The following is a 69275-nucleotide window of genomic DNA, read 5'->3' as shown; positions in this document are numbered from 1 at the left end:
TTTTTTTTTTTTGATTTTGAATGACTATTTTAAAAATTTTAAATTGAATAAAATTGAATGTAGTAATTTGGAAGCAGTTTTCACGGTGATTTGGTTTCAAAATTAACTTAAATAAAGGGAAGGAAAATCATTAAATTAAATGATTATTTAATGTAGTAATTTCTGAAGCAATTTTCACGGTCAATTAGTTACAAGATTAACATAAATCAATTGAATGAAAATCAGTTACCCTTGATTTTAGCTATAACAGTTACAGAAAAAAAATTCATTCATTTATATTCATTTATATTTCAGTATCATTTCTGTTTTATAAAGTATCCGGAATTCTTAAAAATAAGGGATTTTTGGTAAATATTGATATTATAGGGATAGAATGTAATTTATCACTTACAGTATGTCATTTGCCTAATTTTTACTTTTTTTTAAGCTTGTTTAAAAAAGAATGATCTCTTTTTTTTTAGTAACATTTTAATTTCACATTTTCAAATGACATGTATAAGGTCACAAGATTAAGGAAAATTTTGATACATTTGATATAATTTTGATTTAGAACTGCAAGATTTAAAAGTCTTCTTTATTTTGTTAAACTTCCTGTCAAGTCAAATTACATCATTCTTTTTTAAATGGAGGAGGAAGTATATTATAACGGATTTTCACAGACATCATTACAACAATGGCATATATCTGAGGATATACTCGGGATACAGTGGAGATATACAAAGGATTTCCTTTAAATTTCAATTAAAAACTTAACTAAAACTTAACACAAATCCATCTCTAATCACCTTCAAAATTTTCCTTCAATTAATTAAGACAAAATTCAGTATCACTAGTCGAGACAAGCTACATATATATAAATTGAAAAAAATTAAATCAAGCTTCAATAGTCATTACCAATATAATGTTTTGGGATACTTTATCTTTAATTTAAGGGAAAAGGGTCTGATATACCCCTCAACTTTGTCATTTGGAGCTGATATACCCCTCGTTATAAAAGTGGCTCATATATGCCCTTACCGTTATACAAACGGCTCACATATACCCCTGCCGTTACAAAATGGCTCACATATACCCTTCATTTAACGGAAGTTAAAAAATTAGTTTTAAATTTATATTTATTACTTCTAATTTTTTAAAAAAAAATTATTTAGGGGTATATATGATTCTTCTATTAAAGTTCAAGGTATATTTTAATTTTTTTCATACATAAATTATTTTTTGACTTCTTTTTATTATAATTATTTGAATTTCTTATTCTTATTTTATTTTTTTCTTTCATTCCTTAGTTTAAAGAATAAAAAATTAAACCTTTTTTTTGTGTGTATTGTAATTTAATTTCGTATCTGAAGAAAAAAATTGGTCATCTAAATAAGTTTTACAAGAATATTAGTAAAACATAAATAAATTTGATTATCAAAATAATAATTATAAATTAGTCATTGAAATAAAAAAAAGTCAAAAAAAATATGTTTGACGAGGATTAAATTTACTTATATGGGATTATATTTTTTAGAAAAAAATAATAAAAGTTTAGATTAAAATTATTATTTTTTTCATTTCCGTTAGAGGAAAAGGGTATACATGAGTCATTTGTTTACAAGTAGGGGTATATATGAGCCACTTTCATAACAAAGAGTATATCAGCTCTAAATGACAAAGTTGAGGGGTATATCAGATCCTTTTCCCTTAATTTAAAAAAATAATGGATAACTCTAAAAGGAAAGAACATTCCAACCCCAAAAAGAAGAAAAACTGGCACTACATCCTCAGTTAGCTTTCATAATCTTCATCACCACCAGCGGTCATTATAATTTGTTAAAATGTTGTTGTTGATAATATGTAATTTGTCATAGTGTTGTTGTTGAGGATATGTAATCTGTTTAAGTGTTGTTGTTGAGCTATGTACTATTTAAACCGTGAGCTGTTAGGTTGGGCTGATTTTTATGCAGGTTGTAGTTGTGGAGATTCGATTGGGATAGTAGGAGTACCCGTATTTCATCCTCTTAGCTTGTGTTTAGAGGTCTACTTGTTGAGTACCGTGTGGTTTGGTACTCACCCCTTGCTTCTACAATTTTTTGTAGGTTACTAGCCCGGACCTTTATGATATATTCTCTTCTTTTCCGAGGCTTCTTAGAGATTTGTGAGGTAGTTATTTGTCATCTCAGCAGACCTTCTTACTCCTATTTATGATCTTGTTTTATTCTAGAAATAAGGTCATTTGAGACTTGTAATTTTTTTGAATCAATTATAATACTATAGAGGCTTGTATACGTGATAACCAGATCTCGGGGGTGTTTTTGAATTGATTATGAAATTTCTGCATTTTATTTTAATGATTGAATTTCAGGCTGACTTTTCTTGATGGGATAAGACGAATGTCATCACGTCTATTTTTGGATCATGACATTAATTTTTATATATAATAATTTCTAAATAAAGAAAAAATTATATGTTTTGGATATTGGAAAATAAATTGTTTTAATTATTCAATATTCAGATCTTAACATAACATCGTTGGTTTTAAATGTGTATTTTTATAATACTAATACTCATACTAATACTAATAATAATAATACCATGCAAATCCAATAATAAAGCAACTCACAATTACATTAAGTTGAAAATAGTCATCCGATCCTTTGAAGAAAAAACATATCCATATATATTGGCCAAACCACAATGGTATATAATTGAAAAAATTTCAAAAAATATTTTCTTTCCTATCGAACACACGCTTAATTTCTTACATTCGAGAAGGTCATGGTTTTGCATTCCCTCTACATAAATGATAAATATGTGCGACATTTGTAACTGCTAGGGTTTAGTTTGGTTCTCATACATAAAATATATATAGAGCATAGCCTCCAACAAAAAACAAATTTGCACATGGAAGATTATTTTTTACAAATAAGGAAAAACAATTTGATTGATTCAAGAAAGCAGAATTTATAATATTTTATTGTACATGTAGTAGTTTAATAATTTATAGAAAGTGAATAATAGCGTTAACTTGTTGTAATCTAAACCTTACTCAAATAAGTAATAACCAAATTAAAAAATTACGTTAACTCATAGTAATGAGTTAGTGTACTTTGAGTAAAATTGTTACGTGCGTGTATCTTTGGTTTAGGAAAAAGATTGTATAATAGGAAAAGGTGTAATTAAAACAAGCACAAAGGAGGAAAAGAAGAAAAAGGTAAAATGATTGAGCTATTGGATAGCTTTCTATACTATATGAAAGGGAAAACAAGAAATACTAAAAAAAAAAGTGTACACAAAAATAATAATTATAATTGTTATTACTTTACTATTAATAAATAAATTAAATGATTGTAATGTTTGGTCTTATTATTTAGAACTTGGGATTTTTTAGGTACAACTTCAAACTTACAAAGCAATACCTACAGAATATACTAAGGATACGTTTGGTCATGCGATAATTGTATGAGATAAAATTAAAGTTCTATTTAGGTATGTAATATAAAAATTTTATGTTGTATATTTTTTCATAAACATAAAAATCTTATAAATTGTTATTGTAATATTTTTTAGTTGTTCTCTAATATTTTAAATTATTAATTATTGTGATTACTTACTGTACTTTTATGATTTCTAAATTGACAAAAAACTATTTTTTAAAAATAATGAAGATTTTATATTCAAATTCATACTGAACATAATTAATTTGACCCTCGTGTTTCAAATCACGATAATTTTTTTAGGATGAACGGAGTACTAAAAAGTCGTTTAGTAGATGATTTAGAGATAAATTATGCATGTATGAAATCCTGCTTAAGTAATATATATCATTTTGTTAGCTGATTAGGAGCTAAGTTATTCTTGTATATATAAAATTAAATATCGATTTACAATTTAGAAATTCACATAACTAATACATATATAAATTATATATGAAAGAATTCATGCATAATTTGAGAAGGATAAAGATGAAATAAGTAATACATGAATAACAAAATTCTGCGTAATTAATCCTTGCATAACATAAGAGAAGGAGTACATAAATTTCCTCACAACGAAGAATATTATCAAGTTATGCATAATTTTAATCAGTTATCAAATGACTCTTAATTATATAAAGATATTTTAAGTTTTATTAATATAAGTTAAATCTATAATGAAAAAGAGGACAAATATATCACTCAACTTTGAGATTAGAACAAAAAAAATAACCCTCATTAAAAGGTGGTGTGTATACATACTCATGTTGTCTAATATATAAATGGTACATTTTTACCCTTTTTTGTTAACATATCTATATTTACTCAATTAAAACGAAAATATACTAATTTTTTAATTCAAAAAAATGTCACTTGACTTTCAAACCTTATCTCACTGCTTTTTTACACCTCCAGTCCCGATGTAAATAAAAAAAAACATTTTTTCTTCTTACTCAGTCATAAAATGATTTTAAATCGAGTTTGAATAGATAAAGAATTGTGCGTTTTTCAATTGGATCGGATTGTGGTGTATTAAAAAATGGATAAGGTAGCATTCTTAAATCAAGTGACATTTTTATCTAAAACTACTTTTAAGGATTTTTTTTTAAAAAAAAATTAGTTTATTAACGAATAAATAAATATATATCTATTAAATGATGAAAACATATATTCATTATTGATTAGACGATAAAGATATACACATGTCATTTTACCAAATGATAATATATCCATTTTAAATTGCAAAATCAATGTATATACTCCCCTCTTACAAGTAAATTGAATTTTCGTTGCCACAAATAACAAGTAGTTTTCATTATACTAGAGCAATGTGATAGTTTGAAGTGAGTTCAACAAGCATCATTTCATATTTCAGGAAGTAGACAAAGCACATTAATTTATTAGCCTGAGCCAATTATTCATCACTAAATATCTCATGACTCTTAATTACCGATTTCTATACAAAATAATATTTACGCCTCAAAAAAAAACATGCAATTACTAGATTTAGGTAAATTTTTTTACTATATGTGACTGAACATGTGATTCTGATAATTTTGATTTCATTTGATAGTGGAATGAAATTAAAGCAGAATATATAATGGAATTGTCATCATGTTTTATGTTTTTTTTTCTTATTATATCAAAGTCTCTCGTGACTGATTTATTCAGCCTGGCTATGGATGGAGTGACTTTGCCTTTGGCTTTTGCATGCAAAATGAAACACCTATCTAATCATCCTATCTCCCTATGCATCTATTCATCATCACTACTCTTAATAAAAGCCTGCAAATTTTAAAACTAACTTGGACCATCATATAATAACCATCAAATACTATGGACTACCATTTTTGTCTACCACATTTTATTTTATTTGCCTAAAAAATAAAATTATAATTTGATTTTAGTTATATAATCAATATGTTAGGATTATTTTCATATACTTTTCTTTGTCATCTTAACAAATGACATTTGAGCTAATGATTCTATGGTTTAGGTCAAACGAGGTAAAAAAATTAGGTCTAATGTGGTTTCAAATAATTTGATGATAATGATGATTATAAAGTAACTACGTTATGGAAAACGATCACTATCTCATTTCAAGGAGGTGAAATCGTTGGGATACAATAATTTGTTGTATTAAAAAAGTGTTCGACATATGTTAGTTAATCATTTTCTATATCATTACATTTGTATATACGATATTTTTTTCCGATAAAGGGTGTCCAATTGGATACCCTGACCATCATATGACTTTGAAATTGGCTTATATTATTAATTTCATCTCTGAATTATTGACAACCTTAAAAGCACTTGATTCGTTACATAACATAACAAGTGGTCTCAACCCTAGTATAGTGCTTTATATAAAAATCCAAAAAGAGTTTGTTGAAAACATTCCAAAACTTGGCGAGAATGTTAATAATCATCTAAAAAAAATCCAATTATACCTTTGAACATTCTTGTTGCTATGGAAGCTAACCTACCTAGGCATCTATGTTAATATAAAAGGCTGCAAATTTTTTAGTGAGATGGACCATCATATAATAACCATCAAATTTTATTGTATGTAAAGTAGTAGGTAGTGGGGTAGGTGGGGGGTTCTTAAGTATCACAAAATTGGCACAAACCGTTAGAAAAATGAAGTAATATTGGAATATATAGCTATTACTTTTCTTAGCTATTCTATTGCTTGTTAGACTCACTTTGTAGGCCGGCGACTCTCCTTTTCACATGACTACGTAGGTTCCAATCTCTGCACCCTTTGTCCCTTTCTTGTTCTTATTTCTCTTTAAAGTTTCAAATATGGGGGCAATGTATATTAATATACATGTAACACCTTACATATATATATATATATATATTGTAGCTTGTTTTGGAGACACTATTATATTATATATGCCCTTATTTCATGTTCTCATATAGAGAGCCTAATTATGTCAACATAAAGTAGTCATATGTTAGTGGTTACAATTGTTGGCTATAATGTTACATTTAGCAGCATAAAAGTGCTAAATGTAATATTATTGTCGAAAATTTTGAAGTCAACACCGAGAGTTTATTGGACTTTTGTATTTTGAAAGAGATGAGTTAAGAAAATTATTGTTGGATCGATAAAAAATAGTACAACATTCACATATAAAAATTATATTTGTATGTTATAATTATAGTTTGTATAATTATGTTTTATAGCAAATTTTATGTTTGTTATAGCAATTAATATGTATATCTTGTTATACATATACAATAGAAACAATTGTATAATTTGTTTCGGTATATATACACAAAAGAATCAATTGTATGATCTGTGTTTGTATAAAACGAGAAATAGAGAAAGACAAAAGAAAACTAGGCAGGGTAAGATTTGTACTTGTATAATTATAAGTGTATAGGACGAATATATATATATATATATATTTGTGTATACAACTTTCTCTTGCTTTACACAAACGCAATGTATACATTTGTGTTTGTATAAAGTGAGTGAGGCGAGTGCGGGTGGCGAGCGAGATCTAGGATAGGGGATAGAGGGAACAAAAAATGTATAAAAGCAATTTTCTCTCGCTTTATACAAACACAAACGCATTTTATATATTAGCGTTTGTGCAAAAGCAAGAGAGGCGCGGGAGAGGCTGACGAAAAGGGCGAGCGAAAAACCTAGGGAGGGAGGCAAATGACAACAGTTAGCTACGGGTATAATTAAAACAAACTGTGATTATGACATTTAATTTGAATAAATAATTTGCTATTATAAACAATTTCCCATAAAAAAATATTACTCCATTGTAACACCCAAATAACACATTCGAAAACAAGAATAAATCAATTGGTCCCATACTTTAAGAATAATTTAAATTATTTATTCCAATCGTTTACTTTTACTTGTTTATATATTTTTTTTAAATCGACCAACAAAAATTTAATAAAAAATTTTCCAAAAAAAAAAAAATTATAAATAGCAGCCGCCCTCTACCCCTCTAGGATTTTTTGTTGGGCCGAAGCATGAAAGTACACTTTTTCATATACACTAATAAAACAAAATATTATATAAAATAATACGTCAAAATATAGAGTTCGAAAATATCATATTGATTCTTTACAGAGATGCCAAATGAATATGCAGTAGTGTGAATTTTAAGTAATAATATGATGATAACATCCCTCGTGGCCTTTTTATTATTATTGCACTTGTTTTTAGAGATCAATTGTCCTTTGTAACAATGATAAGGCATCAAAAGCCGTCCGTGGGATTTGAATATATCATAAATAAAATATTTTATGCATAAGAGAGGAAGAATTAACAACTAAAAAGTAAAAATCAACAAAAGGTCAACTATAATAATAATTTTAATAAATTGCGACTATCAAACGTAAGATTGTAGATGAATTATAACAATAATTAATGCATAAATATCTAGGTCTCAATGAATTAGCTATTGGTATAAATGCTTTCTAGAGTAAACCCTTTATTTATTGTCTTGCTTTTTATCGTTCCCATTAATTTTTATTAGTATGAATTTAGGAATAATGAAATGTCATTTTCTAATCACTAATAATTTTTATTTTTTATTATATCAACCAAATTCATTCGAAAGATTAGAAATAAACAAAAGAAAAATTAAGTAGACATGACATATTGGATTATAACCTTTTTTTTTTAGATAAGAAGGGCAGTAGTACCAAATATACTTCTATGTAAGAAGAAATCATGTAATGAAGGGGATTCTTATTTGTACAAAATGATACTTCGAGCTTGCAGCGAGTATGAAGAGATTAACGATACTTTCTTTAATCAGTTGAAAAGGAATTACTAAAACAAATCAATTATAAAACAGTAACGGATGATTTTGCATCTAAAAAAGCTAGAAAAATGGATATTAAATCAAAATATATATGATGAGAAAATAAAATAATAGGACTCCTCTCTGAAGTTTCGCTTTAGGCTTTCAATCATACTGTTCATAATATTATTTATTTATTTTGTGAATTTAATTATTTCGTTATAGAATATTATTAACTTAAATACTTTAATTATTAATATTTCTCACTTTTCTTTCCTCTTGTAAATAATTTTTTTTCTTCTATTGAGAATTCGTTACATAGATAAAAAGCAAAAAATATCATGTTAAAGAAGTAAATCATAAAAAAAGATATAGATATTAAAAAAAGTCAATTTAGGATAATGGAGAGAAAATATTTATCATTCAAAATTGAGGAATGAAGTTTAATTTTTTCTCTTAATATAACCTTCATTGTTTGTGTCATAATCATCACCAACATAGTCATTGTTCTCATTTTCATCAACACAATTAGTACTAGTACTAATATTCTTCACTATTTTGATATCTTTTTTCCTCTTTTCCATCACAATATTATTATTAAGCCAATCCACCACTTGTAACATACTTGGTCTATTTTCAGGATTTCCATCAGTACACTTGATAGCAATCAATATTGTATTCTTCAATTGTTGAAGATTAAACTTTCCTTTGAGCCTAGGGTCAGCAATATGATTAAAATCACCTTTTTGTATATATGGAAGTGCCCATTGCACAATGTCACGTTTGACACCATTAGCAAGTTTTTCTAAGGGTTTTCGAGCGCTTATGATTTCAAGAAGTAATATTCCAAAACTATAGACATCACAACTCTCAGAGACTTTCCCCCACATCGCGTATTCGGGCGCTAAGTAGCCTAGGGTTCCTTTAACCCTTGTTGTTAGATGTGTAACACCATCAGGTATCAACTTTGCAAATCCAAAATCTGCCACTTTTGCTTGGAAATTTGAATCTAAGAGGACATTGCTTGCCTTGATATCTCTATGTATGATATGAGGGTTTGCTTCATGGTGCAAGTAACTACAAAATATAAAATTAAAATTAGATAATTGAAACATTTTCAATTAATATGTGCTACACTATATTTTGTGCAATATATAACTAGTGAGTCCAATAGATTTTTATGGATATACAAAACGAATATACTTGTTATCATCTAGACCCTAGTACTATTATATACCACATATTCTTTTTCGTATCAAGTCAAAATCAGACAAATAAAATCATAATCGAGGGGGATTAATTAAGGTTTGAATAGAGTGTTTAATTACCATAATCCATCAGCAGATCCAATAGCAATTTTCATTCTTCGTGGCCAATCAAGAAGACAATCAGCAGAAAGTGTGCCATGGAGATGAGTGATTAAGCTATGATTAGGCATATAATCATAAACAATAAGCCTTTCATCTTCACCAGCATAAAATCCTCTTAGACCTAATAAATTTTTATGTCTCACCCTTCCAAGTATCTCAACTTCTATTGCAAATTCCATTTCTGCTTTTGCACTCATTGCCTTTAGCCTTTTAACTGCTATCTAAACAAATTTAAAAAAAAATTCTCAATATATCCAAGAAAAAGAAAAACGTATAATTAGTTATGAACTTTATCGTTAACATGTCATGTTGCTAAAGAGAATTAGTGACGAATTTTGTTGTTTAACTATAGAAAGTACCTCGATGCCTTTACTTGTTCGGCCCCAATAAACACTTCCAAACCCTCCTTCACCAATCTTGTTATCATTATGGAAATTGTTTGTAGCGTTAACGAGCTCTTTTAATGTGTAAATATCCCATGGATAATCCCTGTTCTTGATCTGACCACTAAATAATTTTCAATCACGAACAAAAAAAATATTAAAATTAATTAAGCATATAACATAAGCATTTATATTAATTAAAATGATAATCGATGGTATACCTGATTTCTAGTTTTTGTTCACCACCAAAACAATTAAAACATCTATTAAACATTATTGTTTTTGTGAGTGAAAGGAGCACAAATTAAAATAGAGGAGGAACTAGCAAGAAAATGGTAAATAAATGTTGAATATATCAATGCCATGGAATGAGTCGTACGTAAAGAAGAGACAAAATGGCATCCTTGGAAGTCAAGGACTTGATTTTAATTAAATTATTTGAGCTTGATGTTACATATATATTATTTTATTTTATAGGATTAAAAATCACTCAAATTTAAGAGTTTTATTTGCGTATTAGATCTTCTAGAAGTAGATAGGGTGTGTTTTAATAACAACTTTTAAAATAAGGAATGATATCGCGAGAGGAAACAAGTTTCATTAGTAATTTTTAAGTTTATTATTTCCTTTCTGCTAGTCATTCAACGTCTTCAACCCATCTCTTTTCCAATTCATCTCACCGATAAAATACTTTGCTAGTTTATATATAAATACTCAGTTAATTCTATTTTTTAATTTTTACTTTGTTATCAAATATTAAACAATAAGTTAGAAACACATAAATTTTTTATTTTCTAGTAAAATATTTTCATTCCCACCAAATACACGTTACTTTTAAGCAATTTGATGAAATCAATTGATCGAAATATTTATTGCAACATCTGAATTTTGCTTCATATATTAAAACAATAAAACTACCTGCCTTTCAAAAGAAAGTTTGTTTTTTTTCTCCTTGATGATCAGTACACAAATTGCCATGCTTCAAAAAGAATTAGCAACAATAGTTAGTGTAATTTCATAAATAGATTAGAAAAAATAAAATTTTTATGCTTCAAAAAGTTAGCATAAAAAACAAATATCAACTGCAAAAGGAAGTTCTTTTTGAATAATAATCTGCTTTAGTGTTCCTTACTTTATTTTATTATTTAACATAAAAATGAATGTAAATTGTCATTTCTCTTGAACATAATCACTTTGTCCACTTTATATTGTAATTACTATCACGCGACAAGTCAAACTTTTTTATGTTTTGATTGTAATGGGAAAAGTGATAATTTTGACTCTTATCATAATTAATCGGAGAAATTTCAGAAATAACAAACATAATAAAAAAACAGATATAAGAAAGTACTCTATAGTTATAATAATTTTGATAATTATGGTTCATAATTACAGTTCAGTTTGCTATGGAGGTTGTTGTTTGTATATTTCTCCCGTTTGTGTATTTAGCTTGTGAATATACAAAAAGAGCAAGTATATACAAATTCTATTTTTATACCATATTTAGGAATTTTTCAAAATTTTGTTAGTGTAGAATTCCCACGTATATGTGAAGAATCAAGGATTGTATTGATGTTTTAATGATTGAGTTACATACTCCTTATATAGGAGAAGAGTCCTATACTAGCTACACTAGGAATCATAGAAGAGTTCTATACTAGCTACACTAGGAATCCTAATACAACACAAATATATTATTTACACCTTATTCTAGTCAACTACATCAACTTTAGTCGTACAAAGTATAGACTTGTACATAAATTAGGATTTAGTAATTTAGTCCTAGTGTAACTCAAATTCTAACTCGCCAGACAGCTTCACTGAACCTGTTCTACCGAACCTGTTCCTTTGACACGTTCCATCAACTTCCTTCAACAATTAGTATATTTCGCTTGTCAATATACAAATCGGATAATTTATCATGAAATTTCATAACTCGTATACATATAGCTAGGGGTAATCACATACAAAATTCTGAATTTATACAATCATGAAACTGAATTATACAAATCAGATGAATTATATAAATGAGACGAATAGGAAAAATTAGGAAAGCAGTAGCCTCGAATTATAATTTTTTCATACTATAACTTAGGGGTGTACAAAACCGAATTGAAAACCGATCAAACTGCAAACCGAGTCAAACCAAAAAAAGACCCGACTAGTGGTTTGGTGTTAAAAAAAATCCGACTATATTTTGGTTGGTTTGGTTTCAACTAAAAATAACTAACCCGAGACCAAACCAACCCGACATTATATATATAATTTTAAAATTTTATTTTATATGTAAAAATACTTACTTTGATATACTTTTTAAATATCTCTTACATTTTTTCATAGTTTTTATCTTTTAATATATTTATTTCATGTTTGGAAGTTAGAAATCTTAATGATTTAATAAACATTATACTCCATGCATGTTGGTAATTATAATAAAGTTTAAATGAAAATTAGATTAATACTAATTAAAAAAAATTAATTCAATACTAAGAATGACAATAATATTGAATATTTGTTTTTTAGTTTTACATAGATTTAGACAATTAAAATACATTATCTAATTTTACTTTCTTTAATATTTAGTCATGTAACTAATACTTACTAAACTTATTTAAGCATGATTTAGTACTTTAAATTATGATCAATTTCATTATGACTTATTAATTTGCAATATTTGTTTACGCAATTTCATTATTATTTTTTTGTAGGATATTTTCGTGTTATTAATCATATCATATTTTTTGTTATTTTCTTATGATATATATAACTTAGATAGTTGCATTTTGATTGGACTAAAAAAATATTTAAAGTACAAGTAAATTATATGTTTGTATGAATACTTTATCGAAAAACCAAAAAATTAGAAAAAATCCGAAGTTGAAAAATCAGAGTTTTATTGGTTTATAAACTCAAAAATCTGACACAAATAATTTGGTTTGATATTTGAAAAACCCGAACCAATCCGATCGTGTACACCCCTACTCTATAACTCTAGTATCTAATGTAAGATTTTTCATCAATTAATTTACTTTTATGATATGGACCGAAATATAAGCCCATCCTCTTCATGGTACTGGGCCTTTAGTTGGAACCTTAATGGGCCTCCAATATGGGTACTGGTGTAAAGTATTGAAAAGGCCTTCATGCTACGACAGCCCAAATAGAATTGGGTTGTACGACTAGGTAAATAGTTACTAGTCAACTAAAATAAAAGTTCAAATCATACAAAATATCCGCCCATAGAATTTTTTTTATCATCCTTTTAGTCTAATTTATAAAATTTAATTAAACTGGTCATTAGGCCTAATTTATGAAGTTTTACTTAAATTTGGAGACTGTCTAGAGGTGATTTGAGTTGATCGAGATTGAATAAATATTTCATGTATAGTTAGTTTGTAATTTCATATATATTTAAAGTATATTTACTATTTTGAATGTATCATATATAATGTACAGTAAATTTATAGTTCATTTATGAATAAATGTATTGTATAGCCAACGTATATTTTCGATGATTTTTGACAAGCTGTTTTGTATAAACAATGGTACTTTCTATGATTGTTGAAATTAACCAAAAATATAATGAGAAAATGACATGGTCTGGCTAATAAGAAACACACACATATATATATAAGTAGTTGGAATTATTAGTAGAATAGTGTTGCAATGGGAAGCACTTCATTTTTCACTTTAGTCAATTTTGATCAAACATGAATAATGAAATTAGAATTTGAAATTTATAGGTTTTGAATTTACTTTCAAATACTAACGTACTTTAGTTACTGAATTTATAATAAAATATATAGACAATTAATATGTATATATATACTTGATTTAAGTAAATATTACTAAGTTCATTCGAATCTGTATGTAATACACGGTCTCGGCCCTTGCCTGTAGCTTTCATATGGCAATATTAACACTTATATTTCACAAAATTAATGGGTAATTCTTCTTTATTTTTTTACTAAAAGTTCATCCCAACTCTTATTTTCGGCACAAAATCAACATAAATTTGTATAAAGCCCAATTTTGTATTTGAGGTTTAACAAAATTTAAATCGACATTGTAGGACCTATTTGCGAGTGATATTCATAACAAGATTTTCTCAATACTCAAGGCTCGAATTTGAGATTTTTGATCAAGAATGTAACAATTTCACCGCCGTAATCTACAGGATATCCCTGACCTTGTTTATAATCCTTCAATTGAGTGGTTGATAAAGGTATGAGTTTAGGGAATTTGATTTTTCAAAAAAAAAGACAAACAATTGAGGACCACAATCCACATGTCAATTGTTAAGAGAGACTCATATAACAAATGAATGTTATGTGAGAGATAAAATAAAATTTCTCGCATTTATCAAGCCAAACGTGAATAATTGTTACGTGTCAAAGCGTAAGTTCATTTTACACTATTCTATTTTGGTCTATATATTAAAATATTAGGTTAGGTCAAATATAAAAAATGATAAGATATGATTAATTATTGTTGAAAAGTTCATTTTTTCTATTGTTATTTTATTAAAAATAGAAAAATTATTTTTAACAGATCGTTAGCTCAACATATGGAATGGATGTATGCAAAGATGCACCTACTCAAATGAGCATTTCTTTTAGTTTATTGTGAATATCATGAATTTTGTATGATAAAACGTTAAATTGTTGAATATTATTCACAATTTATATATAGAAATTGAAATTTCTAACATTTCAATATATTAGATAACATAAATCAAGAGTGTGATGTGGTAGATAAAAGAAAATTTCTATTAGTGCTAGCAACTAGCAATGATATCATAAACCAAGAGTGATATTGATATACTTTCTTCGATCTATCTAAGGTATTCATTTTTAATTTTACGTCTCTTTAAAAAATCATAAATATTCTTTAGGAAATATTTTAGAAACTTTATGAATTTATTTATATATTTTTTAAAAAATAATTGTAAGTGTAAAATGATTTTTTTAATATTATCTTATGACTTTATAATAGAAAAATAATTTAGAATAACTATTTTGATAATTGGACAAGTAATATCAATATAACAAAAATAACTTTTAGTAACAATAGATAGACACATTAATAAAGTGTGTTAAAGTATTTACTGACATTAGTTAAGTGCGATTAGATTCAATGTAGCTAAAGTCAGGGACATATACAAAGAGTACAGATTGCCGCTAAAAATATATATTTAAAAACAATTGTTAATTAATTACCGCTAAAATTCATTTTTAATTTATTTTTAGTGCAATGAATGAGACAAATGAGATAGGAAGTAGTAGTACTACTACTTACTTTAACTACTCCTTCCATTTAAAAATAAGTGTCACTTGAATAAAATAATGCGTTAATTAAGTAATCAATGAATAAGTAATTTACTAAGTTATCTCTATTTAATAAACTATGTTTTGAGAATTGAATATTATTAAGAAGATGAATTAAGTGAATAGTGTCACTGTTCACTTTTACTTGCCATATTTTAATTTAATACACGCATTAAAAAGATAATGATTTTACATGATTATTTTATCACTATCTCTATTAAATAAGGTTTAAAATTAGATTTTAAAAAATAATTTAAGGTAGAAATAATTAATGAAAAAAAAAGTTAAAAAATTTTATTTTCAAAATAATGAAACTTGTATTGGGAAAATGACAAAGATAAATAAATGGTTATCCATGTCATGTGTGAATTGCAATGACTCCTAGATCTTCTAGGTGTTTGGACCTCAGAGTTTTTTGTTTTTTTTCTTATGTGTGTGTCCAAATATCCAGGCTAATCATCATTACGTGAAACGGAATAAAGATCCTAAGCTCAATAAACAAGTTTAACTTCTTGTTAATCATTCTTAATATTTAATTAATTCCACTTTATCGTTAAGTTTCCATAAGAACGTGGTGCAACCAGCTTAATCTCATTCGCCCTGCTCTTTGTCTTTATATAATCCAGTGGATACTATGGCCCAACTTGACCTACTCTAACAATTAATATTAATTTAAGCGAAAATGCACAAGTACCCTCTGAACCTATGATCGAAATCTCAAAGACACACTTATACTATATTAAGGTCCTATTACCCCTGAATTTATTTTATAAGTAATTTTCTATTCCTTTTCGGCCTACGTGGTACTAGTTTGAAAGAAAATTATTAATAAAATAAGTTTAGAGGGTAATAGAACCTTAGTATAGTATAAGTGTATCTCTGAGATTTCGGCATAGATTGAGGGGGTACTTGTGTATTATCCCCTAATTTAATTATCATTACCCTCCAACCTTGAATCATTAAGATTCAAAACACTCTCCATTTCAATTCTTCTTTCATTATAACAAGCCATCATAACAATTTTTTTATTTTATTTTGATTTCTTATCCGATTCGCATGGTAAAGTAATGCGTTATCTAACAAAAATAACTCCATATTTAAGGAGATTTAAACTCGAAATCTCAATCTAATTGAGAATAAAAAAATATTTATCACTCCATCACAATTCTTATGATTATTATTTTTGTTGGTATTGATTGATTTGAATAATTAAAATAATATTATTGAATGAAAGAAGGTTATATGGCAACATAGAAGGAAATGTGGCTAGTCTGTAGGACCTTAGATCTCAGCCACTAGAAGATAAAGTTTTCTAAAGATTATAAAAAAACTACCTAATTAGTGCTTGGTTTAAATATTCTTGTCATTTTGCTTATGACGTGTTTAAGCCATCGATTTATTAGTTAATTATGTCACTCATTGGAACTATAACTAGTTTGTAGTTTCTTGCTTGATTTTAAAAAAGGAAAAAAAATTGGTCAGAAAATTTAAACTCCCTCTATTCAATTCAATTTGATTAAAAGTTATACTAAATTAGATTAATTTAGGAATTTTTTCTTAGCCAGAGTGTTAAAATAACATATTTCATATTATGTTATTTTAATTTTTTAAACATTTTTTTACTTTTTATTTTTAATATCTTTTAATTAAAAAATAAAAAAATCAGTTTATTTTAAAATAATAAAGATATTATAGATTTTAACAATTTCTGACTAAATTCTGATTAAATTTTCTGAACATTTAACATTATTTAGTAATTTATTATGTTTAATTAAATTTAGATAGTCAAAATTCATATAGTTTAATTTTCGAGAGTAAAATGTGACAAAGTCTAATTTAGGAGTCTTATATGATTTCCCATTACGGATGAATACCCTAATATTAGAGCCTAAAATTATCTAAAATTTTTAGAGGAGATCCGATTTAATGTCCCTTTTTTTTTTAAATATATTCACTTTTTGAATACTAATTTACAAAGTAAAAATCTTAGCCAAACCCCTTCCACTGCTACGTGTAAGGATAAATGATCAGAAAATTTGGTTAAAAATTTAAAAAGAATTTTTTTTTCATTTTTTAAGTACAAGTATTAAAGTTAAAAGGGTAAAAATGTTCAAAAAGATAAAATAACATACCGTGAAATATGTTAATTTACCATTCGTGTCAAAAGAATTTTTCCAACATTTAAACTGATAGTAATATCATATATCTTTAAGCTATAGTTAAATTTAATGGATTATATTAAGAATCTAAAAATCAAGCCAATCAAATTTATATTTAAGATTCATTTTTGTTTTAATCATACACCCATCTTACTCATATCCTAGATATGCCTCTGATTCGAATCCTAATTACATTTGAGTTGCACCCTACACGACTCTATTGCTTTCGATGAGATATTTTTTATATAAAAAATTCGAATTCAAAATTTCTACCATAAGCTAGTGTTACAATACGGACAACCTATATTTAGGTACTGGATGGTGGTAATTATTTCTATAAACAGTGGCACAATTAACAAAACAAACAAGAATGAATTGTCGTTTTTCAAGGTCCCAAATAAGAACAAGATTTTTGTACAGACTCTTCATGTGCAATGGACAAAATTTCCTAAAGTCTAGGCCCCATTATTATTAATGTTGTGCTGAAAAACATGAAAAAAAATAATTTTTATTTTCTTCTACATCCTCTTTGCTTTGCTGTGGTGCATCAGATTCTTATGTACTCATAAGATAATGTATGTTTAGATACGATGCTTGCTTGTGTCTACAAATAATGATGCATTACTGAATAGCCAAATCCGTACAAGAAATGACAACTATTTCCAAGACCTCATAATCAGTGTTACCCCCTTCCCAATTGTTTCTTTATTCCTTCTCCTTCGATCCATTCACTTTTAATTGTTATAATTTTTTTTAAAAAAATCAAATGATGAAAATTTTGACTAATTTTCTACGATCTATTTTTTATCTTATTGATATACAAAATATTGATAGTTTATAGTATTTTTATTTGTGTACTTTTTGAATATCTGAATTTTTTGGTTTAAAATTAACGAATTAATGTGATCAAATTTAATTTTAAAAATTAGTTAAATTGACTTTTAAAGAAAAATGTAACTAAAAATGAATGGAGAGAGTACCTTTTTTCTTTTCAGACTCTGATTTTTTCTCGTTTCTGAAAGAAAATTAGATGTGATTTTTCTAATTAGAAAATATAAAGTAGTTTGAGGATGTGCGTGAAAATTATATATTAACTGGTCTGATTTGAATTTTTTTTTAAAAAAATAAATCACATTTTGCAAAATCGCTGCTCTTTGTTTTTTTCGGTGGAGGAAATTGTTGTTGTTTCAGCGATTGTGCCGTTTTGGTTAATATAAAATTTTATATACCGTTTTGAAATTAAGATTAATATTTTATACCCTTTAGGCTCTGGACTCGGAAAAATAACACTACATTTGTTCTTCATATATAGCTAATGTATCACCCCAAATTGCTCGTAGCTAGCATAAGTTTTTATACATATTTTTTTAGTAGTATATTTTGAATGCCTACATTATAGAAAACATTGGTTAATTTGTTAAAGGCAAAAAATTCTGTGGATGCGGTGAGCCGTGAAAACATGAATGTAAAGATTAAAAGGCAAGTAGATAGCTAAGAGGATATTATTGAAATTAATGTCACAATAAAAGAGAGATGTGCAAATAGAGACAAATGAGAATTAAGGAATAGGACAACAGGAATCCATGAAAAAATCCTAAGTAATGTCGTGTTATGTTAGAGAGGAGGAAACAAAAAACAAAGAAATGTGCAATTTTGGGATAATACAGCCTACGTACAATAATAACAACAAACATAAGCCAACACAAAAAACAAAGGTTGCCACGTGAAGCGGCCCTTTTGGAACCCTAGTCTGTGAAAGCCACTATATATCCTTGTCCTTACTTATGATGGCTTCTCATCCCTCTGTAAAATAATTGCTATCGGTTTGAAACGGTTCGAAATAGGTGGACGAATGATGTGATGACACGTGGCAAGAATAAGCGAATCATTAAGTAACATATCTCCGGGATACGGTCATTCTTAGGAAGGTTTTGAAGTCAACGCCACCGTAACCAATACCTAGCCGGTAAGGCCCATTTGGGTCCAAAAGTGTAGCCAAGTAAGATAAGGATAAGATAGGCGTGTCGGTCTGTATTTACAAAAGGTGTAAAAACCTCGTAGTCCGATATGAAATAGTAGAGTTCATGACCAAGTAAAAGACAATCAGAGGGACGAATGCTATGGAAGTTGTATTAGGGCTTCGACAATTCTAATGAAGCACATTATATGCTAATAAGTTTATAATTTATGTATTTATCTAGTTTTTAAGCTTACTATCACGATCCAAAAACAGACGTGATGACACTTGTCTGTTTCTATCAAGACAAGTCAGTCTTAATCCAACAAAACGAAAAAAATGCGGAAAGTAAAGCAAGAATAACAAAAAGACAGAAAACTTAGTCATTCAAATATAACTCCCAAAATCTGGTTGTCACGTGTAAAAGTCACTAATATATAAGGTGCAGAAATGAAAATTAAAAACAAGTCTCAATGTCTTTGTTTCTCAAGTAGAACAAAACATGACATAAAGGAAAAAGAGCAAGCCTATCAAGTCCTTCAACAAGCCTCAGGTATAGAAGACGAAGAAAAAGAGCAATCACACAAAATCAGATTAAGAACGTACACAAGTGTACAAGCAAGGAGAGGGTACCAAATTAAATAACACGGTACCCAACAAGTAACCTGATAAACAAAGCAAAATTAGCAAGAAAACGAGCACTACTTTCATCCCAATTGAACCTTCTCAAACAACAACCTACATAGAAATCAACTTAATGTCACAACTCATAATACACATTTCACACGTTCTCATGATCATAGTCTAGTAGTAACTATTCAACAACCTTCAAGTAGCAAGTATGACAATCACAAATGTCATATAGATCAATCACAACTAGAAAGATCATTAAAGCATAATAATCAAGCACACTAAGCACAAAATCACAAATATATCATGCACAATATCAATCGAAATTCATTGGAACCGCCTATAGTTCATAAACTAGTCGTTAATGACCTCAACACTAATAGCACTCATCGGCAATGACATTAATATCATTCATCGAAAATGACCTAGACATCAGTAGCACTTATCGACAATGACCTCCACATCAATATTACTCGCCAAAAATAACCTCGACATCAATAATCATCGCAAGTTTCATCACGGTGGTTACAAATCAATGAAAGTAAGCAATTTCACACAGGAAAGAGACAATAACTTAAGCAAATCAAGTCCACAATAATGTCATCAAATCATTTCATCAATCATCACATTAAGGTTCACAACAAGGCAAATTTATAAAGTATCATGTTGTTTATTCATTAATCCTCCTTTATTCTTTTATATAATCAAATGGAATAATTGATCGAACCCATCACCTCATTCCAATTACTTCTCAACACACACAAATGAAATGAGATACACGATTCTACCAATTTTACAAGATTCAGGATATCATTTTTCAAAATATAAATCAAAGTGAGTCTTCCCTTTTCGAAAAATGTCCAAATCCACATAAGCTAATTCAATCAATTAATTATTATAAGATTCCAGAAATAATAACACCCAAAGCAAACACTTTAGAAAAATGGGTCATAACAACTCAAAACCCCAATTCCAAAAATGAGGTCTGGATTTGAAAATCATTACTTAAAAATATAAGTTAAGATATTTAAAACTCATCATGAAATCCATTTCGAAAAAGGATTAAAAAATAGTCCATAATCTCCATTTTACTAAACTTTTGGGTTCTTGAAGAAAATCCAATAATCATTTCAAAATCTTGTTTTGAACGCTTAATTACATCATAAATAACAATGGGTAAATGAATTTAAGTTTATGAGTCGGTATCCCAATATTTATTCTCGAAATTCTTGTTCAAAATGTCACACCAAAACTAAAAAATGGTTCAATGAGGTTGAAACCTCAATTTTAAAAAGATATTCTATTAAGGGTCTTTGCGTATGTGGAAGGACATCACAAAAATGAGCTTCGTGAAAGTGCCTCTTCAAGGAAGAACATTGCTCAACTCAATAAATGGATCGGATAGAGTGAAGAAGAGTCATTGTTGTATTTAGAGCTCTGTGTCTTATGTGCTTTCATGTAATCTGATCCTAATATATAAAGGATTCAACTTTTGTTTCGGTTTCTAAAATTTTAAGTCGTCTAGAGTTAGGTGATTTAGTGAGCAACATTGTTATTGCTTAGTCAAAATCTAAATCATCCAGAGGATGGTGGTTTAGCGGGCGATGTGGTATCTGCTTAGAGAAATCTATATTAATCGGTGATGGTTAGCATAGTGGATAGTGTTGTATCTACTCTGGCTCAACTAAGTGATAGGAAATATTGCTTAGCGTAGAGATTAGCAGGCTAATCTCATTTTGTAAACTGACTTTTACTTTTGCTGGAGAAGATTAGTGGAAGAAGTTTGAAACACAAGTCGTGGTTTTCCTCCCTAAAGCAAGGAGGTTTCCACGTAAAGTTTTCTGTCAATCTTTACTTTCAGCACTTATCTTACTATTTCTTATTGTAATTGTGTTGAGGACCTGGTCCCGTCGAAACAAGTGGACGCATATTTTACTGTTTGTTAGTTACTGTTCTTGCTGAGTCAAGAGGGTTGGTCCTTTACTGATTGGTGGGCGCATACATTCCAACTGTTAGAATGAAGAAAAATAAAGAAGATGCTATCTTATAAGCTTCCACAGACACAGGGATCCACCTCGCATGCCTGCTTGCGCAGTTTCGCAAAAGTGTGAATATCTCTCTATTCTAAAGTCGTATGAACAAACTGTTTGATGCGTTGGAAACTAAACTCTTCTGCGTTACTGAAGTTGTCCAATTTTTCCCTTTGTAGAACATGTTTAACATAGATTAGCCATATGGCTCAAAATTAAGCCTAGTGGTTCAACTTGAAATTGAATTCAAAATTAAGCCTAGTGGTTCATCTTGAAATTGAATTTTAGAATTTCCGGATAATAACAAAAGATGTTTCACTTTTTTCACTTTAAAATACTCACAAAAAGTCATGGTCAAACACAACTTAATCCAACTTTCAAATACAATTTTTTTTTTATATAAAAAAACAAAGTCATAACGAAAGATGGCCGAATGATCACTAAATACAACTTCATTTTCAAATTAGTCGAATTGACTCTTATAATCAGTAAAAGTAATATCAATTTTAAATCATAATACGGACAAAAAACACAAAAGCGACGGGAGTGATAATATGAGGCTGGAGTTACGTAGGGACTAGCACTCCCTCTACAAATAATTTACAAATAAAATAAACTATAGATTAGTTTTATTTTTCGTTTGGGTGATCAATTTGGATTAATTATATGGTAGGAAGAATGTTGCAGCACACAAGGACAAAGAGCAAGACAGTGTTCCTTAGCATTCCATAAAGTCACAAACATCCAAATCTCCAGATATAAAATAAATGCCAAGAATAAAAACAAACACACTTGCACAAGAATCCATATCCTAATTTTTGAAAGCTATGTATTGTGTATATAAATATTAATACTTATTTTGGATTTTATTTTACCTCTCCACTCATCTTCTCTTTCTTACTTCTGGACCTATTAGTATTTTGAAATGATTCCCTACGTGGACCCCTTCATCTCTTTCTATTTCAAACTTTTCGATGCATCTAATAGTATCAATTTTATGCTATCAAGTAAGTCCATACAAAATTAATTTGTGGCATTTTCTAAAAACTATAATGTTTAACTACCCTGCAAGGTTTGAAAAAAGGTCACATCCTAAAAAATAATGTTGGCATGTAATTTATCCTAATCTTAAATGTCGATCGTTGATTTGAAATGAAGATAACTTTATCGTTGATCTGAGTAAAGGGGCAGACTCTAAAAGGTTAAACAAAAGGCAAAGATATTTTAGATCTCTAAATTTAATGGGTTCCATTTTATTTTATTTTAATAATAATTATAGTTTTTTATTTTTTTTAGAAAAAAATATTGAGTAAGTACTATTTCACACATTTGAAATACTATCTCAGAAAAAGACTAAACGGATTAACTATATTATCAATTTAAAAAGAATCATTAAGAAAGTTAATACAACTATTTTTCATCTCAAAAATCTAGAAGAAGAAATTTTGTTAAAAATATATAATTTGTTTTAAAAAATTTAAAATCTTCATTTGATTTTTGTTTTTAGATCATAATCCGCTTGAGACGCCTCTAGCGACTATACACACATAGAAAAAAAAGAAGGCTTGAAGAGAAACAAAAGATCAAATGAAGAGGTTTCAAGTAAAGCTAGCTATTCATAATCTTCTCTACATTTTTTTCAATACGTTAAATAAACAAAACTAAGTTATACAACACTCTTATTCCTTTCTTGTCCTTCCCTATCTCCTCTATATTTACTTTTTTTTTTTAACTCCAAATTTTCATTCTTCTTGTGAAATTTTCGAAAGAAACATTTCCATTGTGCCTCTTCCCCCTAATTCCCATACATTGTCAAATTCTTAGTAGAAGCTAAGAGAACGTGTACACGTACATATATTAAAAGAAAATTTCAAGGTCTTCAATCTTGTAGCTCTTAAGCTTGTGTAGTAGTATTGTGTTGATCATGAAGCCAATTTGAGAATGTTTGAAGAGTGTTCATATCAGCTCTATAATGTTTTTGAGTAAATTCAAGGAGAGTAGGCCATGTGAAATCGGGATATATTCGAGGGTTGTTGGAGTCCACCAATTCATTTGGTGGGCTCACCACCTTATCTTTGTTTGGACAAAGAAAGAAAGCAAGTGATTTCCTAGGAGTCTTGTTGTTTACTACCGCTCTGTGTAGGCAACTTTTGTATCTTCCATTTGATAGCGCCTGCAAAAGGGCAAAAAAATAAAACATGTTATGTGACCATTTTCTCACCTATATTTCAACTTGTTCAATGGGAGTATATACATGTGGACATCATATTCATGTTGTACATCCTAATTAAACACACATGATATATATCATTTCATTGTTACGATGTGAAAATATCTTACCATAAATGTGTCGCCTATATTAACCACGAATGCATTGAAATTTGGACTAATGGAATGCCATTCATCGTCCACAAAAACTTGAAGTCCACCAACACAATCTTGATGGAGAATTGTTAATGATGTTGGATCACAATGAGGCCCCGTTCCTAAGGTGAGCTCCGGTTTCTGGCATGGTGGATAGTAGTTGAGTCTCATTATCGAATCATTTTCTTCGAAAAACTCTTTGAAGTGACTCTTCTCTACACCTAAGCTCATCCCTAAGAGTTCCATGATCCCAAGAGAAAGTGTGTTCATGGAATTGCAATATTCTTGATAAACATTCCTGTATAATTTAAGTGGAGAAAAGGTTAACTCATTCATATATATATACATATCAATTTGTTTATCTGGTTCTGAGTGAGACAAAATTTTTAAAATAATAAAGAAAATTTTTGAATCTTGTAGTCAGCTAAGACAAATAAATATAGTAGTATTGTTCGTACCCAAGATGGTTAAAACTTTCGCCCAATGTACTTTGAAAATACTCTTCAACTATGTGAGATGATTCTTTCTCAGCCGAGTAACGAAAAGAGAGTGTCTCTTTCCAAGGTAGCTTTGATGAAAACCTTCCAGTAAAACTACTAGCATAACCACAATGCTCACCAATTTTCCTCTGAGCTTTTTGCTTTTCTAAAAGCGGCAAGTCAAAGAACGTATCCATATAACGATGAGCATTAGAAATGAGATTAGCATCGACTCCATGATTCACCACAAGAAAAAAACCATGACTCCGACACGCTTCCCCAACAAGCTTAGATGCTTGTTGGGCCGCGTCGGGGTCACCAGAAAGAAAACCCCTTAAATCAATAAGGGGTACATGAAGTTCTTGTACTAAGGCACAAGGCTTCTCGTGGTCAGGCCATATGAATTGTGTGGGAATATTAGACTCACGTTTCATATGAGATGCATCAAAAATAAATTGTTTTTTTTCATCTAGCATGGGAGATTTTCCATTTGTGATCATACAATCAATAGCCATTATAATTGCATGCAAAGAGTAGTTAATTATAATTTGTCAAGAGCCAAAAATTGAAGGAAATATAAAGAAACTAAAGAGAGAGAGAGAGAGTTGAGATAAAGGAAAAGCCAAGGCCGTTCATTGGGAAAATAGGTGAACAAAAATTGGAATCTTATAGGTCTCTCACTTAACACAGAAAAATGAATAAATTGCTAAAAAGGGCTTAGCAATCCTTAAAATTGGGATAGAGGTCCTTATGTTGTTTGTCTTTTTTATTTATTATTCACTATCATAGAAGAGTTTCTCATAAATTAATTATGTTTTGATAGTAAAAGACTTTGAAATTTTATTTTCCAAATACTAAGTTTCAAAAAATGATCATAGAAATTTCAGTTGAATAAATCTTTATAACTCAATCGATTGAATATATAAACTTTCATTTTACTGATAAAAGATCAATTTTTTACTTTGTAATTTTCTCCTCATTTTTTTCCGTATTAATTTTTAGAAACTAAAATATATATCTAGACACAATTTTGAGTTATGAATATCACAACTTAAAACTTTAATTCAAAATTTATAATCAAACGAAATAAATGAGAGAAGTTCGTAACGGTTAAAATAGAGATAAAAAAATCCATATGTTGTTTGTCTTTTGTACTGTTGGACAGGAAAGCGTTTCCCAATGGTGTTTGGAGTTTCCTTTGGTTGGGTGATTGAGCCATCACCACCCAACCTTTCCATTGAACCATACTCTTCTCTTTCACTATATTTCTAATATCGTCGGTGCTGGTGTTATCTAACTATTTGATTTGAGACGATTATTTTTTTTATTTTAAAAATAAATTTCTATTTCTATACTTTTCACATAACAAAAGAAGAAGAATAACTTTTTTTTTGATATTTTATACTTAAAATTCCTTATATATTTCTCAAATAATTTTTCAAAGACCTAATTAGCATCCTTGTTTATCTTTCAAATAGTTTTTCAAAACTTCAGTCATAACTTGACAAAAGAAAAATGAATTGAGATTGAGAATTTAGTGGGGGTGCTAAGACTTCTTATCCTAATGAGCATTGATTGACAATATAGTGGGGGTGTTTTAGAGTTACTTTTTAAGTAGTATATCATAGTTATAAGTTGATCACACTCAATTCTTAATTTTTAACTTTTTAAATTATATTTTTTGGCCTAAAATAAGTGTTTAAAAATATTTTTTTTTTCCTAACAATCTTCAAAAATAAAAAAGATTTTAAAAGTAAAAAATTACTTAAAATAAACCAATCAAAATACTCTCTTATTAAAAATGATTATTAACAAATAGTAATGAATTAAATTACATTAATGTCTCTTTCTTTATTTAAGGAGATTCTATCATGTTATCAACTTCGGTGCTGAAAAGAGCAAAGAAAAAAAAGGTTGAAGACGGTTTTACGATAAGAAAGAACCGATCCTCTCATCTTGTGGCTACCAGAAACGAATCTAAGATTTGAAGATTTTAGGTGCATCAATATTACATTAGCTCAAATATGAGATTTAAGATAAACTTAAAATAAAAACAATGAAAAAATATTATAGCTGAATTCAAATCTAAGTCTCGCACGTAGATCTTCTAGCTTGTACCCGCAGCACGGTGCACTTACTAATTTTTGTTAGTTTTTTTCTCTCTCTCTATATGATTTTCTTCGAAGTTAATGAATGCATAAGTGGGGTACGGTGGGTCCGCCTTTGGATGGGCTTGCAATATCAATATTAATCATGTATCTAAGTTTGTGTAAGTTACTTATTACAATACGTAAAAATAATTTAACAAAATATTATATAAATTAAATTTCTTTCACGAACGGAACTAGAATTACACAACGTACCCTCATATACAAATTCATGATACATGTAAAGTGTTCCATTAGAATAGATTGTCTAGCAAAAATAAAATTTGTAACTTAAAAGATAAAATTAAAATTTGTATATATTTGTTCTTTTTATACTTCATTTATATAGCCTATACCACCAATAAATAATTTGGTAGACTTGTAATGACAAACTTTCTGTTTAAAAGATTCACATAAAGTGAAAGTCTATCACTATTCCCTTTCTGATTTATGTGATATATTTTTTAATTTAATCTCTTTTAAAAAGAAATTATCTTATTTTTCTATTATTAAAAATAATTTAATTTTAAAATTTCTTTTTATCATATATAATTACATAAATATTTAAAATTTATTTTAGATTATAAATTCTTAAAAACTCAACTTTTAAACTTTATACTAAGTCAAACCTTAAATAATACCACATAAATGAAATAGAGATAAAAATAAGCGTAGGTTCAAAACTCGTTCAGTTCCTTTTTGCAGCCCCAAATATGTTACTTAAAAATGCTAATACTTTCTTTTACTTTAATCTAAAAGAGAATTGATACATTTTTATATTATTTAAGAAATCAAAATTAAAAATTGTCTATTTTATTTTTAACATAATCTATTACTTATTTAAAACTATAAATATCAAAAAAAAAAAGAAATTTCATAAATTTCGTGTCAAGTCAAACTAACTCTGAAACGATGTAAATCTAAAAACGAAAGCAAGGACAGGGGAAGCCGTATCATGCCGACCTGTAAATAGACAGTTACTAATTTAAATTAAACAAAGACACCTTCTCTACGTTAATTTCAGTTGTAATCTCTTTAATATGAAACAAGTTACTTCATCAGTTCGGAATTATTTGTAATGATTTCTATTTTTAGAGTTAAACTATTAAAACTTTGACTAACATTTTAAGATATAATTTTTCATCATATTAATATGCAAAAAATTGTAATTTATAGTACTTTTCATGTAGCTTTAGAATATCTAAATTTTTTTTATATAAAATAACGAATTAATATGATCTAATTTATCATTGAAAATTGGTCAAATTAATTTTCGATAAGCGCAACATAACAAACAATTCCGAATGGAAGGAGTAAAAAATAAGAGCATTATAATACATCATGATGATCCATTGAATGAGACCTTGGGACGTCAAAAATTACTTTATTTTGAAATAGGTGAATTGTTTAGCTAAGATTGAAAGAAAAAATATGCTTATGAATAGTAACAAAGAAATTATTTTTCATAATTAATTAATTTTAAAAGTTTGATCAAACATATTAGCAGTCGTATTAAATGACACAGAAAATAATTGGACTTAAAAGAAAATAACAATAATTAGCAAAACAATATATTTGAACTCTAAAGTTTGAAGATATATATATTAAAAAAAAAAAAAAAGAGGAAATTTGAGTTTTACCAATGACTGTCAGCATCTCCCAAGTGTAAAATCCAATTTCAGCATGAAAGGTAAAAGGAAATAATGGAGAGCTTGAGGGTGAAATCTGGAGAATTATAAGCTATATATTATGCTCTTAATTATATAGTTATATTTGTATATAAACAGCTATTAATGTGCTTATGGTTGTCATTTTTTGGAGGAGAATTGCAGGGGATGTAACATGTCTATATTTATTTTTTTAATAAAACTTTGTCATTGTGCTTAATTAAGCTAATTTAATTTACTTTTAAATGTGCAATTTGTATTCGTTAAGAGTATCTAGCTAGAGAAATTAATGTTGTAAATCCAGGATTCCTTCTTTGTAGAATGCTATTTTCCAAAAATCAAATGTTGTTTTCCAATGCAAACATTATATAATATAGTTTAATGTTGTGATCGACAGGCTTGCACCATATATGAACAATCTATTAAGGTGTCCCTTGGGGAACATTAGCATAATACATGTATTGGACCCTAAATTTAGTTTTAGATTTTAAGTTTGACTTCTAACTTTAATAATGCACAAACAAACACTTTAACTATTTGACGCCATCAACTTTTAAAAAATAAAATATATCCTAAAACGTTACTGTGGAACACGTTTATACTAGTTTTGTAAAATTTTAAAAAAACATATTATCTTGATGAATGACTTTATATAATGGCTTAGTTTGGTTAAAACCTCTAAATATCATTTACAATAGTTTGGGGTATATCTATTTTTAATTCAAAGTAAAAGAAGTCACCAAGTCATTCTTATATGGCTCTATAAGTGGCTTATCGTGATGTCTATTATGATGAACATTAAAAATTGGCTTACTTCCCAAGGTTCTATCATCACAAATTATGTATAATGAATCTCAAAGACTAATCTAATATAGGTTACAACGAATAGTATTCATCATAATATTATTGATGTAACAGTCTAGTTAATCTGATAGTGATATTGTCTATCCTGAACCTAGAATCGCATAGTTTAAAAATGTGTCTCAAGTGTTTAACACCTACTTACTTTACTTGTACACTCAACATCTTTTCTGTGTTTTACCAATGTGAAACTTCTTATTTTAAGCTAACGTGTTATATTGATATAAGTCAATAGATTAATCTGGTCCATCCAGAGTCATATCGTCGATAAGTAGATCAACTTATATACGTTTCCATTTGTAAGTAAATAGCGTTATAACTTAATACATAAAATTTTTGTATAATCATCTTCTTATATTCAAATTATACAATTATACAATCATTTCTTCTTTGAATAGACTGGGCATTTCCAAACACACCCCACCCCACACACATTGTCATGTTGGGATTTGTATGATATTGACATTTTGAAAGTACTATAAAACAGAAGTACATGATGCATAAATACATCATAGTGGAACTTATCTATGAAAGCACAAACATACTTTAGACAAATTAAAGTCAGCTTGGCATTATATTATAGTGATTATTTTTTTTTTGCTTTATCAAAACAACTAAATGAAACAATGAGAAAACATAACCTACTTTAACATAGTCATGTCTAACTATATATATATATATACTGACTTCAATACTTAAACAGCAAATATAATTTTATAGGTAATGATGATAACGTTTGAGCAAATAAATCCTATCAAACAACTAATATTTGTTGTTCATGTCGATAGAACAAAAAATACTTAAAATTTAGAGACATTTATAAAGAATGTTAATTACCTCTAAAAATATATTTAGCAACAACTATAATTATCGTTAATTAATTTCTGTTATTTTGATATAGTATGTGTTATCCTAACCAATCATAAGCACAGGTTAAAGGGGTCCGTTCAAAATTAGCCAAAAACATTTATCAATTAGCCAACAGAGAGGTCTTATTAAGTTATTATTCGTCCAAAGACGGATATATTGTTTATAGCACATGCTTGATATATAAATTCACTAATTTTATTCCAAATTATGTATTATCTTTAAAGATTTATTTGATATATAAAATTAAAATAAAGATAGTATTTTTCTAGATGTAAACATTAGATAATTAAAACTGTTTGTTTTTCATCATCTGAATATGCATAGTTTATTTATTTGTAAATATAACAAATATATAGCTTAAAACAATTAAATATTAGAAAAAATATTTACAAATGAAACATTTATATATGTTTGCAATTGATATGAAGATGGTTTATAGTGATGGTGATGATGATGATGATAATGTTGGATATATTTGTTTTGAGACGACAAATTTCATAACTTGAATTTTATTATATCAAAATAAGAATCTTCTTCGGTCTTACAATCTTGTTTATTGCTTCAGCAACACTCTTTATTTGAGCACTCACTCTTGCTTGTTCTCTTACTTTCGTACTTGGTTTTGTTACTTTATTGCTTGTTTGGTTGCATACAACTCAAATGGACCATCTCTATTTATAGGGGGTGATGGAACAATCTAGCTAAGTATATTTTTCTACTCTATTCTAGAATATTCCTTCGACTACTTAATTCTAGAAATACCCTATCTAGAACATTTCTAGACTATTCTCTCTACAATACTCATTCTAGAGATCTTCCTTCAATTCTCTACAACTCAGAAATATTCTAGAGTTTTCTTGACTAGACTTAAGAACATAATTAAGTTGGTGATGAATTCTTAACACTCCCCCTCAACACCAACATAATTTTTCCTTTGCGTCTGTTGTGAGCGACTCTTGCTATGCAAGCATTATAACGTCCATGCCCTTTGAGAATCTCCTCCTATAGTTAAGAGACTATTTATGTCATTTTCTCTTGATTGTGATGGTAAACTAACATAAAGTAAATACAATATGTACTTTTAAAAAGCTTCTGTTTAAGAGTTATATTTGTAAATAAAGTAAATAAATATTTTTAAGACAATAAAGGGAGACTAGGAGAGGAAAATATTTACGAGTAATATTTCAACATAGTTAAGCACGAAATTTATAAATTAGAGAGTTATTCTTCCTTTTTATCTCCAATATTTGATGCCCCTGCTAACTACTAAGGCTCATCTAATATGTATTTTTATCGAGTAAAATTTATTAATATTTGAGATCTCATATCTAAGCTTTTATTCTTATAAATGTATATTTTATGAGAGTATTGCTAGAAGAAAGAATTAAATTGTAATAGTGAAATATTATTGTGGAAGCTATATTTTTCAAACAAAACATTAAAAGACATAAAGTAAAATGAGATGTATATTTTATTAAAATATAAGTCATGATATCATATAGTGACTTGACATAATGTTTATCTACTTGCATCTTATAGATGTTATTAAATTAAATAGTGACAAAGAATTAAGTTATATTTTTGACAAAAATACATACATATAGCTTCGAAGATGTAGAAAAGATATGTAGAGATGGATAAGTTTTTTTACTTCAAAGTAGATAGATATGTAGGGGTATCTACAAACTAGTAAAACCAACCACCTGAAATAGCAGGATATTGTTTAGAAATAACTAAAATAGATCAGTATGAATTGTGGCGTATTGATAAGAGTATTTCAACCTTAATCAGAGGTAGATTCGATTTTTAAGTATGAAAAGAATATTATTGGAAGCATCATCCCTGAATGAGTCTTGCAATGCACAATTCAAATTTAGTCAGGACTCCAATATGAACTCCGAACACTAATTGAAAATCCCAAAAGAAAAACTAAAATAGGTGCCATAGACATATGTAATAGATAATAATATTATATATGTTCCTTAGCTGCTTCTTTTTAAGTAATTAATTAATTAATATTCCTTTATCCACAATAGCATTCATCACTATACTTTAAATTTGATGTCATTGTATTGTTGGTACATATACTTGTTGTTGGCCAATTGCCATGTCCAATTGTCAAAATTGTACTAAGCTTCTCATGTTTGTTCCTTCTTTTCCAGGCAAAATTAAAGCTATCAATTAAGAATCTCAAAATATATCCCATTGAGGGGCCATTAACATACATTACATTACAACTTAAAAGGTATCTAGCAACTCATGTAAATGTTCTTTCACCGTTCAAGATTGGACATCTGAATTATACACAACGATAATAATAATATGATATGGGACTTTGATATTATCCAAACCAAAAATCGGTAAATTTGGTCCTGTTCGACATTAAAGTCGATGCAATATAGATAAAGTTTTGAGTTCACTTGAACACTACTAATAACTTTTAAGATATCATGTATATGTACAGGCTAAGTATTATAACAAATATTTATAAATAATATTAAAATTTTATCCCAGTAACTCAAATAACTAATGGGTTTAATTAGGGGTGGAGTTAGAAATTTAATTATGAATTTGACTGAATTTAATAGCTTTTGTTCAAATAATATATTAGTGTTAAAAATTCATCAAATGTATAGAAATAATAAGTTTAAAATTAGTAATACTTGAAGTAGCTATTTTAAAATTTAAATCCCACAAAATTAAAATTTGAGCTCGACTAAAATTCTAGACTCAAAAACTTTATCAAATTAATTAATGTAAGATAACCACATGCAGTACATTCTCAATTAATTGAAGAAACTTAACAAAGTTTAGACCAAAGTGGACTCCAAATCACACACAAATGACTAGAGATCCTTAAACTAATACTACTACTAGATTTGCATAGTTAGTATTTAGAGACTTATGTAACATCTATCACATTTATCTTCTAGCCATTGATTGTATGGAAGACTTCTTCACCTATAAATAGTGGTGTTTCTTTCTATGTGAAGGCAAATAAAAAAAATGTTAGTGTGAAAAATATTTTAGCGGGTAGTAGTGAAAGAGAGTTGAGACAAAGAAAATATTCTTAGTTTTCAACTATATTCAATATATATGTTAATGGAAGGTGTTCTTTTGTGAGCTTTGGACTCCTCAACTAATTTGAAGTTGCTTGAGTTGTACACGTTGTTGCGCTATTGTATCCTAGAGGGGATAAGTCAAGAGTATTACTACTGAATCGGTGTAGATTGTGCCGCAATGAGCTTGAATCTCCTTAAAGAGAGCGAGATATCTGTGTCTCAATCCAAATATTTATTTATTCATTTTTGTTCAGTTTATTTTAACTATAATCACTACATCAAAAATGAGTTTTAGCGGCAATTAATTAGCAATTGCCGTTAAATATGTATTTTTAGCAGCAATTAACATTCTTTGTATATGTCCCTAAAGTCTTTAGCAACATTGAATCTAATGACACTTAATTAATGTCGATAAAAACTGTAATACTCTTTATTAATTTTTCTATTTATTGCTGTTAAAAGTTATTTTTATTATAGTGATCAATTTATTATAATTATGATATATTACACCACATAAATAAATAAAAAATGATAATGTTAAATATACGATCTGAGATTACAATCATAAATAATTAAGCATACAATCATTCAAATAATTAAACCAATCAATCATGCAACTCTAATTAACAAGCAAAAAGCAAAGATGATGGCTATGCCCCTCTACTTAAAGTAAAAGAAGTTCAACACGTGCATTGTTTCCTCAATTTAACATATCATATATCGTCAGTACATTTTTATTTTTTTGTTGGACGTAGACAAATCACTAAACAATTTATAGTGATAAATAATTAGATGCTTTTTTTTTCTTCTTTTAAGTTGATCAAAAATGCATTTAGTATAATGCAAAAGGATCAAATCAAATAATTCAGAAGAATTTAAAGAGTATCATTAGTAGATCAGCACAAATCTTTAAATCTTTTGGTCGTTTATCGTCCATTAAAGCACGTCAACTTTAATCAAACATAGATTAGCCACTCACAAAGCCATCCATCGAATGTTAATTTTGGAATAAAATAAAGATTATATAGGCAAAAAAAAAAATTACAATTCTTATTTTAACCAAATCTTTTCAAGTAGTTTGACCAATTCTAGGGCGAAGCTAATATATGAATTATGGGTTTGATAATTCAGTAATTTTGCACAAAATTTATTTTTGTCTCAAAAAATTAATTGTATATGTATATGTAAATTATTAATTAGAATCTAGTAATCCAATTAAACTAGCAATTACTATTAAGAGAGCCAAAAGAGTGTTTCCAGCCTATTCTCTGTTTAATAATAGTTATATATACTTAATAATATTTATCTATTTTATGAAATTGATTATATTTAATTCTTAAGTTCCCTTAATCAAGTCACTGTCTATGAGTCGCCGGCTCATTCTTCAACAGGCACGCGGTCAGAGCCCTGGCTCCTCCCACTGCTTGGGAGCTTACGGTTTCATGTTCTATTTCACTCCCCGATGGGTTTTTTATTCATATCATTAATTAGAGTTATTTCTCTATCACATTTCACTAAACATTATATTTAAGGAAAAAAAGGACAAATATAACCTCAAACTATAGTAAATGATATGCAGATACACTCCGTCATATTTTTAGGATATTAATGTCTTTGCCGTCCAAAAACTAGAGCATATATACCCTTTATACTGACGGACATACACGTGTCATAATCTTATCCACTGAGAACCATTTATTCAATTTTGGATCGACGGGTAAGATTGTGTTACGTGTTCCTATTTAGTCTTCAGTCAAAGTGAAGGGCATATATGCTCTAGGTTTTGGATGGCAGGTGCACCAATGTGCCAAAAGTATGACGGAGGATATCTGCTTACCATTTACAATAGTTTGGGATAGATTTGTTTTTTTTATATAAAAAAATACTCTTCTATCTATAATTTCTTAAGAAGTGTACAAAACCAATAATTGACAAGTATAGTTGGACGAGAGAGTAATTTACAATTTTTTCACATGCTTTTTAATTTAGTTTTAGTTTTTCTGAATTGATAATTTTTGTGACTAATAGTTTTTCTTATGTAATTATAGATATCTAATTTGTTTTTATTATTTTTTTAATTGAACATTCTTATGATTAATACTAATTTTTTAAAAATGATTCCATATCCGAATTCATACCAAAATAATATCAAAAAACATATATGAAGTAATATTTTTTTTTAGAATTTAATATCAAAAATATTAGGTGTTTGTATTTCCACTAGATATTTAACAAACACACTTCAATTTATTTTTTTATGCTCATGGTGTCTAGGTCAGCTTTCGCACATCTTGATTAATTCCACGAGATACGTGTCACCTCCAACCAGCAATAGGTACCAGGTAACTCTGTCCACCAAGGTTAGGACAAATTAAAAGAATCACCTAGTGATTTTTATCTCCAGTGAATATTGAACGTGAGACTTCAGGATTCTTAACCATTTCATCAACCACTAGGTCACACCCTTGGATGCCACACTTCAAAGTTGTCTAGACCAATTATCTGAATACAATCACCAAAAAGCATGTGACAACTTAATTAACCCATAAAATCAATTAATATCGAACTGAGTTGGCGATAGTTCAAGTAAAAAATACAAACACATAATAGTGCAGATAAAACACTCATAAAAAAATGATATTTCAAGTATGTTTTTCATATATAAAAAACTGTTCTTTAATTGATATGGGCAAATTAAAATATATCTAGTTCCATTATCATGCATGATTCTGAAAAAAGAGCAACATACAAAACTTAGGTAAAGGAAGGGGAGGTACAAAGTTCCATCAAAGGAGGCAAGTAACATGATGGTGGAATGGTCACAATGTCATCAAGACAAAATGGTGGGGCAAATTAATTTAATTAGTTTTCTACTAGAACAAAATCCCATGAAATTGACAGACTCTGCAAGGTTGGATCTTAAATGTTACAACTATGCCTCTCATATATATATACAACTTCAAACTCATCAACTTATTATATTATGTATATTTCCAGACAAATACAATTTCCTCTCTTTACACTAAAAGATTGCTTGCTTTTTTATCTACCTTTGTATGTTCCACATTATAATTCATTGGTGGGTCTAATGAGGGATGTTGATTTTATTAAAATGGGGAGCAAAGACAATCTTATCTTATTTTATAGACTTGGATTTTTTTTTTGGGATTACTAGGGTTGAGTTGGCTACATGGGCAATGGTTCCAAAAGTTTGTCCTCTTTAATTTATACAAGGGATTCAAAAAATATGATTAGATATTTGACTAAATGAACTAATAAAATTTCGGATAGTAAAAAGGACTTATTTCAAGATCAGATAATTCACCTTTTTGTCCTCTTGTAAAGCTAGTGCGAACAGATCAAATACAAGGGAAACATCCCATATTACTAGCTAGAATGTCATCTAAAGATTAAATTTGTAGCGTAAAATAAATGTTGAACCCATTAGCTATGACAAACACTAGAATATATTTCCTTTAATATGAAGGGAGATTCAACTGTTGTTATATATAATATAAAATAAAAAAGAATTTATCTTATTTGCACAAAATATACTTTTCGTCGAGGATGAGTATATTAAATACTTTGAGAATTACTAAAAATATTAAGTGGAACTTTCAAAATGACTATAGTTTAGGCTTAATTAGAGATTTATAGCTATAGTTTATGGAGAGAGAGACTATGTATATACATTAACTCACAATTGTATAATTGTATAGGATCATACAAATATAGCCTATGATCAATAATTGTACATACAATATATCATTATTATAAATCATTTGTATTGAGTGTATTAATGAACACAATTTGTATCAACAAATATAATTGTACCAATGTTATATCAAGTTTAAGTGTATTAACAAAATACAATTTGTATCAACAAAAATAATTGTGTATTTGTATAATTTGTTGTCGTGTGCGTTTATAATGTTTTGCTACCATTTGTTACCTTGGAAAAGTTACCATTTGCACCATTGAATTATATTATTTTTAATTTGAATCATAGACAAACAGGGATCTGTGTCATTGAAAATATCTCATTTGTATTTTGCACCACTAAAAAGTATATATACAATTGACAGTTAGCATTTGCATTTTTGTATTTGTATTGCTGAGAGAAGAGAAGCGAGCAAGAGAAGACGGAGAGATGTGAAAGATGAGTGAGAGTGCACGAAAAGAAAAATTGCTATAAAATCCTAACTATAACTACTAAATATGATTCTGGTAAACTATAATTATGTGTAGTAAATACAATCACATATTTACCTTACTACATAAATTTTTCAAAATTTTCCAATTTATAAATCCAATTGAACTTTCCTAATGCCTTACACCATATTTTAGAAATAACAATAATATATTCAATTAACTTCACAAGTAAAATTTTTTTAAAAAAAATATTATAATGTGTATATATATATATCTTACTCCTACCTTAATATTATTAAATTTCAATAGACCCTCAACTAAAAAATACTCCCTCCGTCTATGGCACAATTTCCTTTTTGATCAGTCCCAAAAAGAATGTCACATTTCCTTATATAGTAAGTATTCAAAGGTATAATTTCTCTTTTACCCTTATTGGTCCCACTTAATTTTCTAATATATTTATGAAGAGAAAGAAAAGTGAGTTACTTTTTTTAAGGGCAATTTGATAAACATTTCAAAAACTTCATTATTTCTTAAACTCTATATCGAGTCAAATATTATCACATAAAATGAGACGAAGAGAGTAATTATATTTATACAATTTTAATTAAGTGAAATTCTTGAACATTTTTAGAGATATCAAAGATGCTCAACATTATTATAGGTGTTTTGAAATATATCAAAGCTATCAAAGTAACGTAGAGGGACCACGAATAACCTTTTTTCTATCATTATATTCATAAATCACCGATAACCATCACTAATTAATCATCTTTAATATCACTATTTTTAAAAACAAACAGTAAAGATTAAGAAAGGACTGCTTTAAAGGTATAAACATTAATAACAAAAAACAAGCGGTTACACCCCCCAATGAGTTTAATTATAAAAGCACACTTATTATCTCTATCATTAATTATAATTATATTAATTTTTAAAAATATGTTTTGCACGTATCCCTATATCTATTCTAATTTATATGCAAGGACGGCTTTGTATGTAAAATGTGGGGCATGTGAAATCTCTATGTAATATTTTATGTATACATTTTCTCAAATTAACATAATAATATTTGTTTGCATTCATACTATAAAATGGCTAAATTGTGTTAAATATTGAGTTATTTATCTACAAGACTAGGGATGTTTATGTGTTTGAAGTTTTTAGGGGTATAATTCATCGGTTTTTATTTTCATATGAATGTCATGTGATAAGGTCAAAATGACATAACAATTCCATGTGGCATTTAAAGAAATGAAAAATGAGTTGGATATGTCCTATACACCAACCAATTGCCCTAAGGGCATATCTGGGCGAAAAGTTGGACGACGAAGGCATGAGTGAGCCAAACTTTAAAGAAAAGGTATATCTACACCTTTTTGAATAGTTTTGGGACATATTTAACCCTTTTGCCTTTATTTTATAATTTTAAAAGTCAATAGTATTTTATTATTTTGATTTTGACTTTGTTAAAAAATTAGAGAAATAACCAAACAAAATTGATAAATTATATGCATATCTTTTTATAATTATGTGTATATAGTTTTTTATGAAATTTTAGATATCTTATATATGTTCTCATCAAAATTATTTATAATTTAATGATGTTTAAGTAAATAGAAAAAGACTTAAAAGTCCCTAAAGTTGATTAATCATCCCAGGTATACTCGAAGAAGACATCCAATCAATAATCACTACCATCAACCATCCCAATAAGTATTGTCGTTCTTACCACGAATACCATCATCAATCACCACACATCATTACCATCAATTGTTAACTATTAATATCAACCAACTTCAGCATAACAATCATAATCAATTGTCATCATCACACGAGTTAAGGGTGTACATGGATCGAATTGATTTAAATTTTTTAAAATATCAAATCAAATTATTTGTGTCGAACCTTTTAATATATAAAACGAACTAATAAAAGTGATTGCTCGAATAGTGAGCACCCCTCACTTTCAACCCGAAGGCTGTGAATTCGAATCACCTAAGAAAGCGAAAGCGAAAGCTCAAAATATGAGATGCAATTAGGGACAAATATAGGTGGGTGGCAAGTTTGTTTAGTTGTGAGATGGCATCAAATTGCATACAGTCCTTTCCATTCAAAAACACACTTAAAGCTTTATGACAATGAACTAGCTTTTATTGTTTATATATATATAATATAAAGATGACATTATTTTATGCTTGTTAACAACCTTTGATTATTTTTGAGATGTCACAGTACTCTCCATTAATAAAATATAATCCATAAGTAAAGCATATATATTTTCCTCAATTGGTTAAAATATTCCATCATCTAAATGCTGGCTCCTTACTACAAGAGGAGATATCCGAGGAGACACAATATCTCATGAACTAACTAGTTCATGTGTTTTAGTGTATGCTGTGCCATGATTTCACTTAGACATGTTGGATTAGAAATAGTTTTGTCTTTAGAGAGTTAATAAAAGACAAATAATGTTGAAACATTTGTAAGAGGGGGTGGTTATAGCTCTTTCTTGTCCAAGTTGTACACTGATGTTTGATGATGGTAGGGACCTTAACATTGCAAGAGAATATGATAGTGGAACTACAATATACACAAGAAAAAAACAGTTGAATTGACCCTCTTCCATTACAAGTGCTGCTGGATTTATCCAAAGAGAGTAGCAACCAGCATGACCTAGTCAATAGCCATGTTCTTTTAGGAGGAAGTTGGAGGCGTTAGGCTGAGATGGGACATCGCGGAGCTGATGGGACAATGTCTCTAAGAACCAATTTCACTATTAGAGACAAATCTAGGATTTGAATACGATCATCATGACACCACCAGCGATAGACGCATGTACACTAATTGAAGTGGTATCACATGACACTGCTTTTTCAGAAAACTATATTAAACATACATAGTCAAGAATCGATCAACTTTCTTAAACAAATCCATTCAGTGTCTCCAACTAAATTTTGTGTTTAAGGGTGTCTAACTAAATATATGATCGTTTTTCAACGTATGTATACATAATTTTTTTCAAAGTTAACGGCCCTTTCCATCCATGTAGGTCTGCTTCTGCCTCTAACCAATTGATTATAATACTGGTACATCATTAGTATATGCAAGTTAAATCTAAGAAAATAAAAATGAAATAAGAAAAAGGCTAAATCCTAGACTTGAAGCAATAAGGGAACTGGAAAATATGTTCTATTCATAACTCCTATATTTATGCACTCAAACGGGACTAATATATGCTTCAGATAATTTCACTCTTCTGAAGCATATTTAACTCAAATTTTACGACTCCAATCATGTATGTTAGAGTGGAAAGGGTTGTATTCACATTGTATAGACTGAAAGGGCATGTTTGATAGAATGCTTCGGAGGTGAGTTATACAGGTATTAAATTCTTCATAAATAATAGAGATTCAAGTAATATCACGGTTGGTAGCTAATATATGCATCATGTATAACTCTTACCAGCTACCAAACTATCCACTTTTTAAGGTGGAGGGCAAATCCAATAACCCACTTTGCTGAACCTTGTATGTCATTGATACAACCAAATTAAGCTCAACATTCTCTAAGGTAAAGGCATATAATCAAATTCATCACACTTGCAAGTTGACCAAATGAGCCCACTAGCCAAACACACATTTTAAGCTGTAAATATTCCAGGATTAAATTCCCCATGTTACAACATGACTAGCTAAAGCACCTTTTTTTCCTTTTTGGATAACTTTCCAACCTTCACTGACAAGTTTACAGTGATCTATTGAAGGTAAATCCAGTCACAAGATTCCTCATCAACCCAGAATATGAACAATGACATCCACATTTTTTCCATATTGCATCCTTTTCTGAAACTAGCCGGAGCTAAGACTAGCTCTGGAATCTTGTACGCTATACGGAGCCAAGATTTCAATCAAGAAAACCTCTCTTCGACTCCATGTTTGCTTACTAGTTTTGATCCTCCCTTGGATCAACTTTTTCATGTTTGGTCGGTCCTTTTCCAGAAAGCTGGTACCTTGAAGAAGTAATTCATCAAGCTGTTTGGAGGACAAGTTTGACTACTTATCCCCAGACAAGCTGAACTAGCTCCGTAGTACAACATATAATTATTACATCATAGGAAACTCCATCGAGCACCTCATTTCATCATGACCGATCCTTGTTCTATTTACAATATATACAGTATAGTCCATGCAACAAGTGAGGTCTAGAGAGCGTAGAGTGTACGTACACAGACTTTATTACCTCTACCTGAGGTTTCCCAGAAGACCCTCGGCTCAAAGAAAGCATTTAGGTTAGCGAGGATAGGGTAAGCTACAATAGTAAGATAGATTCAACCTTAACATTAATGTGGTGTTGCATGGCTACCTTAAGCAAAGGTCCCATGCCTCCATGGATTTCAGGAAATGCTGGCATAACAGTATGTTATTCATGATGTTTATAAGCTGAGACATTCTATCAAATTAACTATCACAAAAGCAAAATTGATTAAATAAGCCCTCCCTATATAATTTTTCTTAAGAGAAAAGGAAGCCATTGTTTATGGGAAGTGCTTATAGATATAGGATGATTAACCTTTTGAAGCATGGTCTTCAAAAAATGCACAATAACGCCAAGGAACAGATTTTAGTATATAAACTATGAAGATGAAGATCAGAGAAACAGATGCACAAAAATCTCACAGGAACCATCTGAAATAAGACTAATCAATATAGAAGGAACTCGAGTGATCCCACAAAGATGCCATCACCAACAGCCAGTACGAGGCATGGGAACTGTCATATATTCTGGAATAAAATGTCTAGAGCATGTATCTCATTTATTACAAATTTAACAAAATTTCTAGGAAGAAACAAAAATTCTAGGTGGTGCAGCTTTCGATTGATTAAATACTCCAATCATACGTTCTAAAATCATCAGATAATTATACATAATTTATATGATTTTAGTTCTGGTCCTCAGAAAACTGTAGCTACATGCAAGCCAAATGAGGATGAACCATGCATCACGTAAAATTCAGAAAGAAAGGAAGTGCCCAACCTACTGCAACTGTCACAAGAGGGCTTCTGCTATGCAATTGTAGTTGCAGATATCTATACCCTTATGTGATGACAGTAGGCTTTTCTCTTCCGGTGAAGTCCTTTAGCTTTGATATAGAAAGCGCGAGATCTGCAAAAGATATCTAGATAAATTTTCAAGGAAAATGGGAATATTTCACAGTTGACCTCATAGATGAACAATCTAACCTATCAACGGTTTCAACGCAATTTGAGCATCCATGTCGTGTTTGGAAACATCCGGCTCAAACTGTTCGATATATATTCTGACTGTTGCTCCAGCAGAGCCAGTACCCTGCAAAATTGAGATCTCCAGTTGATTCCACGTGATAACTACAGCGTGCAGTTTCCAGATAAAATAAAAGAGAATGGCCACAAGAACCCGCATATCATAATAAGATATTAGTCCCTCTGTCAACTGGAAAGTCTCATTTACCCCTTTAACATACTTTTAAAGATGAAAATTTGATAGAACACTAGTAAGAAATCATACAGATTTTTCCACGTAGTAGTTTGAAATAAATGGATTATGGCGTTACGATTTAGTTCCAGTTATTTAGACTTCAGATTATACTACTCCTGTTCTCAGAGATTTAACATAAGGAGTCGTAGCATACCGATAGTCGAAAGATGATCCGTGATCCATCACTAAAAACAAAGCGAACCCCCTGTTTGGATGCAACACTTCCATCGACCTGAGAAACACGCAACAATTAATTAAAAATTTCAGGAAGATGGTTAGACATTCTCATTCCTGAAAAATCTCAGAACTTACAGGATCAGTATAGGCGAAGTCATCAGCAAAATCTAGGCTATAACTTCCTGCAGGAGAACCTTCAGTACTTAAAGAACTTAAATGATGTGAATCTTGACAGCTTTAACTTGAAAATGAGAACCTACCATACTTATCACCAGCCTTGCTTTTAGAAATCAAATCCCGAAGATGCTCGATCATGTTATTTGCTCCTTCTGATTCACATTCCTGGTCAGAAATTACGACAAAGTGTTGCAGTTATTTATCTGGCCAATCAGTAATCCACAAATCATTGCAGAAGTCAGAAACTGAAATAACTGCAATAAGGTGTTCCATAGACACAAAAAAGTGGTCACATAACAAAATGTGCTTACCTCATAGTCATATCTCGAAAAGAAGTTCCTTCCATAGGTGGCCCAATGCTCCTTCACAACATCAGCAACAGAAACCAATATCTCCCCTGATCTTTTGTCCTTGTTCCGATATGCAAGTATTGAAAGCCAAGCTAAAACAGCCCTGTCAGTTACAAGTTCAAAAATTAGGACCACAAAGAGTTGATAGCTGTTATACTATGCTAAAGTTTACAATGTAGCAAAGAAGAGACTGAGAAGAGCAACAATTCATTTTGGTAATGCAAATTAAGAGAAGAATCTCTTAAGACGAATAAACTCTCATATTGCAAGGACACACAGCAATATCCACTGGCATCATTTTAAATGAAATGGAAGAGTAAAGAAACAGCACTTTCACAGGATGAGGGTTGAGAAAACAGGTACAATCAACAATATCATCACTATATTACAAACAACGTAGGAGATAAATGTTCTCATTCTTATTTGCCTTTTGCCAAAGCATCAATATGAAGCAAGGAAATGAACCTATTCGAAGCAATGTTTAAACCAATTTGGCAGTCGCAAACTACTTAAAGAATCACCGGTGAACATGTTAACATACCATATACCATCTTTTTCACGGATGTGGTCAGAACCAGTCCCAAAACTTTCTTCGCCACAGATAGACAATTTTCCAGCATCCATTAGATTACCAAAGAATTTCCAACCAGTTGGCACCTGAGGGGCATAACTTGAGAAGTATAGTTGAACATCAAAAATTAAAGAAACAGTAAATAAGTTCTAACCTCAAAAAAGGGGAGGTTTAGCTTTTGGGCAACGCGATCTAGAGAACCGCTAGTGGGCATTGATCGAGCCAAACCCTACGAGATAAACGTGTCAAATTTGAGATGTGTAAAGACCAAAGGCCAGAGTTGCATAAAAGGCTTAAGTGCTTCATACCTTAGGCCCGGACTGGAAATATGGAATAGCATCTTGGGCATTGGCAGCAATAATTGCAACAGAATCAGATGGAGTAACAAAAAAGCTTCTTCCAAGAATCATGTTTCTATCACCATCTCCTGTGTAAGTGTACAAGTGAAAATCAGACTTCGGTTCCAACTTCAATATGGCAGAACAACGTTGTGTTCTGTTGTTTTAGCATCATATGGAGGATGAGAAGATGGCACAGTATAACCACCAACTTGGCGTAGACATGATAAGACTTTCTTACTATTTAAGATGCGAAAAATAGAAAGCAGTTAATGTAGAACTCTTAACTTACAGCTAGGAAATAGATAATTAGGGCACAACTATTTAAGTAAGCTGACATGAAGCTCAAGATAATGCATCATTATGTTCTTTCCCATCCCTCAATATCCTCCATCTTATTTCTTGTCAACATGAACAGTAATTAATCAAATTATGCCATATTTGGTTCCATGCCTGCTTTACTAGCTAATAAGATATAGTTGAAATATCAAAGAAAATGTCTTAAGGAGATAAATAAGAAAAACTGGAATAGTTGGTCTTCTAAAAACGCTTCTAAATCATTTCTAAACAACAATACGAGGAAATCTCCAGAGGCATTATCATGTTTATTCTCATGTGTAATAGAATTAGAAATTAGAACTCCTAATTTGTTTTGATCAGAACATTTTCATTTTCATTCTCCATATAGAGCCATGCGCAGACTAGTGAAAGAAAGAAGCAATCATTGTAACCAAGCTCTCAGCAATGGTATAAGCATGCAATTGAAAGAATATGACCACTCAATGTTGTTGAGGCTAACTTCTAATTTCCCTCCTTTGTTCCTGGTCTCTTTTCATTTCAGAGATTTTGAGGTGGAGTGGGGTGGGAAGAACGGATGGCCTCTAACTTTGATTCTCTTTTCTAATTATTTTCCTTTCATTTAAGATTCAAGAATTTAACTTCAGCCAAGCATATTAATATGTTTTCTGAGACAATCAGGTGAAGTGTTGCGGCAGAAGGTTTTTGAGCATACCATCACTTGCAGCACCAAAGTCTGGTCCATTCTCTCCATACAGGATATTCACCAAATCCTCAGCATACCTTGACCAAAATAACTAAAGTATCTTAGTTCTTTTCAAGAATTTAAAGCACAACTACTTCAATAGATGCTCGTTACTTACGTAAGGTTAGGGTCTGGATGACCATGTCCGAAATCTTCCAGTGGCACTCCGTTTGCAATAGAATCCTACATGACATACATAGATGATAAAGCTATAATCAAGAACAAGCAAGATAGTTCAATACCTAAAGAAAAAACTCCAAAGCATATATACCAGGCTAGCTCCTAGTTTGTCAACAAAAATGGGCTTTGCATAAGCCCCTGTAACTGCATGCATGGCATCAAATACAAACCTGTCAGCAGCATCAGACATTAACGATGCATAAGCATGAGCAAAGATATCCAGCGGATGGGGGAGGATAGGAAGAAGGACAGCCTAATCCCATTTTACTAAGCATTGAGATTAAGCAAGATATCTAGAAGTTATTGTGCTTGCACAAAATGCAATACCTAAAGAATCACATTTAACTAGTACAGTCAGTTAAACAGTGATCTCTTTGTAGTCAGTCAACGTGGATTTCCTTCCTTTATTTTGTTGGTGTGTGGGTGTTTGGGGGGGGGGGGGGCATCATATAGAGATAATAATAATTCGACTTCATTTGCTTTAACAAACTGCTTACACAACTAAAATTAATTACCTCCCGCCCAAGAAAGTAGTTGGAGACACAAGTCGAGACCCCAGATTTGCTAGTGTCTTATCGGTACAGTTCTACTCATGGATGGGAACTATTTTTTTGAAAAAATTGAGAAGATAAGGAAGTTGAGAGGATAACTTAGACCTCAAATAAATTGGAAAGAAAACGAGTTTCACCAAATGTACCGGATTACCAGAAGAAGGATGGAAGAGTAGGGTATACACTTCTATCTTTATATTATGTTTCCTCGGTTAAATCGCCTTTGAAAGACTTTAGGGGTGTCTGGTTTAAGGACAGGTTGTGCAGGGTAGCAGTAAGAGGATTAATAATTCATGGTTGGTAATCAGGAGATTATTTCTTGTTGAATGTTTGGTTCGTTGTATCCATACTAGTGAATCCTCCTTACTCTGATCAATGTGGGTATAATCCAGTTGAAGAAGCAATTAACAAAAGCCGTCAACTTCCCAATCGTTCAAATTCCTTCTTAAATTCATCTGTCATCCTGTGTTGGAGTAAAAATCAATCACATCTCCATCTTTGTTATTGCAACAGCTGGAAAAAAATAGAGGAAATCTTTGTTTCAAGCACTCATCAACCGTCCATAAGTCAATCCAAAATTTAATTTTTGCTCATCCCCCACCTCCAATTTGGCGAATTGTTGAAACTCGACCCATAATTTACAAACCTATCCGTATTCCCCTCTAGTGTATGAAATATTTAAAGGGGCATTCCAGCCTTGTCTGCTACCATAGATTGCTTCAATTATTTTGATCCAAACCACCCTTTCTTTCCTGCTAAATCTCCAAAGCCACTTAAACAACATGCTTTTATTGTGCAATCTCAAGTTTCTAATTCCCGATCCACCCGCTTCCTTAGCACTAGTGACCACTTGCCATCTAACTAAGTGGAACTTTTTGTTGCTACTATTTCCTTCCCATAAGAACATATTCCTCATTGAGCCAGAGATACTTAAGTTATGCCCATACATGCTCTTAGATAAAAATGCTTGTGTATTTTTTATTTTGGTTGTATTTTACTAAATGTATATGATGTAGTAACCCCTTTAGAACTCTTCATATTTCTCGAGTTCTAGTGAGATGCTCTCTCTTCAGAAACTTGAGTTCCAGTATTATACATCACCTACTTTGAATTTATTAAAGGAACCAAGCTTATCAAGGGGATGCTAATGAAGCCTTTGCTTTTTAGGGCCCCCAAATAAAATTTTTGAGGCCTCACTTTTTTTTAATCAATGGTGAATTTTATGAATTTTTTTTTCATTTAAATAATATAAAATTTAGATAAAAATAAAAAAAAACAGAAAAATTTCTTTATATTAGATAATATTTTAGAATTTTGAATTATACGACTCACATCCTTGTATTGATAAATAAAATTTTATACAACATCATCCAACATATCCCCTCAGAGTCCGCTCCAAGACACCTACTCTTTTAATATTCCACTATAAAGGTCTACCGTAGTCCCTCTACTTCCTTCTCTCCATTAATGATGTGTTATCTTATTTACTTGTATGGAATTTATGGAACTTTTCATTATATTAACATAGACAATATTTTATTACCATATCATTAGTCTTGAGCATCAAACTCATTATCTATTACACTTGCATGGATAACCTACTTTCAGGGATCATTTGATTTTTTATTGTATTTCCTTAACCACTTAGATAACAACTAATCATAAAGAAATCCACTCATTTTATTCTAAATCCACCGAGATTCGTTTTATAAATTGATTTATTTTACTTAATCAATAAAAATTCTTTCTATCCTTGTTTACTTTGAGAAAAGATCTTTTCTAACATTGTCTAGAATTTAATCTTTTTTCATTTTATTGGAGGATAAAAATAGACAACTTACATAGATTTGTCTTCTATCCAATATAGTATTGATGAGTGCAATTCGTCAATCAATCCTTTGAAAGATAAACATTGTCGTTTCCAATTTGATAACTTCTCAAATTGATCATACTGTCCTTACTTAAAAATTGTGTTCTTATGTTAATACCTAAAATACATTGCTAAATATGTAGTAAGTAATGGGAAAAATCAAACTTTGAAGACGAAATCAAATGAAAATAATAAAACTACAATTTATTTCAGGTAATTGGAGATTTTATTGTTAAAAGAGTTCTATTTTAATAAAAAAATTATCTTACAAACATTAGAGTCGATATATATGTGACCAAAAATAGTTACGTTATAGTTCCATATTACCTTAGGAATATAATTATGCTAACCGAAACTAAATTCAGTAATTATAATCTTGTAAAAGAAATTAGATATCTGAATAAAAGTGACTAGTACCAACAACAGTCATCCATTTGGAAAACAGTATAATAGAAATCATTATGAAACTAGGGATGAATAAAATCCCAAAAATAATACAGGGGAAATATATTTTAGCAAATTAAAAAAAAAAAGAACAAAAACAGGGTAAAACAGCACACCTGAAATCTGGTCGTGAAACAAGACTTCTAATAAGTGAAAAATCAAATACATTCTGCACGTTATCAGCAAAGTTATACATATGTATCATGGAGTTCATTTTAAAAAAAAAGAAATTTAAACTTTTTAGGTTACTCACTTCCATTAGTTCCAAATAATCAGCCACAGGGTCAACCACCTCCACACTAAAATTTCCATATTTTGTAACTCCAAGTTGAGAAAGATCAACATCAGGAATGTCAGCAATTTTTATTTCAGAAATCTGCATAGCCCTTATGAAACAAGGAATTCAGATGTTGAATCATTTACCAATGAACTATAACAAATTTCATACAGCTACCTATATTGTGTATGTCTATGCATATATACCACTAAAGAACCTTGCGTTATAATAATAGCAACAGTAAGTCTTTTAATGCGGAATAAGAATAGCATATTATTTAGCATAAGGTGATGGAATCGTACAGAAAGGGTGTTTCCATAGATCTTGTCCGTGATAGACTCGGGAGCTGGTTGGCCACTGCTATAATTGAACTGGAAAAAAGAAAATGATAATTAGAAATATTAGGTTCTTGGAATATTCAATTTAGAGAGGTCGCATATCAGAATTCAGAAAGAGTAAATCTAAGAAATTCAATGTAGAACTGGCTTTTTGTAAAATAATAAAACAAAGTTTAACTGTCTATTTCAGCAGTCAATGGGACAGGTAAGAACAAGCAGTTCAAGATATCTGAAACATGTTTTCTAACTAGATATTTTACCTTGATACCCCAATCATACTCAGGACCACCAGGGTTATGGCTTGCACTCATGATAAAGCCACCATTTGCCTGCGGATTCAACTTTAAGTGTCATTCAAAAATAGCAAAGAAAAAGCAAATAAAAAAAGAAAGCAGAATTGTCACCTCTCTTTTCCGTATCACAGCAGATACAGCTGGAGTGGACAGTATACCATCCCTGCCAAACACAGATTCTTCATTTATATATATCAACTACTTTATTCTCATTTTTTGATTAGAGCACAAAAATATGCATAGAACTATGCAAGAATAAGGGGAACTCCAAAAAAAGAAACGAAACAATTCTTCCTATATGCTAACACTTGAATAAAAAGTGGAAGGATATGGACTCTCTGAAAAGATAGCATTATAGAATATTATCATAAGGATTAATTGCAAGAAGATATGGCTCATGGAGACAGTTATTTATTACCACATGTGAGTACAATGAGCTAAGCATTTCAAAACTAACATTCAGAAACACGTGGAAACATATAGCAATAAGTTGAGAAAAGAATTATTTCAAGCAACAATATCGCTAAGATGTGAAATTTGAAGAATTCATTCGTGCTAAAAGTGTAACTTGGGACACTCACCTGCCAACCAATATTTTACCAACACCGTTACCAGCAGCAATTTTAATGATTATCTGCATTGTAGCTTAAGATGCATTAGAGATCAGAAAACCTTGCATAGTCTTCAGGAATGAGGATACACATGAAACACGAAACGATATACAAACTTGACCACTACCTGTGCAGCTTCTCGATTGAAATATCGACCATCACCTCCTAAGACCAAGAGTCCATTCTTATAATCCTCTAACGGCAAAGAATTAAACAATGCCTGTATTGAAACAACAAAAAACAATTGCACAAAATTGATTACACTAGGAATTCAATATCACCACAAGCTCAAAGAATGAGAGGAACCATACCTGTATCCAATTGGCAAGGTAATTGTCCTGCATAAACACTTTAACCTATAGACAAAAAGAAGCACAAGTCATCCAAATGAACAGTAAGCAATAAAAAATTAAACAAACCAACAACAATACCAGTGTATTTGCACAAGAAGGTAAAATATACGCAGCCTTACCCCTACCTTAAGTAGTAGAGAGGTTTTCCTATTATTATGGCACACCTTCACCTAGGCGGAGTTCACTCTGTTAGGATGGTTATTACGTATTATTTCATAATGTATCGTATTGTGTTGTATTGTATGGTACAATATTATTTTAATAAATACAATATTTGAATAGATTGTATCATTCTCCATTATTGCAATATGTCATATATCAACAATTTGAATGATTAGCCTCCAAGAAAAGTAAGACACGAGATGTTGCTACTATGAAAAAATAGGGTAAAGGATAATACATTAAAATGTGATATATGAGAAGAAAATATTAAAAGTAACAAGGAAATCACACCAAATCAGTCCTTACACAAAATGGAACTTTTTGTTGCTAACAATGAAAATGAATATACAACAAAATCTATCGAACAATCAATATAAACGTCATATTTGAATTAACAATACAGTACAACCGGTAACAATCATCCAAACAAAGTGTAAAATTTTAATAAAGCCAAAAGAAAACGCACCTTTTTGCGTAGACCACTGGTACCGGTCTTTTGACCTTCAATAGGCTTGGTAGGAACTGATTTAATCTGGCATTCAATTAAATCAAATTCACCATTAAATCACAATAAAAGTATATACACATTATATAGTAATATTTGAGTGTAATTACATACCTGAGATTGGGCAACGGATGTAGAAGGAGATGATGGAGAAACAGAGGATGCACTGACAACGAAAGGAACAGTTGAAATTGTTCGAAAACAATATTTAAAGGAAGACAATTTGGGGAAATTGAGAAATGACAAGGATCTATGGTGATGAAGAGATGAACTGATCCCAGAACACAACGATGGAATTGAAACTCGTGTGGATGCTAATGCACTCTCCATAGCCATTACTGAAAACAGAAGAAGAAGAAGGAAGAGGAAGAAGAACTATTGTATAGTGAGCTCAGTTTAAAAATTAAAAATAAAGTATTCAGTATAGATCGGAGTGAAAGAGGAAAATAGGGGATATTTTTAAAAATCTAATGAGATTCAGCAGAATTGCATAGCCGCCACATGCTTTATAGATTGCTTATCGGCACAATTACTAATGCTTTATGCCACCCGCTTCACGTGAACTTCCTCTTTTTTCTCAAAATTTAAAATTTGCGAATAATTGCTAAATAATGAAATAAAACATTTTGTAAAATATTAAATATTTCAAAGTAAATAGGAGTAATTCCTTTTTCTTCATAGAATTTTTCTTTTTTTTCATTCGGTTTTTCCGGTAATGGGACTGATTCAGATTTATAAGAAAATATAATTATTTTTTATGTTTAGCATTTAATATTAATTATTTGTTTTCAAAGTGTAAAATTTATAGTTAATACATAAAGTATGTTAAAAAATCAAATTTAAGGGGAAATTTTTCAAAAATATATAATTTTTAAAAATATTTTCTGTCGAGTAATTCGATATAAAATATATACAATATTATACCTAGAAAAATTATTTTATTTAATGTATCAACCTTGTGTAAAATTATTTTCAGTGATTTTTTTCTATGTATAAATCTTTTATTTTTTTTAAAGTCAAATATATGTTTGAATACAATCTCAATATTTAAATATAATTATATTAGAAATAAAAAATCAACGTTGGTTGTATCAAATAACTGTTTTTATACCAAAACACTTAATAAATATTGTCCAAATTAAATAAGTTCATTGTTCATATTTTATAAATCAATTGAGAAGACATTGCAAATCTTTTTTTTTCCTATATAGATGTACAATAACTATGTCTATACAATTTATAATTTTTTGTGTAATATTATATGAGAAAACTTATTCAGATCACATTCAAAAAAATAGCGATTATAAATTTATTAGGGTTTCAAAAAACATTATGTAATTAACCATCCATATTTCTCGAAGGAATGTTCCAAAATGTTGACATTGTCCACTAATGATGTACAAAGTGAACGGTCCATATATTCACAACCCAAATATTCCAAATTGCCAATATTCTAATAATGATAATTATAATTATTTATTCAAACTTTACAAATTACAATAATTAAATCATTTTAACAATCAAAAATAGTAGCAATAGTGACAAACTGGTTATGCATGCGTAGTTAATAAGTATGTTTTTCTATCACCATTAGTAAATAAAATACATGATATCTTAATTTTCATGAACAATCAAATGATGTTAAATCAAGGGGATATTTGTGAATATACTATATTTAACACATTTTAGTTGTTTACAAAGCGTAGTCACCTTTATAAGAATTTTTACAATAAAAATATAGATGAAAATTTAATTATAAATAAAAATAAAATTATTTTTTTATATGTTTCGAAAAATATGATAATGAAGAGACAATTCTCTTGAAAATGAGGGCATATAAGTGATGGAAACTTGGTGAACTACTTGATTTCTTTGCCTGGTGATGTGATTGTTTTTGCCCCGTTTATTATTATTAAATATTATATTGTAAATTTCGTGTAATTAGTCACTTTCACAATTAGTTAGGTAGTTAGTTAAACCTATCAAAGTTAGTTAAATTTCATCTTTTACTGTGCAGTTAGATTAGATGTTTTTCCAATTGATTGTATATATATAATACACTGATCAATAGAAGAAGGTTAAGCTTCATATTTCACATATCAATTTCATCTCACATTTACATATGCTAAAAGCTCATACTCTTCACATGGTATCAGAGCAATTTCGAATCTGAGGTTCTCGTTTTCTACTTCTTTGCTTGTTCTCTGTTTGCTATGTAATTTCTGTTTTCTCTGTTTTGGATCCATGGAAGCTGCTGCTAATTCCGATCTATCTAGTGTTTCTACTGGTAGTTCCACTAATCTCACGATTGACTCTAATAGTCCTCTCTATACGCATCCATATGACAGTCCTGGAGCTATGCTTGTGCCGGTGCAGTTCACCAGAATCGGATATCGATCATGGAGACGCAGTGTGTTGCGATCACTGTCAGTTAAAAACAAATTAGGCTTTATTAATTGAGATTGTCCACGTCCTCAAGCAGATCATCCTTCTTATCGACAATGGGAACGATGCAACGACATTGTTACGTCTTGGATTTTGAATTCGCTGTCAAAGGAAATTGTTGATAGCGTTGAGTTTATTATGAGCTCTGATGATCTATGGAGAGAGCTGGAGCATTGCTATGAACAAACGACTGGTGCGAAACTGTACAAAATTCAAAGGGAAATTAATGATCTGTCTCAAAGATCTCTTGATATTACAGGGTATTATACCAAGTTGAAGAAACTCTGGAAAGAACTCAGTACCTTGAATGTCATAGCTCAATGTAACTGTGTTTGTAACCGTGGAGCCAAGGTTCTTGCTCATAAAGCTGAACAAGATAGGCATTTGATTCAATTTCTCATGGGCCTGAATGAGATCTATTATGTAATTCGTGGAAGTATACTTATGATGAATTCACTCCCTAATATGGCGCAAGACTTCTCGTTACTTGTTCAGGATAAACATCAGAGAGAGATCAATCCCCCGAATCACTTTAATGTGGAGTCGACTGCTTTACATGTTGGTTCTGGTAAGGCCTCTCAATCTTAAAGAACAAACTTTTCATCACGAACTGGTTCTCAAATTTCATACAAAGACAGATTCTGCACCTATTAGAGGATGATTGGGCACCTCATGGAAAAGTGTTATCAACTCTATGGGTATCCATCTGCTTCAAATCAAAATAATAATCAACCTCCAAAGCAGAACAACTACCCCTATAATAGTCCTGCTCAAAATGCTCCAAAACCTACTAACTTTCTATCCAAGCCCCCTCAAAATAACAGATATAACAAAGAACCTGGAAATAGGCCAGTAGCAACTGCTCACTGCACACATGATTTAGCTCCTGAGAAGGAACAATTAGTGGATCAACATGAGCAATTGTATAATGTAAGTCTCACTAATGATCAATATGGGCAATTTCAGAGTATGCTTCAACAGTTTCACATGGAGCATGAGACTGAAGGATCCACTACAAACTCAACTCTTGCTAATGGTTCAATTGACTTTGCAGGTATCACAATATGCACTTCCTGTATTGATTTTAGTAAACTGTCATGCAAATGTTTCATAAACAAATCTAACTCATGAATTTTGGATTTTGGAGCCTCACATCACATGACTTTTGATCGATCCATCTTACACAATGTTACCTTGTTGCCTTACCCAATGTTAATTGCTTTACCTAATGGGTATAAGGTTAAAGTGAATCAGATTGGTAATGTAATATTAGGACCTATGATCAGTCTACAAAAGGTCTTATTTGTGCTATCTCAGTTTTAACAAAACTCTCTGTCTCAAACAGTCCCTTCAATGAAGAGGTCTCTGGTGCTTGGTAATGCTGATGATGGTCTCTACTTCTTATGTCCAAGTTGCTTGAAGAAACCTTTTACTTCATAGTAGTGTTTTCCCCCATATTATTTGTAATGATTGTAAAGCTAACAATTCTTTTTCTCGTAAACAATGTACTACTTCTGTTAATAAAAATAAACCTTCTTTATCTATCAATCATTCATCCAATTCTACTTCATATGGTTTTAATTCTCATACATGTACTAGAAACAATATGGATATTGTATGGCATAACAGATTAGGACATGTTCCTTTTGTCAAGATGAAGGGTATTTCCAAAATTCATGAAACATTTTTCTCCAAACAACCCTTTATGTGTTCCATTTGTCCCATGGAAAGGCAGGAAAGATTAGCCTTCAAATCCAGAACCACATTTACTTCACATATTTTTGAACTACTCCATGTTGATTTGTGGGGACCATATCACTTAGTCACATACAATCACTTCAAATGTTTCATCATCATTGTAGATGATTTCCGTAGGTCCACATAGACTCTATTGCTCAGTTCTATGAGCAATGCATTACAGGTTTTAAAAACTTTCATTATTATGATGGAAAATCAATTTGAAACCACTGTGGAGGCAGTAAGAACAGATAATGGCCTGGAGTTTGTGAACTCAGAAACAACTAATTTTTTTCAAACAAAAGGAATTCTCCATTAAAAGACTTGCCCTTACACACCACGACAAAATGGAGTGGTGGAAAGAAACATAAACATTTACTTGAAACAGCTAGAGCATTACTTTTTCAATCCAAACTCCTTGTCCAGTATTGAGGGGAATGTCTTTTGTGTGCAACATACATCATCAACAAAATTCCCTCAATTGTGCTAAACAATGTATTTCCTTATGAAATCCTATACAAAAAAAACCTACTTACTCTCACATGAGGTGTTTTGGCTGCTTTTGCTATCACACAGTACCCATTCCTCATAGAGCTAAATTTGAACCAGGAACTACTCCCCATATCTTTGTTGGGTACCCTTGTGAGACAAAAGGATATAAGGTTCTAAATATGTCCACAAAAAGAGTACATGTTTTTAGAGATGTTATTTTTCATGAGAATATGTTCCCTTTCCATGATACTTCTACTTCTAACTCAACTCCTTGTTTTATTGATATCTTAGATGCTACTAATATGCATAGCACAACACATGTTCAGACTGTATCTGACAGTTCAAATGTTACATCTGATCATTCACCTGATCCCATAGTTTCAATCCCTTGTCCTTCTATACATGTTAATACACCCTTTGTTACCCAAGACCAGGCACCTAAAAGGTCCACTAGGTGTTCTAGACCTCCTATTACATGAGTGATTATGTTTGTTCCATCCCACAACTAAAGTCATATGTTTCCCCTACCAACACTATAACTATCAACACTACCACTTCCCTCAAAGCCCTTTTCTCCGATCACCACCAAATGGCTCACAGTGTTCAAATTCCTGACAGTCAAGATTTTGTAAGAAATGTTTGTCATGACAGGAAACCTACTTCATATGAGGAGGCTGTTGTTGGTCATGCATGGAAGATGACTATGACATAAGAGTTTGATGCCTTATACTCTAATCATACTTGGGATTTAGTTCCCCTTCCTAATGGAAAGAAAGTTGTACTCTAAAAATATTCATATTTTCGTAATTCAAAAAAATCAGTTTTTGAAATAACTAGATGCCATCCCGTTTATCCCATTCCGTTTCATTTCGGTTCGTTTCGGTTCCATCCCGGTATATAGTAGGACGGGAAGGAACCGAGTATTCGTCCCGATAATTTCGGTCCGATTCATCCTGGTATCGGTCAACGAACCAGTCAACTCGTTTCGTTCCGGTCCGATACCGGTTCGTTCTGATCCGGTGGTCTCGTTCCGGTCTGTTGCCTAGGCTTAGGTACTACTAGGGGGGTCAAATGGGCGAGTTGGGTCAAAATTGAAAATATTAAAATTGGGTGAATAGAAATCAATAATTTAACATATTGATATTTAATTTTTATAATCACAATATCAATTTCCGCTCAAGATTTTATTGTTAAAAAAAGTAACAAATGAATAGATAAATACTAAAGGATGTTAGATAATAATTCATACCTTTAATATAGGAATATATCTTAATTAAAAGTTTCAAAACGGGTTGTAATTGGAAATTGAATTGAGCCCGGTTGAGAATTCTCTTCAAATGTGTTAAGCTTGAATGAGTTGAGATTGAACCCAATCCAAATTATCTTGAACTCAACCCTTAAAATTCTGGACTGATTGGGCGGATTACCTATGTTTGGGTTCATTTTGACATTTAGGTACTACTATAGCTTAAACAACAAATAAAACAACTTAGCAAAAAATAGGTTCTTGATCCGTTATATAACCCGTTACCTAAACTATTTTGACTTAAATAAATTTGAATTAATTTGGATCTTGACCTGATTATTGTCTTAACCTATAATAAACAACCCAAATTTAATCTAAGCCCCAATTGTCCCCTAGTTCCTAAACTATACACAAATAACACAGACCTTTTCGTGTACTAGCAAAAAGAAATTTTTATGAACAAATATTTTGGTAGAAAACATTTCTGGGTCATTATTGGCTTGCATTAGGACAAATAATTAATATCCGGGGTGAAATATCCGAAAAACTAATACGCATGACTTTTGAATCGTAGCATAACATTTTAAATTGTTAAGTTGATTTATTACGTTTAATTAATAGTATTATACATGTTTGGTTCCTAATGTAGAAGTCTACGAAACTAATGCATAGTTTAATTTAATTTGGCGCATTCAACCCTTCAGTGTTATGCTAAGTGCCAACATAAACTTATATATTGTTCTTTTAATAATAATAAATAAATAAATAAATAGAATATGAAATAAAAGCAGCTGTGACGCTCGTCTCCACCGCCCTGTTTATTTTCTTGTATATCTTTTCTTTGCTTGTAGACGTAGTTATCTATACTATGTTTAGTTTGACTATTTTTATTTTATTTTAATTATTATTTGTGAGTGATTAATAATTTTTAAGCCTAGCAATAGTCTAGAGATAAATTAATAATCCGCATTAAATTAGAGATATTTTTAATATATTTTTTTATATTTTTTCATTAATAATTAAAAAATAAAAAAATTATTGCCAGTTATCAATTACGAAACAACATATGCAAGGTGGATATTGTCGTTTGAGTTTGAGTATACATTTTTATAAGTAAAAAAGAAACTAAATTGGAATCGGAAATCGAAGAATTTCGGATCATGTTTGCTATATGAGCTTTTAGTCTTTTACCTAATTGATAAGTATTTAATTTTTCAATCTTTTAATATTCTCTCTATTTTTCCTACTTCATATATATATAAAAGAAAAACTTGGTAAATAGTTTGTAGATAATAAATTTGTAATGATTCATTGCTAAAAAATTAATAATAAATTTTGTTAGTTGATGAAATTTATGTGCGTTTAACTATTAATATGCTGCAAAAAAAATATGTTACGGTGAATCAGATTATTTTTTTAATTAAATGTCTCAAATTAAAATGTTACGTAATTGATGAGTCAATTCTTTTTATAATACATGTCTTAAATTCGAATAAATCGGACTTAAATGAATAATATATGATTGATTATATATTAAAAATAAATAAATCAACACCACTCATGTCCTAATTCCTAACCAATCTCTGTTTATAGAAGTAAAATGCGATTTGCAGAAGCAGAAATTTTGAGAATATTGATCCTCATTTTGCATAAGAAAATTCAGGTACATTTCATGCCGTGTCGGTGTCAGCAAGGTACACCAAAAGTAGTAAACAGGGTGGCAAAAAAGAGGAGGATTTAGCAATTTGTTGATTTTTCTTTCTTTCTTGTCAACTTCAAAACCCCATCGGCTCTCTTTCAAGATTCCCCTTTCTTTCGCTATTAACGCCTCTCTCTGAGTTCTTGTTGATATTTCCAAAGACCCCATTTTTAACACTGCTCACAATATGGCTGATGAATCCATTTCAGGTTATGCATCTTCTATCTCTACAACATATAAAATTTACAACTGATGAATGCATGATTTGACTTTTCTTTGGTTCTTTCAAAAAATTTTGGGTTTTTAGGAGCTTATTTGTCACTATCTTGAATCTTGTTTAGATATTCCATCTTTGTTGTTCAATCATGATGGTAGGTACATCATACTTCATGTAGTTGACAATGAATATTGGCAAAATGGGTCATATTTTTCTTTAAGTATTCTGTTTTTAACTTTTTTATGGTGTATCTTTGCAATGACTTCAGATATTCACAAGATTGGACACTTTCTGCTAAAAAGAAAGAAAAATGCATTGATCTAATTCTGAACTACTTGTATAGTTTATGAAAACAAGGATTTATACAGTTTGGTTAATGCACGCCCAAAGTGAAAGCTGGTACCTGCCTTCCTTTTCTTGAATGAAATTTGTGATTATATTTGTTAGCTGGTGGGGCTGTATTTTATTTAAAAATAAAACTTTTGATGCTTTCAATTTAGAAGCTTTCCTGATTTGATTTGTTTCAAGAGAACTTGATCATTTGACTGTGTGCTCTATTGACAGAAGAATTTGGATGTTTGCAGGCAATTTAAAAGACCTTTCTTTGAATAGAAATGGTGCGGTGTCAAAGAAGTCTCATTTAGTTGTTTGCTTTGGAGAGATGCTCATTGACTTCATCCCAACTGTTGCTGGAGTTTCACTTGCGGAAGCTCCTGCCTTCGAAAAAGCTCCCGGTGGTGCACCTGCTAATGTTGCTGTGTGCATCTCAAAGTTAGGGGGTTCATCTGCTTTTATTGGAAAGGTATAATTTTTTTCATACTGTTCTACACATCAAATGCAGTAATTGGATCTTGTTTGGACGAAGATGCTCCTTTTCTTTTTTTGTTGGGGAGGGTGATAATGCTTGCTCTAGCTTTCTATGATATTGGAATACAAATTTCTCATAATAGAGGCATACCTACTTTGAATTGTTGAAGTTGTCCGTGTGCTTTCTTGTTTAGTATATACAGAGCAAGAATTCTTTAATTTATAGGTGAGTAAATATGTACAAGAACCACGCAATGCATGAGTGATATTGGAATACAAATTTCTCATAATAGAGGCGTACCTACTTTGAATTGTTGAAGTTGTCTGTGTGCTTTTTTGTTTAGTATACACAGATCAAGAATTCTTTGATTTATTGGTGAGTAATATGTACAAGAACCATGCAATGCAATTGTACTGTGTAATGTATAGCATGAGAGCATTGTTTCCTCTTCATGTACTTGTGTCATAAGGATACTTAAATATAGTTCGAATCAGTAGTTGTCTTTCAATTGTTGAATTTCAGGGATCGTGCCTAAAAAATTAGATTTTGCTCACTCTGAAATAGAAAACTGAAAACAGATTTCCTTATCAGTATTTTATGCAAATCGCTATGCTAACTTCTTTTTTCTTTCGTGTAATGTCAAGAACAAAATATTCATAAAAGAAAAAAATTCAAATCGCTATTTTCTATTTTTGAGAATGTTAAGAATTCTTACCATTCTTTCTTAGAAAATGATTAAATCCTACTGCTGCCTTCTGTGAGTGGATAAATGTATAAATGATCTTTCATACTATTGGTTAGGCTAGCATACAGTCTGCTTAGTCATATAGATACAGGAAGCTGATTCGGTAGTATGTTGGTATCATCATGCTTTACGTACATTTTGCTATCCAACTAGCTCTCACGAGAAGAAGTTGGGATAGTGCTTGCATTACTATCTATATGTGTTGAGACTCTGTCTATGTTATTCATTAATCAATAACTGGATCATCTTAGTCATGTTATATACTACTTTTTTGGCTTATTCATCTTGTGGACTGAACCTTTTTTTCCTTGCTTCTGTACTGATTGCATAATTCTTATTTGAAACCTTTATGCTAAGCCTTAATTGGCAATGACTTTAAATGTGGCCTATGGATAGCTTTAAGATCTGTTCATCTTTAATTAGGTTGGTGACGATGAGTTCGGTCGTATGTTGGCTGACATTTTGAAGCAAAACAATGTTGACAATTCCGGCATGCGGTTTGATCATGATGCAAGGACTGCACTGGCCTTCATTACACTCACAGCTGAAGGTGAGCGGGAGTTCGTGTTTTTCCGTAATCCTAGTGCTGATATGCTTCTTCGGGAGTCAGAACTCGATGTAGATCTTATTAAAAAGGTGTAGCTTCCTCCTTATTACTTCAATGCATATATGTGTTTTTCATTTAGCTTCAATGCAAAATCTTACTAAAGGCATATTATTCATGTCCAGGCCACCATCTTCCATTATGGTTCAATTAGTTTGATCGACGAACCTTGTAGGTCAACACACCTTGCTGCAATGGACATTGCCAAAAGATCAGGTAGCATACTGTCGTATGATCCAAACCTGAGATTGCCTTTATGGCCTTCAGAAGATGCTGCTCGAAGTGGAATAATGAGTGTATGGAACCTAGCAGATATTATTAAGGTATTACTTTTTCACAACTCGTAAGTGCTTCACCTGCTAAGTTCACTTTGACAATAAAATCTGTATTTCTGCATGCAGATAAGTGAGGATGAAATTTCATTCTTGACTGGAGCCGACGATCCAAATGATGACGAGGTGGTGTTGAAGAGGCTTTTCCATCCTAATCTGAAGCTTTTGCTTGTAACTGAAGGTTCAGCTGGTTGCAGATATTACACCAAGGTATTCTTATCCTATTTTGTCCACATACTTCCTTTAATTTCGTATGAAAATGAACTTATAATGCTTAAAGCTAATAATTTTACTACATACGGCTAACATCTTTATTACTCTGAAGATGAAAATGTCTCAGCCTCCCGGGCATTGAATTTTGACCAAATCAAATTTTATGTTATGTATACAGTACACTTTTGTACTTAAATATTACTATGTTTGAAGTTAAATGCATAATCTACTGAGATTTTGTTGACTTAGTAACTTTAATTTGCCACTGGATTCTGACTCAATTGATGCAGGAATTCAAGGGAAGAGTAAATTCGATTAAGGTAAAAGCTGTTGATACAACTGGTGCTGGTGATGCATTTACTGGTGGAGTTCTCAAGTGTCTAGCTTCTGATGCTAGTCTTTATCAGGTGCATGAATTTTGATATGAGCAAAAAAAGCCTTAGTAGTTTTCACATTGTTCATGCAGAATCAAATTATTTTTCTCTTGTCATACTTTCTTCCCATGTTAACCGTGGTCCACCATTTGGCAGTGTTAAGATAGGTAAAATATAAATTGTTCTGTTCTTTCTAAAACCCATTTTGAAATCTTCAACCAATTGTGCATTCTTTTTTCTTTTATTCCCCTAATTCTAAAGTCTAATTACAAGTTCTGAAATAGGAAGAACCCCAGAATTTTGATAGTTCCAAGTAGCTGCTTGCTTGCTTCATACCGACTGTTGCAATTTGAACTGTGCCCTCTGGCTGAGGGGGCAAAGTCACTGCTTTCACAGCTGTATAGTAATTTGATTGATGGGTGATTTGTCCGCTCATAGTTGATGGTACATCCAGCAAGTAAAGATCCTTTTTGCTTTTACAGGTTTTAATTGGTCTTTCTGAAGATTGGTTTGCTTTCACCCTTGTAAATGGGAACATTGTGAAAGATACTAACATTTCCTTATACCGGTCACTTTTTCTGGTTATTGTTTCCATATTTAGATCTCATCATGTCAGCATTTACATGAGTACGTCCTAGGACGTGGAATACCGGGAGATAGATTGATTGCTTCACTTACATTTTAGTCCATTTCATTGATTGAACATCTAGTTCCTAACTCTAGAAATCCTTTTTTATATTCTTGGCAGGATGAAAAGCGGTTAAGGGAGGCTATCTTTTTTGCTAATGTTTGTGCTGCCCTGACAGTGACAGGAAGAGGTGGAATCCCTTCCCTTCCTACACAAGATGCAGTTCGACAAACTCTTGCCGAGGTCACTGCATGAGAAGGCAGAACAAAGTTTTGTTATCTTCGCACTGTATCTGCATTATTCTAGATTTATTTTCACAACGGTCGATTTATTTTGTTTTCGTCTCTGGCATCTGCTGGTTGGTTCCTCTCTTTGGAAAGAAGTTGCAGCCAAAGAGACAATTTAGGAGATGCAGGAAAAAATAGGGTAGCGCGTCTTCTGTCAGTCATGCAAGGAAATGCTGGAAAGCCTTTTTCGCTAAGTCAAAATACAAGCTGTTATGTCTCCGGTACATATCTGATCCTTGTTACGGGTCCATCAGAAGCCAAGATAGTGAAGGTTAACATTGGTTATTGAGATTTACTGCGTGTAGAGTTCAAGAACAAAAGTGTACATGCATTTAACGACTATCCAGCTTTTGTTTGTTTAATATGTTTCCTTTTCAAGAACCTTTCTGTTTTTGTTTCCTTTAAAGCGTCTGTATTATAAGCTGGCTTCATGCTGTCTTGATTAGAATCAGCAGAACAAAAAATATTACTTATGCAGTTATGTGGTTTGATGTACTACTCAGAAATCAGAATAATATAAGTCTCATACTGTTGATCTCTTCCATCATTTGTGACTAATTCTTTTAACAAACTTTATCAGATTAGTACATTGTATTTGTGCAAAAATTGTTACCCACCAAATATCACCAAAGGCGGTGCGGGTCCGTTGGATTAAAATAAAATAAAAAGAGTCAGCCAAAAAGTCATAAAATTTGAGAAATCCCGTTTTATGACCAATTTACAAACTACAAACATTTGCTCAGTGCCAACGACGTGCAGACGATTGCCATATGAAGCAGCAATCCCCACTAACTACTCCCCAAATTCAGCGAAACGCTTACTCCAAAACACTTGTTTTTCGGAATTAGGATTCCTTCTACGTGAATACCTCTCGACAACTTCAACTGCCCATATCTCCTCTTTTAAGCAATCAGAGTGTTGTTTCAATGGCTACCGACGCCAGTTCAGATCGGAATGCTACAGACGCCGAACCTGTACTGCTACCGGAGATTGGGTCCGATGGTATTGCTAGGGAATCACCGGTCATTGCTTACACCGAGAAGGTCCGTTCTCTAATTTATACACTTTAACAATCCGTGCTTGCTTTCGATATGCTATAAGTTACTGTATACACTTGTTGATTGTTGCAATGTTGTTTTCCAGATAATTGAGGCAGAGCAGCTTCAATTAAGAAAGTGAGTTGACTGCTTACTTCTACTCTTATGGATCTCATGTTCAACTTCAATATTATTGCATTGCGTGTTCCTTGTGCCATTTCAGTAGTTAATGCCTTTCAATGTTACTCAGTTATCTTCGTCAGAATGAGTTAGTGCTGTTTCTTACTCTTCGTTCCTCACCATGCGTGGATATTAGTCAATGTCAAAAGTTTATCAAGGATTGTTAGTTAACAAATCTGAAGTAACCAATATCACACTGTTGGATTTGAGGAACACAAATGCTTGTGGAAGAAATTCAGTGGAACATTCTGTGATCTAACACGTAGCTGGATAGTAAGAGATTCTGAACTTGAACTGTACTCTAATGGATTTGACAGTTTTAACATCTATTAAATGTAGATTCTGAAGGTGAATATGGTGGTAAACATGAAAAGGAAAACACACAGACAAATTATATTGGCTAGTATGTAAAGCTCATCTATGGCTAATAAACTTGTGCACAAACATGATCCAAAAACCTTCTTTCTCAAAGAGAATTTTGATGAAAAGAAAAGAATTATTAAAATTTAATTGCATATAATTTCAAAAAATGGAATCCATGAAAGTGCTTTTCCTTCATTCTCCCAAATGAGAACATCATGGGATGGAGAGATCTTGAAAATTATTGTTTCCGTGCGCAGGAAATCTCTTGCATCCCAGGAAATCCTTGTTTTACAGATTCTGACTGTTCTGCATATTTTTAGTCCATGATCTTAGTTCCATATATCCAGTGTATAGATTGTCAGAGGTAACTGATTTAGACCAGAATGTAATAGGGACCTGAGATACTGTGGAAATCATGGTAGCGTATATTCGCTTGTAATCATGTTATCACCAGCATTAAAGTTCTTCTCACATCAGAGTACGCACCCTAGGTTTTCTATGCATAATGATTTTTCTCCTCTGGTATATCCTGCCAGATATATAGATGAAAATTACTCCAAGATTCGTGATGTTGAGAAGGAACTGGCAAACCTGTCAATGGAGATGAAACTTACGGCTGGGCCTAAGAAAGCAGGTCTGTGCCTTGTCTATGCTACTTATTTATGCATTAGTATCTTATAATTGCACAGCTGATTTATGAGCTTTCCTGTAACCTTCAGCACTTGAACACATGAGAAAAAAAATAGAAATGTCAACAGAGAAAATCCGTATTGCTAAGCAGAAGGAAGAACAAGCACGGAAGGTTTATCTCCTCTCTATATTCTTTTTGGTTTTACAATCTTTTATCTATTTAAAAATAATACTGATTGAATCCTTACCTCTCTGTTTTCTGTTTTTCATATTTAACACTCAAAAGAACTTTTAAGATATATTAACAAAACACTAACCTGTTTATTTGATAATAAAAAAAGTGTTTCTTAAAAGCTTTAGCCAAACACAAATTACAAGTCTTCCGAAACTCCATTTTGAGAAGAAGTCATTTAAAGATTAGCTGATATTTGACACTTTTCCAAATGTGTAAAGTTGGGTTTGTATCAAAAGTACTTTTTGATTTTAAAAACGTTACTATGTGGAGATTTCATGTTCTTTCTCTAGAGAAGTCGGGGAAGAAGCCAAAAAAATGGTGCCTTGGCATGTTTAAATTACTTGCATTTTAGTCCTTTCCTTTTCAAGCTTGCATTTTAATCAAAAGTGACTTTTTGTTTCTAAAAGCTTTTTTTTTTTTTTGATAAAGGGTTTCTAAAAGCTTTTTTAGTGCTGGATTCTTCTATTCCTTTTCCTAAAAGGTCAGGGAACTAGCAAGATAACGCCATAACGATGACTGGGTATTTTACAGCTTTGTTTCAACTTCCAGTTTGAGGGTGAACACATACTTAGCACTCGCAACATCTCTCCCTTTATCTCATCATTCCCTATCTCCTCAAGATAACACGCTTTGTAGAGCCTCCAGTGACTACCTAACCAACTAACAAATCCTGCCATCTGTCTCTTTAATTATCACCCATTGACTATGGATTTTCAAATTATTTTGGATAACATTCAGATAAAATGCCACTTTTTGTTGGTTTGGCATAATTTGTTTTGCCTATTCTTTCATAGAAAGCTATGGTCTGTCTACAAGGTCAGGAGGCAACCACTATATGTTGTTTCCTTTTTGTTCCTTCTCAAATCTTGGTTCCTTCCTTGAACTTCATGGGTGTTTGCATAGGAAAAAAACAGGTTGCAAACCGGTACTGTGAGCAATAGATGATAGTATCCTCTATAAATAACTAGTTATTCATTCCCAAGAAGATCAGATATAGGATAATGAGTGTCGAGTGAAGTCTGTTCTGAGGCTACTTTATATCCTGTACTTTCCTGTCTTAGTGATGACCTAGAGAAGGCGTTATCCTCCTCTCAGTTTCCTACATTTCAGCTTACAGTGAGTCTAACGAGTATTTGCTAGTTTTCATCTCTTGCAATGATTTTGCTTCCATAGTAGCAGCCTTTCTCCTGAATGTGATTTCACCAATCAAAAAGAAAAAAAGAAAAGAAGGGAAAAATATAACAACATATAAAAAGGGAAAAATACTAAAGGGAGAGATGGAAGAAGAGCATTAGATCTGTTACTTAAAGGAAATTGTAATGGACTTCTAAAATTGGTATGTGATTTGCTTCTTCTTATCTGATTTTATCTCTAGGCATGGGAAGCAGCATTAAAAGCTGTTAAGAATGAGGAGGATTTCAAGCAAAAGCTTTGCGAGGACTTGAATAATCTGGTATTTTGCTTTTGTATGTTTCTTGTTTTCATTTACAGTGTTAGATTGTGTGAATCGTTTCAAGCATCATTACTTTTATAGGTTCGTGAAAGTAGCAACACTCAGCTGGCTAGATTGGAGGAACTGAAAAGGAAGCTGGAAGCTTTAAATCCGAGCAGAGCATCCACATCTTCTGCCTTGGTAAGAAATACTTTTTGGGAATCTTTATGAGGAGTTCACGTGCTCTGTATGTCTCCTACTTATGTTCTAGATGGCTACTAGTTCTGTTAGCAGTATGATGTCACCTTTTACGCTGTTGTATTTATCTCCTTTTAGATGTGTGTAAATTGAGGAGCTGATGATGTTCTTGACCTTCTATGATCCTCTTAGTAACTCAAAGTCTTCGACTAATTTAAGAGCCCAGTAACAAGCAACAAGATTAGTATATGTGGCAGCCAACGTGCTGATTCAATATAAGAATGCCTACAAGAAAAAGGTGGCAGAGGGGAGTTCTTCAAGCATTTGGAACTTGCTTCTCTATTTAATCAATATGGTAATCTTAGATTGAACATGTAGAACAAGTGTAAATTTTGGACTGGAGCCAAATTCTTTTACTTGATTTTCTCGTTGCTTATAAAAACTGATGTATTTTTCAACTGAATGTAGAGAATTATGAGTTGGTTCTTCTTGGTTTTTGTCAAAGCTTCTGCTACTTCTTTGTTTCTTGATGAACCTTGTCATAGGTGGTTATCTGTGAAAGCAGTATTTATTTTTAAACCTGAAGAAAGCTACTTGGCAGCACTCAAGATTGAACCAAGTCCAACTTATTTGGGCTTGAAGGACAGAGTTCCCAAGCTGGGCAAGTTGGATGGACTATGAGATTGGATTAGCTTGTGCGTAGAAAAACAGTCCCCAGAATGCCCCAATTTGATCAATGCTTTAAGCCATTTTGTCAGAAAGCTCTAATATCCCTCTGCGTTTGTAAGATGTGAGCCAACGTTTTATTACTTAAAGCTTGTGAAGTGTGAATGACCTCCAGTTAAACACTCCCTTGCGAGAGGGATGACAATGTTGAGGGAGAATAAGCACAATGTAGGCCAGATAACATACTACGACGCTGTAGCCAAAACTAGTAGCTGAAACAATCCCCCAACTGTTTGATTGAAATCTTTATACTTCAAGAAAAAACTACCATAGTTCCTTGTGCTTCTTTTTGCTCCTTCCATGATCTTTGTTTTTGGAGCTACACGACTAAAAGTGGCCCTGAAAATCTGAGATGATATAATGCTTCTCGTGTTATCTGCTTAATAATGCTTCCTAACCAGAGCTGCATAAAACTGATGGCCCAAAATGTTCTTAGGATCTGAATTCCGTGGGACCTGCACCGAGCAGTATGAATCGAGATGTTCCCTCAGTTCAAGGTTCACAGGAATCATTAAATGGATCATCTGAAACTACATTGAAAGAAGGAAACACTGGAAACGCTGCAGCAGAAAATGGACAAAACCAACAACGTGAAGCAAGAGGGAAGAAGAAAATTAATGCCCAAGGAATAGGGAAGGGAATTGGCATAATACCTAAAAGTAGAGGTGCAGCACCACCTGGTTGGACAGGGGCTGGGTTTGATGTGGATGGTAGAAGTTGATCCAGTTCAGTTTCGATTTAAAAGGTACACTTGCTGATCTTAATTCGTATAATGTCTAGTACAAGCTTTATAAAGTATCTTTACTCCCTTCTATTACGTGCTGTTTGTAAAATGATGATACACATATTCAATTCTGAAACATTTCTTAACATCCTATAACTAATACCTTGAGTTATAACATTGCTGGGCCAACAGTACACTCAAAGACGACAGAAAGCCTAAAGGCAGTCGATATCCTCTGTACAGGGTAGGTGAATCATGTTATTATTCTACATTGTTTTTAAAAATATACGGACATTCTCGAAGGCAGGTGATGCCCAGAAAGAATTCAAGTCTGAAATCCCAGTATTTGTCGGGAAAGACCTCACTCGCACGTAATATAGTAATATTTAAGGCTCTTCTTGCAATAGGCCGGCGAATAACCAATCTAATAAATCTTTCTGGTTGGATTTTATCAAAACCTCCCCTCCCCC

At 30.9% G+C, this 69275-nt stretch overlaps 6 protein-coding genes across 8 annotated transcripts in view; 3 read left to right on the top strand and 3 right to left on the bottom strand.

Moving 5' to 3' along the window:
* Window positions 1-8661: 8661 nt before the first annotated feature.
* On the bottom strand, window positions 8662-10270 carry LOC107014126 (PTI1-like tyrosine-protein kinase At3g15890). Its single transcript, XM_015213986.1, has 4 exons — window positions 10214-10270; window positions 9969-10116; window positions 9568-9830; window positions 8662-9316 (listed from the first exon to the last, which is right to left on the bottom strand). Exons 1-4 carry the CDS (start codon window positions 10264-10266, stop codon window positions 8683-8685), a joined length of 1098 nt encoding a protein of 365 aa, XP_015069472.1. The 5' UTR covers window positions 10267-10270; the 3' UTR covers window positions 8662-8682.
* A 13408-nt stretch (window positions 10271-23678) lies between these two features.
* LOC107012230 (gibberellin 20 oxidase 1-D) lies at window positions 23679-25591 on the bottom strand. The gene is made up of 3 exons (XM_015212011.2): window positions 24918-25591; window positions 24436-24757; window positions 23679-24268 (listed from the first exon to the last, which is right to left on the bottom strand). Exons 1-3 carry the CDS (start codon window positions 25451-25453, stop codon window positions 23990-23992), a joined length of 1137 nt encoding a protein of 378 aa, XP_015067497.1. The 5' UTR covers window positions 25454-25591; the 3' UTR covers window positions 23679-23989.
* Window positions 25592-42386: 16795 nt separating this feature from the next.
* LOC107014518 (phosphoglucomutase, chloroplastic) lies at window positions 42387-51962 on the bottom strand. The gene is made up of 22 exons (XM_015214448.2): window positions 51568-51962; window positions 51415-51480; window positions 50745-50789; window positions 50561-50653; window positions 50404-50456; window positions 49934-49985; window positions 49790-49858; window positions 49494-49562; window positions 49168-49290; window positions 49031-49083; window positions 46141-46219; window positions 45988-46052; window positions 45840-45907; window positions 44798-44916; window positions 44644-44718; window positions 44460-44575; window positions 43880-44021; window positions 43652-43733; window positions 43527-43573; window positions 43369-43446; window positions 42941-43046; window positions 42387-42863 (listed from the first exon to the last, which is right to left on the bottom strand). The coding sequence occupies exons 1-22, from the start codon at window positions 51787-51789 to the stop codon at window positions 42796-42798; spliced, it is 1890 nt and encodes a 629-aa protein (XP_015069934.1). The 5' UTR covers window positions 51790-51962; the 3' UTR covers window positions 42387-42795.
* Window positions 51963-53697: 1735 nt separating this feature from the next.
* Window positions 53698-54486, top strand: LOC107013091. The gene is made up of 2 exons (XM_015213079.1): window positions 53698-53863; window positions 53936-54486. The coding sequence occupies exons 1-2, from the start codon at window positions 53698-53700 to the stop codon at window positions 54484-54486; spliced, it is 717 nt and encodes a 238-aa protein (XP_015068565.1).
* A 4439-nt stretch (window positions 54487-58925) lies between these two features.
* LOC107012583 (probable fructokinase-7) lies at window positions 58926-63824 on the top strand. 2 transcript variants are annotated; one of them, XM_027915709.1, is made up of 8 exons: window positions 58959-59281; window positions 59558-59688; window positions 59874-60091; window positions 61266-61478; window positions 61572-61769; window positions 61848-61988; window positions 62282-62398; window positions 63114-63824. In XM_027915709.1, the coding sequence occupies exons 3-8, from the start codon at window positions 59951-59953 to the stop codon at window positions 63246-63248; spliced, it is 945 nt and encodes a 314-aa protein (XP_027771510.1). In that variant the 5' UTR covers window positions 58959-59281; window positions 59558-59688; window positions 59874-59950; the 3' UTR covers window positions 63249-63824. The 2 variants fall into 2 exon arrangements, with proteins under 2 accessions (XP_015067945.1, XP_027771510.1); XM_015212459.1 differs by lacking the exon at window positions 59558-59688 and having other exon boundaries at window positions 58926-59281.
* A 128-nt stretch (window positions 63825-63952) lies between these two features.
* The window catches only part of LOC107012659, an 8720-nt gene continuing 3397 nt past the window's right edge, over window positions 63953-69275 (top strand). The window contains exons 1-7 of one of the 2 annotated variants that reach the window (XR_003577454.1): window positions 63953-64323; window positions 64424-64455; window positions 65397-65494; window positions 65580-65662; window positions 67101-67178; window positions 67260-67358; window positions 68518-68826. Coding sequence is in view for 1 of the 2 variants with exons in the window: in XM_015212562.2 (XP_015068048.1) it covers window positions 64207-64323; window positions 64424-64455; window positions 65397-65494; window positions 65580-65662; window positions 67101-67178; window positions 67260-67358; window positions 68518-68802 (792 nt within the window). In the remaining variant the exon portion in view is untranslated. The remainder of the gene's footprint in view (window positions 64324-64423; window positions 64456-65396; window positions 65495-65579; window positions 65663-67100; window positions 67179-67259; window positions 67359-68517; window positions 68827-69275) is intronic. The other variant, XM_015212562.2, reaches the window with a different exon arrangement.

This window comes from Solanum pennellii, chromosome 3 (assembly GCF_001406875.1).
Source record: "Solanum pennellii chromosome 3, SPENNV200".
NCBI classification, from domain to species: domain Eukaryota; kingdom Viridiplantae; phylum Streptophyta; class Magnoliopsida; order Solanales; family Solanaceae; genus Solanum; species Solanum pennellii.
This window is presented reverse-complemented; position numbering and strand designations above follow the sequence as displayed.

What these genes read in the sequence shown, in the direction of transcription:
- LOC107014126 (XM_015213986.1), bottom strand. Translation starts at nt 10,266, where the DNA reads ATGTTTAATAGATGTTTTAATTGTTTTGGTGGTGAACAAAAACTAGAA. An exon ending in GAACAAGTAAAGGCATCGAG is followed by an intron (nt 9,831 to 9,968) that starts GTACTTTCTATA and finishes AAATTTGTTTAG; the next exon opens with ATAGCAGTTAAAAGGCTAAA. An exon ending in GGATCTGCTGATGGATTATG is followed by an intron (nt 9,317 to 9,567) that starts GTAATTAAACAC and finishes TATATTTTGTAG; the next exon opens with TTACTTGCACCATGAAGCAA.
- LOC107012230 (XM_015212011.2), bottom strand. Translation starts at nt 25,453, where the DNA reads ATGGCTATTGATTGTATGATCACAAATGGAAAATCTCCCATGCTAGAT. An exon ending in GAAAGTTTTAACCATCTTGG is followed by an intron (nt 24,758 to 24,917) that starts GTACGAACAATA and finishes TAAATTATACAG; the next exon opens with GAATGTTTATCAAGAATATT. An exon ending in ATATAGGCGACACATTTATG is followed by an intron (nt 24,269 to 24,435) that starts GTAAGATATTTT and finishes GCCCTTTTGCAG; the next exon opens with GCGCTATCAAATGGAAGATA.
- LOC107014518 (XM_015214448.2), bottom strand. Translation starts at nt 51,789, where the DNA reads ATGGCTATGGAGAGTGCATTAGCATCCACACGAGTTTCAATTCCATCG. An exon ending in TCTATGGAAACACCCTTTCT is followed by an intron (nt 49,291 to 49,493) that starts GTACGATTCCAT and finishes AGGGCTATGCAG; the next exon opens with ATTTCTGAAATAAAAATTGC. An exon ending in CATCCAGACCCTAACCTTAC is followed by an intron (nt 45,908 to 45,987) that starts GTAAGTAACGAG and finishes ATTTTGGTCAAG; the next exon opens with GTATGCTGAGGATTTGGTGA.
- LOC107013091 (XM_015213079.1), top strand. Translation starts at nt 53,698, where the DNA reads ATGGAAGCTGCTGCTAATTCCGATCTATCTAGTGTTTCTACTGGTAGT. An exon ending in ATATCGATCATGGAGACGCA is followed by an intron (nt 53,864 to 53,935) that starts GTGTGTTGCGAT and finishes GTCCTCAAGCAG; the next exon opens with ATCATCCTTCTTATCGACAA.
- LOC107012583 (XM_015212459.1), top strand. Translation starts at nt 59,260, where the DNA reads ATGGCTGATGAATCCATTTCAG. An exon ending in CATCTGCTTTTATTGGAAAG is followed by an intron (nt 60,092 to 61,265) that starts GTATAATTTTTT and finishes ATCTTTAATTAG; the next exon opens with GTTGGTGACGATGAGTTCGG. An exon ending in ACCTAGCAGATATTATTAAG is followed by an intron (nt 61,770 to 61,847) that starts GTATTACTTTTT and finishes TTCTGCATGCAG; the next exon opens with ATAAGTGAGGATGAAATTTC.